This window comes from Glycine soja, chromosome 15 (genome assembly GCF_004193775.1).
Source record: "Glycine soja cultivar W05 chromosome 15, ASM419377v2, whole genome shotgun sequence".
In the NCBI taxonomy this organism is placed as follows: domain Eukaryota; kingdom Viridiplantae; phylum Streptophyta; class Magnoliopsida; order Fabales; family Fabaceae; genus Glycine; species Glycine soja.
In genome coordinates this window covers 7,293,702-7,365,790 of record NC_041016.1, presented here as the reverse complement: position 1 = coordinate 7,365,790, position 72,089 = coordinate 7,293,702, and the positions used below count along the sequence as shown (strand labels likewise).

Here is a 72,089-nt window from a genome sequence, read left to right as displayed (position 1 = left end):
TTTATGAGAATGCCATGTCACTTTAATCTAATAATCAGATTTTAATAGTATCTCCACTTAATGTCTAACAAGAAGCATAAGTTTATGTAATAATTAATGTCAACATAGATTAAATGTCTTTGGTCTGCTTTATAAGTTTAAGCACTAAATAAATTTCCACATAGATCTAATAACTTTAAAAAAGTTTGTTTAAGAACCAAAGACATTTCATTCTCAAATTTGCACCAGTACTGTTCTGAAAATTTAACTTGAATACACTGACCCCTCTAACCCTAACTTTATCGCAGAAAGAAACCTTCATATACTATATGAGTAAGAATAAAATCTTAGACCCATTAATGTCTTGCAGAAGGAGACCTATGATATTACCAGCAAAACATTTGAGCACTCTGATCCAATGATATCTTGCATCACGAATCAACTTGACCCAACAATGAGAATTTTACAGTCCCGAACTCGATAGAGATGAACTTGCCACAAGAACCAACTTTTTGAATGATAGATAGAAGAATCCAAATTCAATTTGTAATTTTAGTATTCAAAGAATTTTCTTTCATAATCTTATTTTTCAGTTATTAGACCTCTTTATTCTACCAAACTCGCTTAGCATTGATGCCGTTCTAATAGAATTTCTCAATCCGTGAAACAGAAATTTCCCACCCTTTGGAAGAGGGGAGAAGAACTTGAAGTACAATCACTAATATTCGGAAACTATGTAAATAGAGAAAGGTTTAATACATTAGTAAGTCCCTTAATTTTAATTAGGTTCCTAAACTAAAAAAAATTGTAACTGGGTAATTAATCTTCTATGATTTTTTTTTGTAATTGAGTCTTTTTGGAGTTAGTTTATGACAGTTTGAAACTACCATAAAAATAACAATTTGTGGTGATTTTACTAATTCTAAGGACAATTACAAAAATTTGTGGCAAGCAGAGAAATTCACTCGACCATAAACTCTTGGGAGAAAAGGAAGATCATCCTGACTAATAATGTTCTTTTTATTAAACTAAAAGCATTACGTTAACTCATTAGATTGACCGCTATCACTATGTCCGAGAAGGATGATTTTGCTATCACCTTGGTAGTTGAACAATAATTTGATGGCAAACTTTGGCAAAAACCCAGTGCAACATTTGATATCCGAATTTACGTCCCATAGTTAATACAGTAATGCGCCTAGACTCACGCACTAAAAAACAGAAGCATAATGAACCTTCATTATAGAAGAAAGGAGAAAGGAAGGTAGAAAAATAAGGGAATATATATTAGAATTCAAAAAGGAATGCATAGAGAGAAGAGATTTGGTAAAAAAAAAAAAAAGTGGAACGCCCATTTTTTTTGCATCCGCTACAGCCCAAAGAAAATTAAAGGGTTATATTGTTGTCTTCCAACATTAAAAAGACTAATAAATAAGTCATAAAAGCTATGAAGAACAAATTAAAGCTTTTATCATTCTTCATTTTACGGAAAGACGTCGATCGCCTTCCTAGTCGATTTCCCTCATTGGACTGTCCCCGTTGATCATTTTCCTAGACAAATTAAATCGAAGCTTGATATTTTACATGAATCCCACCTGCATTGTGGTTACACCAACGCAACCATATTTGTCAAAAGAAACACCTACCAATTAATATCTTGATAAAAATGATGAATTACATAATTAGATCTAATTTGTTTAATGAAGGTTCATTATGCTCTATTATATTAATGTCTTGCTATTTTACCTGCTTGATGAACAATTTTTTTTAAAGATATCTTCTAGCGTCTAAAAACTAGTTAAGTAACTACAATTGAGTATAACAAGCTCGTATATAATATTTTTTTATGTGAGTTTCTACTAATAGTTTTTATTGAAAATTTCACATCCATCAGTGTAAATTAAAATATATAAGTGAAAATAATTTTCATTTTCCACCAAACCAATTTTTTTAAGATTGTTAGTCCCAAAATTCAAATTATAAGATAATACCAGATTCTATTGGGTTACTCACTATTAGATTGTTATCAAACCTTTCACATATGTTTAGTTACAAATTTCATGCTCGAGATATTTAATTCTCAATGTATGTGAAGTGTGTTAAAAATGTTACATCAACTAATAATATAATCAAATTAAAATATATAAATAGAGAACAATTCTCTCCTAAAATTATTTTGTAGAATTGAATTAAACTCTAAATTAAATTATAAGAATCCTAATATTTCATTTGTGCCCCGCCCACTTATGGGTGTCTCCATATTCTACCACTTTTACCTTGAGACTAAATACCAATAACCAAACACATGCATCACATTTTATCAATATATGCTGTTCCCGGACAGATGTTATTTTATCACGCTGCTTCTTCATCTCTTGGTAATATGTTTACCAAACGTGACTAGTGCGTATATTTTACATTTAGTTTGTTTGTATTAGCATGATCATACATGTGGTGGAGTTATCACAAACCACCATCAATTACAAAGCACGCATGCTTGACAAGAATTTATCCTCAGAATTGTACTGACATGGTAATAGCCACAGGTTACCACCAAAGCACCAAGTGCGTTTGCTGCATGTGGACGCTTTCCGTTGTTGTTATTAGCATGAGGACAGACGAGTGCGTCCTCACTGCGCAAAATTTCAGTGGGAAGTATGATTTTCAACTCTTGCATTATGAGACCCGCTAGTTATCAGAAAGAAAAAAAATGTCTTTTCTTAATTTTGTTCCTATTTATAATCTGGACGAGAAACAAATTTATGTATCATTCATAAACGTGTGGTAAAATTTTCACATTGGCTATTGTATGTCATCTAGATAGAATATCACCCTTTGTCCTTAAAAGTTTAGAAGCCATCATTTGTCTTTAGACGATCCCATCATCATCAGGTGAATCCTGTCCATGCAGTCAGTTTTTGCTATTAAGGTTGATACTAGTATTACCAACACATTTTCTAATATCGTCTTTTTTATTATACCCTTTTATATTTTACTAAAATTTATTAAAAATTATTAATTTTTTTAATAACACTTCTTATTTAATAGCTCATTTATAATGTCGTAGTTTTTAATAAATAGTAATGTATTAAAATGAATGTATTGAAGTAATAACTTCGAAATTAAAGTAATAACTGTTTGTTTGAAGATTTTATATCTTTTTTGCAATGTCTGTCTAATAGTAAATAAAATCTAAAGTAAATTTTAAGATTAATATTTTTACTATAAATAAGAGAATTATATATTGAATCTTTTTGTCAATGTGATTTTTTTAATAAATGATTTTTTTGTTTTATAAAATTTAATTTTTTTTAATTAGTAGAGTTAAAATTTAAACTTTAGTTATTTTATTCTTGAGTTTATCTTATTTTTTCATATGATAAACATGATGGTGTAATAAGTATATTTGATAATTAAGTTTCACGTTGGATGAGAATAAACAAATAAATAAGTTGCATTGACTAATAGATTAATAATGATATATGTATATATATAGGTGTGCTATCTATTTGTTTTAATGTTTCTCACGTGGCCTTAATTGACTTCAATTGTGGTCTATCCACATCTTATCTACTCCTGTGTTGAGACTTGATTTGGACAGCTCGTGGACTCGGATATTTATTTTAGAAACAGCAAGTCCTATATAAAATCATTTGTGTATGACTGTTTAATTATAAAAAAAATTAATAAGGTAGGAACAGTACTTGTAGAAATTAGTGGAATTGTGACAGTTTAATTTGACAATGGTTTTATTGTACGATGACTCACATGAAAAAACCAATTTAATCAACGACTCTTACAAATGAGAAAAGAGTTAATTAGCTACATAAAATCAAAGCCATTATTTTATTCCACTTTTTAATTTGCTTAATTACTGACCTACCACCATATCTCAGAAATATCTTTTTCATTGATCACTAAACCTACTCATGTCATGTACCTCAAAGTTTAATGTTACAGCATAAAACTTACTGGGTATATATATATATATATATATATATATATATATATAGAGAGAGAGAGAGAGAGAGAGAGAGAGAGAGAGGAAAGGTCGATCCACTCTAAATACAGCAAAATTTCTTCAATTCAGAAACTGACTCTATAGTATATGTAAAATTCTATTTCATCTGAAACACAGTAAACAAGTTAACCGTTATATATCCATATATGGTTCGGGAAAAACCACGCTATATGATTAAAGCAGAAAACTTTAATGTTGGACTCCAACACCTGTCATGAAATGAAGCAAAATATTTGCCTACTATCCACATTCTGGGATATGTAATGCACCACGTACGTTTACCTAATCTGTACTGCATCATACCAAAACATTCGAAGCATATTCAGTTCAGAAACACTTCCCTTCTTATAAGCAAATTGTAACGTGTCACTTTTAAGGGTCATTAGCGGAGTGATGGAGGGCACTATCAAAGTTGTTGCTATACTAAGTCTTAATTACCTTAAAATAGAATAGAGATGCCACAATGCGCTAATGAATGACTATTAATTTTGGTATAACATACCGATCGAACGTGCTGTGTTCTGGCGTGGGGGATGGTATTCCTTAATTTAGTCATAGAGCTTATTATCATTATTGTCTTTTCTACTATCTCATTTTCAGTAATTTTAATTTTCTTCTTATTTCGCTCTTCATTTCTTATCATATATATATATATATATATATATATATATATATATATATATATATATATATATATATATATATATATATATATATATATATCATTTTTTTACTCTCTTTCTCTCTTTTTAAATCTCTTTCTTCCTTCTTGCTCCAAAAATTGAGTTGTAGTTTATATAAGAACTTTATACTAAGCTTTTAAAGTGAAAAATAAACCAGTGATTCAGTAATGGCGCATCTTCGTAAATGCAGAATCCCTTTGTAGCAGCAGGTTATGTCACAGTCATTAATTAGACCATGCATTGCTTAAATAGAAAAAACTCGTATTAATTGGTTGATCTTATTGATTTTAACGGATTGTTAAACTTGATGCGTATGCTTGATTTGGATTTAAGGATAATGTGAAGTAAATAAATGATAATAATTTTCAGCAAGAATAAATCACTCTAAGACATTAATTTGTTGTGTGAATTCATGTGTGGACAAAACTAAATACACTACTCCATATTTTATTTGCTTATAGAAAAAATCGAATCGATATCATGATAAAAAAACAAACTCTATCTAACAAAATTTTAAGCCAACTTAAGAAGAAAGAGAAGATTATTCATTCACACACAGAAAAAAAAAGACTTTATTCAAATTTTATAATTAACTAATAATAGTTGGATGTAAAATTTTAACACAATAAATTAATGGAAAATAGTTGGCAACCACTATAATTGGTTAGTAGAAACAAACAATTATATTTTTATTGTCCTGCGTTGAGAATCACTTTAATTACATGGTTGCAACAGCCATAATTAATGATTTAACTCAGTTATTAAGCAATGTGTTTTAGTTATTGTAATTATAAATTCTTTAGTATCTAAGTTTGAATTTGATTCTTACCGATAAAAAATAACGTCAATCATAACATAAAGTCAAATATTATTTCTAAGTATTATTAAGTATTAATATTTTCTCCTAAAAAACAGAGTAATTACTTTACTTTTTTAATGAAACTTCCAAAGATTTGAAATTAACCCAATATAAAAATATACAAGTAGTTATATCGAATACTGCAATTTCAATTACTTTACTTTCACTAACTTTGGGAGTTTCATACACTTACTCTCTTTTATTAATCGTCGAATATCGTAATTTTAATAACTCCAAAAAAAATTATGCAATATATCATTTTAATGATCATGTATGTTAAATTTTGAATGAATTAAATATTCATAGTCGTATAATTTTCTAACCAATATTTACTTATACTTTAAAAAACATATTAAATGTTAAAATAAAGTTAATTGATGAAACATCAATTACTTTTTAAAATTGTTTTAATTTTTTAACATTTTTTTGGTTAATGTGAGAAAGTAACAGTTAATTTAATGAAATTCTATGTTTGTAAAATATTATCAAATGATTCGAGTTAAACAAAATTTACTCTTGAAAAAAAGTGAATCCTTTCCTTTATATATATATATATATATATATATATATATATATATATATATGCCACAAATGTTCTTATTTGATCAAATTAATTTTAGTTAATCAAAAAATCTTGTAAGTTCTTCGATTATCTTACCAAACACATACTTTGCTTCATTATCCCCTTCCATCTGTTAAACATTACTGATTACACAAAACTTCTTCTATTTTATAAATATATTATAAATTATAAATTAATTCCCCTGTTACGAAAAAAATGTGAAATTAAAACCTCAAATGACAAAAGCTTTAGAGTAAGATAAAAGAATAAATAATAAAATAAATTATCATTTCATATCAAAATAAAAAGATTACTTTAGATTTTATTTATAACAAAAATTTAATAAATAAAAATAATTAAAAGAAAACAAAGAGAATGAAAATCATTTAATTTTAACAAATAAAAACAAATAAGAAGTTTTAAATATTATTCTTCATTATCTAGATTACAGGAAAGTAATGGTACAACAAAATAGGATAAGTGCTTAGACTCCAAAGCATATCTTTGATGTGGAGTGTGGACCAAAAAGGAAAGTATAGTGCATCAATCATGATTCACGTGAGATGAGTGAAAAAAGAGACGCAGGCACAGCCAGAGTTGAAGCGTACTAAATGCAACTTGCTTTGAAACCTGCAGAGGGCCACACAAGAAGGTGTTAGGCATATGACTACATGAGCAATTGAGCATATATATATATACTCCTTGACGGCAATATAACTCATCTCACCACCATTCATTGGTCACAGATGTCATGCATTATTGGACAAGAATATCTTCTCCTGTGTGATTTTCTGTAGCTAACTTAGCATTTCAGTTCTCATTTTTAGACCCACGAAATCAGGTCTGATGGGGAAGGAAGGTCTCATGAGGGGTCTGAGTTGTAGCAGTTAGCATTCCATCCATCAAACACGCACCAACTTCTTTTCCGCTGTTTATAACTATATATAAAGAAAATAAAATGTTTTGATATATATATATATAATTACATTCACAAGCTAGTTATTATTTTATTTTTATAGTTATCTTCACATATCGCTCACTAACTTTTATTCTCTACAATTCACTCTTCTTGTTCCTCTGGGGAATCAAATTCATGAGTGCACTCCTTTCCCTTTAGTGGGGAAAAATTCATTTAAGCAACTTATTCTAACTTTTGGCCTTCGAGTAATCATTAAATTAAAAACTATTTCCATTATATATACTTAGATAAATATATTTTTGAAAATTCTCAAACACCCCTTGACAAAAGAACGTGGACGAGGCTCTTCCGAGAACGAAAAGACACTTAAAACATATCATGTGCCCAGATCGTGGGGAGAGATAAGCGAAGCAAGACACAAGTTGAATTTTTTCATGGGGAGAACACAGATGTGTTAAGCCATGTTTCTATATAAATGGATTAGAGGACAAAGATATGGAGCACAGAATTTAAACAGATTATAAATAATTTTATATAAAACATTCAAATAACTTCGTGCATATTAAAAGGAATTTGTTTTAGTTTAATCTTCATTGCAATGAATTTTGCCTTGTTATTTTAATTATAGTTTTTTAAGTAGTGTAAAAAATATTTAATGCCAGAAATGAATTCACTTATTCTTAAGAATAAAGCATGTCTAGTTTACTTTACTTAATAACTTTTTCTAAAACATTAACCATCAATTTAACTGTTACTTTTGAGAGTGCTCATTAACTAAAATTAAAATTTTTATATAATTTAAAACTTATGTGACATTTCTTCGGTCTATTTTATTTTAACATATAATATATATTTTTTAAAAATATAAATAAACATCGACCATAAAATTACATAACCGTAACACTCAATTTATTTAAATTTGACATAACAATCATGGAAAAATTTCTCATACATTCAACTATATATAACTTTTTGGTATATTTCTCTCTTTTTTATTTATTTTGTACATAGCTATCATTTTAGAGATAATAGTAAATTACATATCCATAAATATTCAATTTATTTAAATTTGACATATACAATTCTGAAAATAATATCACATAATTCAACGATAATTTTAGTCCTTTAAAAAAATTAGAGATGGGTCATTTGTTTTTGTCCTTAATAAAAGAAAGAAATTATTGAGATTCTTGAAAGATTAATTCGTTGGTCATATATGCCTACATTAATAGACATCGATTAACATGAATGGGACTATTGATGTGACATGTTTAATGCATGTGTTCTAAGATGTCAAATTATTTAATTAGAATATGATATGGTTTTGATTCACGAAAGATATTATTGTCACCTAAATCCTTTAAAATAAAAATAAAAAGGAAGAAAGGAGGAACATATATAGCTAATTTCAGACCAATAAGGTTGAGAGCAATGTAGAGATGGAGGATACTAGAAAATATATAACTTGGTTTTTCTATCCTTGACCATGAACAAACCTAACCTTCCCCCTGCATGATACTAAACAACCACCATGCATGAATGATGAATCCACCACCAAAAAGAGTCCTTCACACAACATGTGATCACCAAGTCCAAATTAAATTTCCATTATCAGCAGGGAAACCATCCTTACGTGAAAAACACTCAAAACAAATAACTCATCACAAACCAAAACCCATTCAATTCGATCCATCTCTGTGACATGCAAACTCAAATGAACCAAACCTGCAAATTAACAGGGCAAGCTAGCTAGCATTGCCTCCATGTGCATCTTTGTCCTTCTTTCATGTCACAACTACCTCACTTCCACCGCATGCAAGACCCACGATGTTTTGCTATATATTAGCCATAAACCACTGATCACTATATCTCACTAAACGCACAAATCCTTGAAGCGCGGTCACCCCTTAATTTGTTTCATATCTTTCGTCAATTGCCCTACTTAATTCAGTTCTGTCTAGCTAGCTATCAAATCAAATCATTTATCTCCCATACCAAAATATTGTCGTTGCCTGAACCATATTAGCTTTTTGCCATACTATCCACGCCACAACAAAACTTCTTAGTTACTTATGCTTCCTTCAAGCTGATTCTTTGCAGCCATTCTGAAAGTAAGTGCAGCCATCGAAGAAGAAACGGAAGAGGAGCAAGAGAGGGCTTTATTTAATTTCGAGAAACGGATGTTCTTTTTTTTTTTTAATAAGTTATTCAATGTTGAATGAAAAATCATATTTGTGAATCGCATATGTGGTTAGAAAGAAAGGTCCTATTAAAAAAGTCAATAATATAATAATCCAAACTTGTTATAATTTTCAAAATAATTATTTATAAACAAACTTGTTATACATGTATGGAATTTGTAAATTTGTATTTCGGTTTTATATGTAATATTTTCATCTTTCAATTTGAAATGGTTGTAAAAGTGGAAGGTGTGACAAAATAAAGGAATAGTAATTTTATTATTCTTGGACCGAAGGAATCTTTTGTTTTTTCCTTCATCTTTCTCTGTAAAAAGAGTTTCAGAATTCAGTTGTAACACACAAAATTATCTTACTTCAATTAAGAAAGAACTAAAATGATTTAATGAAAATCGTGACAAAGCATGTCTCTTTTCTGTTTCAGGCATAAAATAGATGAAATAAATTTTAAAATAAATTCATCCTTTAAAATTATATCACATTTTAGATATGATGAAATAGGAAATATTGACATGTATTTTGTAATTAATCCTTTTGTATTTGAAAAGTATTTTTTAAAAATTTAATTAAGAATATATTGATATCTAATATTTACTTTGTACTCATTTAAGATAAGAATAGATTATACAAATAAAAATTTAATTAGAATATAAAAAATCAAGTAGTATATAATAAAAAATTATTTTGTAATATAAAAATAAATTATACTTGATATTTTTTTGTTACAAAGAGCTTTATTAGGAAAGGCTCACCTTAAATACAGGGAAGACTACCAACTTCAACAAAATGATGCTTTAGAATTAAACTCAAGTTCTTAATTAATTAATAGGAATGAAGAGACATCTTAGTTATACTCTATTTATCTGCAACTTTTTCATCAACATTATCTATATGATTGGTTCAAATTTATTATTATTAAAAATCTTGAATTTTGATGGATCACACTTTTTATTTAATAACTCTTTTTCTATATATATATATATTTAGAAGTAGTACTCATCACCTAATAAATTTTAATAAATTTGAATCAATCATAAAAAAACAGTGCCACTAGTATTTTTCATTGAGTGAAAAGCCGACCAAGCAAGTCACACACATGTATAAAAAAACACATGGTATAATAAATAAAAATAGGTCGTGTGATGTGTTGAGAAAAGGAAAATAAATTAAGAGAGATTCTTACTTTTAAGAGTAGGAAAATAAAAATTGAATATACTAGTATAGACAGCTTCTTAGTTGTTATTTTATTAAGTTGTCATAGTTTAATTAGAGATCATAAAAGAGAATATATAAATTTTAATTAATTTATACAACCTTATAATTGATTAGAGATGTTCGTAAATTAAATTTTTTTAAAATAGATATATAAATTCATTATATATATAATTAATATCATCAATGCATCAAACATGAATCTAAGAGATAATTCATCATAATAAATTAATATAAGTTGAAACAAAATTCATCAAAATATATATTCAAGTTTCAACTTATAAATAATTCAAAATTATACTAAATGATTTGTTTTAAGAACACAAAAAATATCATCAAATGCAACATTAATTGATTAATTAACATTGGATTGTTGCCGTTTAACATATGATCTCAAGTTTACGAATTTCGACATGAAATTGCATTAAATACTCAAAAAAGCTTTATTAGTTATAATTATCTTACTCAGTTGGAGGATAGTTTTTTTTTTTTTTTTTTCATTTCAGTGGATCGATACATGTGACTTTGTACCAAGAAAAGACATGATTTTTTTAAACGACGTGGCATGCTGTATTGCGGCGATATGATCAGAGTACGTACACACGTATATATCGTCACACGTATATATCCAGAGATGCGAAATTTTCCATTCTCCAGAAAAGTGACACAAAATGCATAGTGATCATATCATTTGCCGTGAAAACCTAAATGCAAGATGGTGATCTGGAAGTTCACAATATTTTGATGGAAATCGCTTAATTGGGCATTAGTGTGTAATTAATTAAACAAGATCACTTGATTATAGGAGTGTTCACAAATCGATCCAATATAATGTGGACAAAAAAATTCAATTTAAAAAATAAAAAATCAAATGAATAAAAAAATTAAAAAATCAAAATTTTTTATTGGATTAAATTTAATTTTAGAAACGGATTCAAAAAAAGCTTATACATATGCATATATTTTATTCATAAATTTATAATATTACTCAATTCTATTTTTATTTCTTAAATATTCATAAACTTAATTATATCTATTAATGAAAAGTATATTTAACTAAAGATATTTTTCCTAATTATTTGAATTAAAATACTTAAATATTCTATTATTGGTTATATAACGACACATAAAAAAATTGATATTTTAAATTATTTTTATTATATATCTTATTTTTTATTTAATATTTAAAAAAAAAGAAGAAGTTAAAAGTAGGATTAAAATAAAATAAAAAAATCGATCTACTTTCAACTGTTTTAAATTAGATTGAATCGGATTAAATATTTAAATTAAAATTGATTAAATGATAAATTAAAAAAATTAAAATGATTGAATTAAATAATTTTTCTCTTTAAAATCGATTCAATCCATTGCAGGAACACGGTTGATGTTTCCTTACTTGATGGTGATGGCCAAATCCTGCAAAATATTGGGGATATATCCTTGATGAATTATGAACACCCTTTTACAGGACCATCGACCTTGTCTTGTTTGCAGTTTGCCTGTGGCCTTTCAATAGCCATAAGACAAATATTCTCTTTTTCTTGGTAGGTTCTATTTTTTTAGGTGGCATTAATTAGTATTCAGCATTGGATCATAATTAGAAGTGGTGTTCCAGAGTGTTGTTTTGTGTAATTTTAGAATAGGAAAGTACAGAATGTCTTCCTCCATTCTCCAAATTATACCTTTACATTTTAACCAAATAAAATATGTAATTTAGTCTTCCAAAAACATATGATATGGCACGTTAAAGATTTTAAATATCAATTTATTTATTAAATATTTAAAATAGACAAGAATTTTGTTTTGATATATTTATGGACATCAATTTAGTCACATGATTTATGTTTAAGGACCATATTGATGTCTAAAGCATTTAAATTTTAAAAGACTAACTCAATATCACATCTACCTTTTAAAAAAATATATAATTTAAATATTTATTTCTATTTACTATTCGGTCAATTCTTAACTTTCTTGGATAGTCAATATTTCGATGCCAATTGGATGCCTCGAGTTATCAGCAAATTGCAGAAGGTGCAGTTTTGTAAATTAACGAGTTATATTGGTTGAAGTATCTTGTCATGGTATTCAACTATTTGTTATATATATAATGAAAAATTAAAGGTCAGGATCTCTTTAGTTTTTCTCAAAAATCTGCAGAGAATCTTGATCCTTTTCAATGGCATCAGGAAGCACCAAGTGTTGTAACATAAAGCTATCAAACAAGTCATGCAGGTGTATTGTGTTTTTTTTTTTCAGAGAAATGTTAAACGATCAATGAACTAATCATGTGGATTTGCTGGGGAATCAAATAGGGAGTCCCTTTATGCATAGCTAGAGAGCAAAATAGTGAGCCCCATTTGATACCCGAAGCCAACAGAAACACGCAAGAGTGAGCCCCAATTGATACTAAAGGCAAATGCTTATTTAAGAATGGGATTTGGATCCTATCCTGCTATAAAGAAAGGCATAAAATAACTTCTACGCGTTTCCCTATCATTTGTTTGCACGAGTCCTTTAAGTCTTTCGTTATTTCTGTCTTTCTCTTTCTATTTTTTCTAAAAACAAGTATTATCATATGTTCCAGTGGTTCAAAGTCTCACTTTTGAGTGTGAGGTCAATGGTTATTTATACACTTTTTTTTTTATTGAGATGTCTTTTGTTAAAGATAAAATTATGATAGTCTACCGAATATCTAAATGGATCTTAACGATGCCAGGAAACTTGAGACTGGAACATCATATTTTCAAAGAAAAAGAGATTCTACAAATCTATCTTTTCCACTGGGTGAAAAGAAGTTGTTTATGCTCTATGCATGTTTCAAAATCAGTTGAGGACTCTTGAATATTCATGAAATTGATTAAAAAATGGTTTGACTTCATTACCAATAATACAAACCCAACGAACAGGAACTTGATGTGTACCTCTTTTTTTCTTCTTCATTTTTTCTTCCTCAAGTTTCCTTTTCACATAATTTATGCCCCAACGGCACTGCACTTTTGTTGCTCTAGTTAATGGAGAAGCTAAACCACATTTTTTGACCAATACAATTCAATATGCTAGAGAGTTGGTGAGAAATTTTAAAGCTTACTATATATATGTGGGGATTAGAGATTTTTCCAATGCATTTTCAACATCCTTGGAACTTTTTGCAGGGTGTATTTTCATCAGGATCATGATTCATGGTGCAACCTAACAGAACTAAACCATACTCAAGAGTTCTACACAGTAATCCCTTAACCAACAAGATTTGGGATGATTCGTATTGCTAATCAAAGGAACCCTGAAAAACATTTTTAATTCGTATTGCCAACATTGGCATCCTTATACCCTGTATTTGTGTACCTGGAGAACATGCCTCCCACGAGAGGTGGGGATTCTCTACAGGCTATAGGCGCCACCATAACAAATAAACAGTTTGCTACAACCCCATTTCCATGCTTGCATAATTGCATTAATGATTAAAAATAATACTTATCTACCATTACTTGCATACTGTGGTTGTTTTATAAATGTTGGAGAGAAAGAAGGGAGAGATAAGATTGGTCTAGTGGTGAAGGAAGAAGGAAAGAGGAGAGGAATCACGGATTTGAATTTTTCTTCAAACAAAACCTAAACAATATTAACAACTAACATTTGTCTATAAAAAAAATTAGAGTTAATTATTGGTGGAGATCTCCACCTGTTTTACTTCTCCTATTCCTAACAATAACATCATTGGTTGTTCACTTTGCTAAAAACCAAATTGCATACAACGCATTCTTTCTTGTTCCATGTGCAGAAAATCCAAATTATGATATATAATTTGTGCAAATGCTTTCTTCCAAGACTTTATCGTGGGTTTGGATGTGGAAATTGAATCAAGTAATTTATTTTTTAAAAGAAATTGAAATGCTATGTGATAAATTTCTCAGTTTGGACAAAACATTTAGAAAGTATTTAAAATTCAAACATTTTAATGGAATATTTTAGTTAACTTAAAACACAAAAATTCAAATTCCCTCACAAAGAAAAAAATTTAAAATTCTCTCTCCATAACAGCGCTCACTCGAAGTGGGAGTGGCTGGTGCTGCGCGTGTCCATGAGGCTCAACGAACACGCCCACAACACCCAGATGGAGCCGTCGCCACGCAAATTTGGTGGTGCCGCTCCACCAGAGAATCCTCATCTTCTTCTCCGTTTGAGAAATAAAAACACTTCATTATTATTATCAGAACAACATTCCACACAGTAAATTACAACTCAATATTTCATTGTTTCAGACAGACAAAGAAAGGAAATTAGTATGAACAAGAATATGCATAAAAATAGTATGCTTTTTCTCCCCTTTTTATTTCGGTTTGGTTTTATTCTTCACCTCTACCATCATTAAATTTTATACTTAATTTATTAGATCTATTAGATTAAATTAAATTGGTCAATTTGATGACATAAAAAAACTGTAAATATTAATATTATTTATATGAAAAAACTGACAAAATAATCAATGCAGTGTAATAGAAATACTTTAAAAGAGTAAAGTGGAACTGTTTATCAAATTGAAATAAACAAAAAAAGAGATATGAATATATTTTAATATAATATAAATATATAAATTTGATTCCAGTAATAAAATATGGATTTCTCGAAAATGATACGTTTTTGGTAAGCAAATGATGCGTTATTATTGACCCCTTTTTTTTATCATTGAGAAAATATTATTGATCCTTTAGTTGTAATGGAATAAAATTTTATAGGATTTCAATTATTTTATTGACATCAATGTTGATGATATATGATTTTAGGTCTTGATATGGATTGAAGTATTTGTTTCTCTCACGAACAATGAAATTAATATCATTCAAATCTTGTACGAAATAATTATTCTTAAATTACATAATTATTTAATTTTAATATGTTTTTAAAATTATTGTAATACTAGGTAATTAATTTTTTTAACAAGAATAAGGAATTACATATCATTTCATCTTTTAATTTTACAGTATTGTTTAATCCAAGGTTTTTTATGTTACTACAAGTAAGATTCAAAATTGTTTAACATTAAAATTATTTTGATTATTTAATTATTAAATATTAAAAAAATTATTATTATTAAATTTATTTTAAATATTTAACTATTTAAAAAATGACTCATTTATTTTCATTCAATACTAAAATTTTAATTTTTAAATAAATATTTAAAAATAAAAAATTGAATTTCATTGAAATAAAATTATTTTATCCAAATAAAAAAAAATTAAAATATCTCATCCAAACAAAATATTTACAAAGTAAAAAGAATTTAACTCAAGATAATCAAAATGCTGTGTATTTGAATTTTAAAAAAAATTTTAAATCCTTCATGGTTAGAGGTCTTACCATACCAGCAAAAGTTCTATTTGGCTTGCCATTTTAAAGTTGTTCTCTTTTGGCACATCCTTCGTACAACAGCAAGTGGTTTAGTCACCGCCCCGTCCATTATGTGTTGGGGAAGATTCTTGTAAGATATTCATACGGGACCAGTACTCAGATAATGATCCTCTCTCATGCTAATTTAACCAGGGATAGTTCTCAACACATTTATATTGCTTTGGAATTTCTCCATTCAAAAGCCAGAAGTTTTTTGTGCTCAATTCCATTCCATCTAATATTTCAAAACGTCACACAAACTACAGTCATTTTTGTTGCCTTGCAATGGAGACATCCTACCTAGTGGCTTAAAGACAAGAATGAATGAATGGAGAGAATATAAAGAAAAAATCCTGACAATATACATTGATCTTAATCCACATGCTGCAGATTAGCATCACCTAATTATCATATATGGGCCACAAGGCCCCTTAATTAAAGGTGAAAGGTCGGTAGTAAGCTACTGCATTTCAATGTCGGCCAATCCAAAACTACAAACAAAAAGAAAGAAGATGAATTAGCACATGAAGGAATTGTGATAATCAGCAACATTAATTGGTAATTGAGATTTTCTGTTAGTGGGTTTTGGACAAGTATTAGTGTGTTACACCCCCCTAGAAAAAAGCCTAACTGGCCCACGTGTCATATTTACATAGAATCCCCACTCATTCTACTCTCTGTCTGGTCTGTCCTTTGAAATGTAAACTAAACACTAACCAATTCCAATATGTTTCATCCTGAATATATTCCTCTAAAGAAAAAAAGGATATATTTTTATTATATTATTTCCAACCCCTATATGTAGTGATGGAGCTACCACCACATCGACCAAACCCAACCCCACGGCCACCAATAGCACCACCATATATGCAGCAAGAAATACCATATGCACCTTATTGGTATCCCCTAGTAGTACAAAATTGTCTGCAACTGCATTTCACAAAGTCTATACTCTCTTGTCTGCCACTTGCCGGGCTCTATCATTCATCCGCCACTCTTCTTCCATTTTGTCAATCTTATTTGTTGAGACAAGATGAAGGATTTTTCCAACAAGTTTTTACTACAACCTTGTATATCTTCTATTTGGCATTAGTTGCATAAGCTTCCTGATTATCCCTTTATCATAGGCTACATAAGGAAAAAGTAAGGAAGAAAAAACAAAAATAAAAGTGGTCTAAACCCGGTGCATCCAAGTCAACAACCTGACTATAAATATGGCCAATTCCTGAGGATTCAATTCAACCCCATGAACACTTAACTACCTCTACTGTAGCCTTGAGGATTCAAATTCAAGCACACATGTCGGTTTCTTGTGCTAAAAACTTCTTCCAGAGGTTCTGGCAAGATGAATTCCAAACGGGAAATATTCCCCATGGAAGCTTTTTGGCCAATGATGATCTCCTTCCATCTCTTGGAGCTAGATTAAACCAGGAAACTAGACTTAGAAGATACATAATCTCCCCTTTCAATCCTCGCTATAGGTGATGTGATGAACCTTTACATGTAGTCACAACAAGATACAAAACTCTTATGAATATTTTTTGTGCCTGCATCTTCTCATGTACTTTTATTACAGGGCTTGGGAGTTGGTACTGGTTGTTCTAGTCATATACTCAGCTTGGATTTGCCCATTTGAGTTTGCCTTTCTTCCTTACAAGGAAGATGCTCTATTCATCGTAGACAACATTGTCAATGGCTTCTTTGTCATTGACATAGTGTTGACATTCTTTGTTGCATACCCTGATCGACATTCTTATCTTCTTGTTGATGATCCAAAGAAGATTGCAATCAGGTGAATGTCCATAAACTCTTCTTCAAAACTAAGATGATGCTACAACAACTCTGCTTACTTCACATAGCTCAACCAAACTTGCAGGTACATATCTACCTGGTTTGGTTTTGATGTCTGCTCAACAATACCATTTCAATCCTTCAGCTTCCTCTTTAATAATAGCAGTGAGCTTGGCTTCAAAGTTTTTAACATGTTTCGATTATGGCGGTTGAGACGAGTCAGTGCTCTGTTTGCAAGGTTTACCATCATGTCATATTCAACTTTATGGTTATGGTTTTCATCATAGGCTTCTAATTACAATAATATGACAGTGCTCACTAGCTCCTTTGTTTTGCTTTCAGACTTGAAAAGGACATTCGCTTCAATTATTTTTGGACTAGGTGCACAAAGCTCATTGCTGTAAGCCACTAGAGTTCAAATCATATATTTGCTTTGTTATTCTTCCTGTAATAATCTCAAGGTACTTTGTAGAACTGAATTGCCACTTTTCATAAAAATTTCAGGTGACCTTGTTCGCGGTGCACTGTGCGGGATGCTTTAACTATCTCATTGCAGATAGGTATCCAGATTCTAAAAGAACATGGATTGGTGCAGTGTACCCAAATTTCAAAGAAGAAAATCTTTGGGACAGATATGTCACTGCAATATACTGGTCCATTGTCACTCTTACTACCACAGGCTATGGGGATTTACATGCTGAGAACACGAGAGAGATGCTGTTTGATATAGCTTACATGCTGTTCAACTTGGGTTTAACATCATACATCATTGGAAACATGACTAACCTTGTAGTCCACTGGACCAGCCGTACCAGAAATTTTGTATGTACTCTCAAACTTGAGTTTTTTTCTATTCTGCTACTGCTCAATTTGTCAGTGCCAATTATTATACATGTGTTAGACTAAACTGAACTCTGTTTCTCATTTAATAATACTCTTCAAAGTCACTATCCAAGACAGTGTTCAAAAGGCTACTTTTAAATATTCTGTAGGCCCCACATTTTGGTATTATATTTGAAACAGAAAATCTTGCATAATTTTCCTGTTAGTTTCATGGTATGTTGCACTTCAGCAATAACTAATCATTTCCTTTCCAATAAAATTATAAAAAAAAAAAAAAACTCATTCAGATAAGAGGAATTTTATTTCTTCTCTCTAATGAAGAGGGGATTGGTTTTGGTGCCACAGAGGGACACAGTCAAAGCAGCTTCTGAATTTGCTTCAAGAAATCATTTGCCCCATCGCATTCAGGATCAAATGTTGTCACATATATGTTTAAGGTTCAAAACAGAAGGACTGAAGCAGCAAGAAACATTGAATGATCTTCCAAAGGCAATTCGTTCAAGCATTGCACACCATCTGTTTTTTCCTGTCGTGCAAAAGGTCTACCTTTTCCAAGGAGTCTCACATGATTTCCTTTTCCAACTGGTAATACTAATACCCCGCATGCCTTGTTTGTTTTTATTAATATTATGGTGACATTTTTTTGTTCCTTCTGTGTTCTTCTTCTTTGGCCAAGAGCAAAGAACTAATGTTACAAGATATCTCAATATCTGACCCAAATAACCCTGTAATAATAGGTTTCAGATATGGAAGCTGAGTATTTCCCACCTAAGGAAGATGTGATGCTGCAAAACGAGTCATCTACAGAACTTTATGTGCTGGTTTCAGGGGCAGTGGTGAGTTAGCTTAAATCATGAATGATCTAGTTAGTAGCCATTAATTAATCTTGGAGAATGCATATTGACACAAAAAAATCTTTTCAAATGGTGTTTTGTTGCAGGATCTGGTTCGCTACATGGATGGGCATGATCATGTAAAAATATTCAACTCATGGTGTTTTTGTTTATGTTCATAATATGAAATAACTGAATATAACTTTCTGTCTACATTAAACAATTCAGGTTCACGGGAAGGCAGTTGCAGTAGATGCATTTGGAGAGATTGGAGTTTTATATCATATACCACAGCCTTTCACAGTTCGGACCACAGAACTTTCTCAGATTTTAAGAATCAACAAAACATCCTTAATGAATGTCTTACACGCAAATCCAGGAGACGCACAAATTACAATGGATAACCTTTTAATGGTAATTAGGATATTGAAGGCCTCTAAACTCAAAACATGGGGAATATATAGTATAAGTTTCATTTATTGAATATCCCCCCTCAACAATAACAGGTTCCTAAACCACATGTTATCTTGTATTGACAGAGATTAAAGGGGCTTGAAGGTTTTGGCTTTGAATATCCATGCACAGATTCTGGACGGCTTACACATGAAGTGCTTCAAGGAGGTAACACGAGAGGAAACTTTTCTCACGAGTGTACTAATAATTCACCTGAGCATTCATTAATGCATGAAGGAGAGTGCTTAGATATTAGGAACTCGGAGACCAGTTTGCGTAAAGTGACTAATGATGATCATTTAGTCCCTAAACATAACGTGATCCTTGAGCATGTTAGAAGAGATCCTCATGCCCCTGCACACAAAGGGAATCTAGACATTGTTGAAATTCTGCTTGGAAGAGATGCACATCCTAACCCAAATTCCATAGGGTGGACACAAAAAGCTCGAGTAAAACAGCCGAAAAACAAGAGCATTTGTGACCAAAAAATGAGTTGTGAAAACGAGAAGTTAGATGAATATAGAATAGAGATAGCGGAGCCAGAAATCCTTGACCTTGACAGAAATGGCTCCACCAGAAACACAAGGCAAGATGGTATTAGATCTATCAAGTTCCCATTAGAGAAAATAAATACAAACTGCAATTCAAGAAATTCTAACTGTCCAAGTGATAGAGAATCGGCAAGGCTCACCAAGAAGAGAGTAACAATCCACTTGCTACACAGCAGGAGTACCTCACGAGGTCAGCATGGAAAATTAATAATCCTGCCTGATTCATTACAAGAGCTGCTCAAAATTGCCGGTAAGCTTTGCCCTCGGGTAAAAAAAAAAACTATGATACATGAACCTATATAACAGCAATAATAGTTTCACATACACAGAGGATCAACTTTATGTATAGGGATGCTGCAAAAAACAGATGCAGTATTCTGAACACACTAAGAGTATAACTTTTTACTGCTTTTACTTTCTCCTAACCATAAACTTGCAAAACTGCAGATGCCAAATTTGGTGGCTTCAACCCTATAAAAGTAATTAATACAGAGAATGCAGAGATAGATGACATAAATGTCATCCGGGATGGAGATCATCTCTTTCTTCTGTGCAGCGGTGATGAAGATTTGAGTTCATGATGTTACCAACATAGATAGCATCTTTAGGAATGTAATGATAATTGTGTAATCAACCAAATCACAAAAATGCTAAGCATCCATAAGCATATTGGAAAATCATACAATTCGATTACAAAAGCTGCTCTTTGTCCATGACTTGAAACAAAATTTTACAATCTCATTTAGATAGGGTCAGTTATAAATCCAAGAAAATGAGTCATAATCATTTGACGGTCTCTTAAATGTGTTTGCTGATGTGTTGCATGATTCGAACAATATTTCACAGTTTTTATTATCACTGAGAACCCAGCTAATCAATTCCTTTACAACCAGAAGTACTCTTGGTCAGAGTAAGAGAGACTGACTTCAAAGAAGCATCTCTGTGAGACCAGGGTGACAGGGTCTGTATTTTTAATAACTGTGTTGAATGCCTTTGATGAATATACTCATTTCTTCAAATTGATTGGTATAGGATGTGCTTCTGTGTTAAAAACAAATTTATCCAAAGGAATAAGAGAGCTGTCCGCGAAAAGCAAGTAAAAATACTTAAGTGTTTCTCCTAGAAAAAAAGTCTCCATTTTGTCTCTTCTATGAGGAGGAACAATAGTTACATCGTCCAGAGAACAATATCCACCAGTATCAACCTTTGTGTGCTTTTCAAAAGCTTCAAAGATTTGCCAACCCCATTCACGATATCTGTAAGACAAAATATTCATATCTGATTATTTCAAAGAAAAAAAAGATTTTTAAAAAAAGAACAGGAAAAACAAAATTAAGCTTGTTTTCACTGTTTCTTACACATGGCCAGAAGCAATAGAAATATAAACTAATTTTATACATAAGAAAGGGAGAAAGCATACTTTGGATCTTCTGTGATACGGTACAAAACAAACAATGACTCCACAGTCTCAGGTCTCAAAAGATTGTGACGGTCAGCAGGTTTTATAATGATGTCATTAACAAATTCCGAGCTCTTATTTCCTCCATCATGACCTTGTTCAGAAAATTCCTGGGTATGAAAAGCATAAAATTAGAGGCTAGATGTCATGTCTCTATTCTTGCTATGTAGAAATGCAGTAGAAAAACAAATGCTTCCCATAAGCAGAATCATACAACAGAAATGGGAGGACATTAGTAGATAATGAGATGCATTGCTGCATTTTTTATTTTTTTTTTGTGATCTTTTATCAATTGATGAAATCCAAAATGCCATAAAAATCCACTAACCTCAGTATGAAAGTAAGCAATTTCAGGAGCAAGACCAGTTGAAGTTACTGCATACATTTCAAAGCATGTTTTAGTCAGATCTTCTGCTAGCTTCAAATTTTCTAGGTCTTCAAAGTTAAGCATATTGTTTTTCATTGCCTGTTTCTTTGTAAGGCCTTTAGTGGCACCAATTGCAAGTGTACCAGGTAGGAAACACACCTGAAAGGGCAGCATCAAATTTTACATCAATGTTAGTAGATACATGTCAACATTTACCAGACACCTCTTACTTATGATCAAAGCACATAACTTGAATTTTCACAAGATAAAAAATGAGAGCAGAATAAATAAGCAAATAACAGAAAAGATACTTTCTACTAAACTGAACTTCTATTTGATGTTTTTTATGATCAGAGTCCAATTCACAGTTGAAGGAAATCTGTTAAAAATTTTGAATTCCACAGGCAATATAAAATTTGAATTTCATTTTTCACATACATCAAATACAAATAAATAATGTCTGATAACAAACCAATCCAGTAATCCACGGTTCAGTATTGTCAGACATTGTATGCAAGTGCAGCATATTATATATGGCACAATAACTGGATCAATTCTTTTGCACTATTTCTACTTAATGATATTCTCAAGCAACTACTGTAGCACAAAATATTTGTATGCAATGCCAAACTTGAAAATTAGAAAGTACTGCATACCAGGTGATCCATTTTTGGGCTGAAATTACTGTTAGATCCATAAGGCAATTCTCCGACAAAAACTAGTCCATTTGGAATTGATTTCCGAACAAGAAGATGTCTAACACCATTCATTGCTTCATTATACATTTCATATAGGTATGATGTATTACTATTGCTACTTGCTCCACTCTGAAGCCATACTTTGATTAAGTACTCATAGTAACTGTCCCCACGAGATCCCAGTCTAATATTTTCTCCACTAAACTCACCAGAATGAGGGCTGCATTTAGTTATTAGAGATATCTAAATGTCAGTAGAAAATGATGAGAAAAGAAAAAAAGACACAAGCCTAAAGGTGATAAAAAAAAAACAATTGGGGTGGGTGATCAAAGAAGTAATTGAATAAAAACAAATCAAAAGATTTATTAAGAATTACTCCAAGTGAAGATTAATATCCAAATACACTGATCAAATTATATTCAGTTTAATACCTAATGTAGATAGGAACTAGTCCTTCAATCTTTGGAAGAGTCTTCATGTGCTCCATGACTTTCATTGCTTCCAAACTATATTTCTGATCACCAGATATCTGACTGAGATAATTAAACTCAAGCTGTAAAGTGGAAACTTCCGATGTGCTACTCAGTCCTCCGGGAGCTGGATGGGCTGACTTTTCATGCAGAATAACATCACTAAACGGAATAGCAGTTGGACTGGCCGTAAAAGCAGATAGCAGACGGTCAGCCAAATCCTTAGCAGTTTCTAGATAAACTGCTGGTTTAGGTCCTGCATGAGTTAAGTTCGTTCCTTTCTCCCCACCACTTAGATGGTACGCACTTAAAAGCCCACCCAAAACCCGTATCGTGGTTTCAAATAAATTCACTTGACCCTTTTTACTAATTCTCTCAGAAAGGTGTTCTTCAACCCAGGATCCAGCTTCAGCCACAACCTCATCAAGACCCATGATCATAGCCGTGTCGAGAGCATCCACCACCGTAGCACCCAACCCTCCTAATCCATCAATTCCATGCTGGCTGAGCGGCATAAGTTCATCGTAACCCATGGCAAATTTCTTGTATCCAGACCAAGCATGAACGAAAGCTTCCTTGACTTTCTTTTGCCTAGCAATCCACATTGACCTAACAACATCCGGATTCCCCGATACATGGTCATTTCCATTACCACTTCCCTTTTCATCCGGCGATAATCTAGGAGGAAGCCTCGGCGGCCGTCTCCAGAACCTCTTTATTTTGCCAGCACCATTAACAATGCTGCTATTTGCGTAACTGTTTCTATTCACAATTGCTTCATCATCAGAAACTACACCGCCTGAACTCGTATGTGCCAGCATAAGATAAGCAACACCAAAGATCAATATCAAAAACAGAAACTTCCCTGTACTACAGCTACCACAATCACGCCTTAGGTTACTGGTGAGTAAGTTCTGAGTAGCAACCTGGAAAACAAACACATAGCAAACAACTAAACATCAAATGTTCATCACAAATTCACATAGATAAAAACTGCAAGGAATATGAGGTGAAACAAATGGGAAGATGATAGAGAATTGCAATCAGGATTCGAGGAATAGATGCAGATAAGGAAGGTAGGTATTGGGCAAAACGAAGACTTTGGGATCTTAATTGAAAAGCAAAGGAATGAATACCTTGAAGAAAGAACGGGGGCGAAACTTGGCGTTGTCGTAGTCAACATCTTTGGTGGAGTAGGGCAGAGACTTGGACATGGTGTTGTGTTGGATCCGATCAGCAATTCTAATTCCTAATTGAGACAAAGAGACAATTTAGCTGGGAATTCGATTGCGTAGGATACTAGGCTTATGTAGCATCATCTCATGCGACCAGAGACAGATTTCTCCGCTGTGGGAAGAGGGATGTCTGACAGGAACTTTCAGATCAATGGGTGCATCTCCTATAATTTTCTTTCTTTCTTCTAACGCATCCACTAATGACTATTACGTTTTAATTAGATTAAATTAGTTTTTTTAGTTCTTTAAATTTATTTTATTTTATCTTTTCGTCTAATTTATAAAAGATCATATTTTATGACAGTTTAAAACTGTTAAAAAAATTTAAATCATTGTAAAATATATATTATTCAAGAGCATAAATTGATTTTAAAAATCATAGAATTAAATTAAAATCAAAATAAACTAAAAAACTAAATTAAATCAATTTTAAAAATTAAAATAATAAATTAAACTAAAAAAAATTAAAAAACTAAATTGAAATTAAATAATAAATTACAGCACAAGAAACTAATTTAACATTTTAATTATGGGCAAGTATATTCTTATTTTCTTGTAGTAGTTGTTACAAATCTTCTTCGTTAAAAAAAATTGTTACAAATCTTTAATATTTTATTAGGATATACTAAATACTTAAAAGGAAGAATTTCTTTTGCAGCGAATTTTTTTTTATAAAATAATTTAGAATTAGAAAATATATTCAACTCTTTTTTTTCTTTAATAGGATTTAATATTATAATTAATTATTTACCTAAAAACTTTATTGTTTTTTTAGTCATATCAGATCTCTTAGGATAGAAGTCCGGTTGATTCTGCAATACCTTACGGGGTGACGCTGAATTCGCGTCTAATTGGTTAATGTATCAAATTAAATTTTAAAATGCGATAATTATTACTTAATAAATAAAGTGTATTGTAACAGACTATGGAGATAAATAAACTTAAACGTGTGACTAGTTGTCATATCATGTGTTGACAAAATGATCGTTCCCATTGGCAATACTTCTCCTACCTACATGGCATTGACAGCAATACACGTACTCCGTTAGCTAGGAAAAAAATAGAGTGAATTAAAAAAACCAAGTGAGGGAAGAAAAGAGAAATAAAAACAATATGGTAGAATTTTTTGTTATTTAGTTTAAAAGAAATAGAAGGAAAATATAAGATTGTTTGATTCGGATTAAAATAAAATAGATTACAAATAAAAAAATAATGGTTTAATCATGTCACACTCAATTCATTCAATCAATTAAATACATAGTGCAGGGATTAAAACATAAGTTTGTATACACTTAATTGATTATAATAGGCATATAATTGATTATAGCATTAGCTCACTTGAGGATAAGAGAAATTTAGAGTCATTTTTGTTACTATTCTAGTATTGCAGTAGTCTTTTAATTGATTGTACAGTTTGAAAATCCTTGCATGACACTTACGATCCTCTTAAATTGAACTTGAAGATATTTGAATTCAATGTAGATCTGCCACATTAACTTAAAGAGATTTGAATTCAATGCAGATTTGAACCCACACAATACATTTTATACTTTTAAGACATTAATTAAATATATTTACTTTCTTATTTAATATTTTCTTTACAAAGTAATATGAAAAATATTTTGTTACCTTTTATTTAATTAATAGGAAAGATATGAATCCAACTTTTACACTAATAAAATGGAAAAGAAAAGAAAAAGTTCATTTTATCTTATCTACTAAAAGTTTGAAAACTAACATGGCACATTCTCAACACTAGACAGACATATCAACATTCATACATGATCTTACGGTTTTGTAGAAACCTGTATTCTTGGTGAACAGTCGCCCGGAACACCCCATTTGATACTTAATTTGCAAGCAAATTTGTAACTTGATTTTCTTCTCGAAAGGATATGATCACAACTAACAATTTGATCTTGTACAACAGTGCCTGTAATATTAATATTATTAAGAGTACATTACACTAACTATTTAAAAAGTTTTATGAAATTACACAAATTAACTTTGTCTTTAACATTTATTTACAGTCTTCCTTATAGGAAGAATACAATGCATGTAATGTTTTTTAAACAATTAAAGGGAATTAGTGTAATATATATTATAGATTTTTAAAAAATGAAGGTTAATGCAGAAGTAGATAAAAGCATAAGAAGTTTGTGTACTTTGACAATATTTTTGAAGTAGTTAATGTAATTTACTTTATTAGTAGAGCGTGAAACAATAGTGAGTCCTACTACTACAACCATCGTTTAACATTTGGATTGCCATAGTGGAATCTAACTCCACATATAATCAATTTTATTGTGACAAAATTATGTTTGAAAAGTAATATTTTTTTTTCTTATCAGTGAGAAAGATACAAAAGAGATTAAGATCTAACAAGAGAGTGCAATTGTGGAGGGCTACCACCAAACAAACTGAGTTGTTCTCGAAGATCCATTCTTTGCTAACCAGTATGTGCATTGGTTACCTTCTCTTAGGATGTGCTGAAATAAGAGTTGCCATTGTTGGCTATCAAAAGCCTTGATTTTATTAATTAAGAATCATTGCATAAGCATGCCAAGGAAGGTAGCCATCAATAATGAGTAGATCGTGAGCCATCAAAGAATCAGTTTCACATATATTACATTCCCAAACTCAGTCATCGCAAGTAACCTGCAACCCACTATAGATTACCATAAGCTCAGCATGCATATTAGTAGTAAATTAAAGTCACATTTACCACCAAAGTCCGAGCTAGAGCCATTCCCCACAAGAGTTGGTTATGATACCACCGAAGCGAGATATGCCAGGATTATACTGAGACTGCTGCTACTATCCACATTGAGTTTTATAACATCACCAATAGGAGGATTCCAAGTTACCAATCTAGCTTTGAGGGTTTGGGATGAACCGCATAATGCTCCATAGTAAGAACTTGATACATTAAATGAATCTAGTTGAGGATATGAACCACAAACACCATATTATATCTTCAAAAATATCTACATTCCGGTCCTTTTCAAAAATCTCTACGTAAATATTATATATATATATATATATATATATATTATAATTTATTTTATGATTTCTATTTGGCTAAATTAAAATTCCTACAAAATTAAAAAGAAAAATATTTGGATCGTGAACAAAAAATAAAGCATGAAATTATAATTATAAGTTGAATTCCAATTTTAATGAGAGTGGTGATAAAACAAATACTAAGGAAGCATTTAACTAATTCTATTAATATAATATTTATATAAATATACTTTATGTAATTTATTGAGTAAACTACAGTCACACCTTATGCTCGATGAATCACTTCCGATGCCCTTCAATTAACTGTATGATTCTTAACGGCATTACAAGAGATGTAAAATAATAGAGAGGTACGGGACACAATTTGTATAAAAAGAAAAAGAAAAACTATTTAGGATAATTAAGTACTCTTTTCCTCCCATATATTTGTGATTTATTTTCCTATTAAATTTGCTCTATTACTTTGAATGAGGTAGTAATAGAAATTAATATAATATTAATTGATCATCTTCAGTGTAATTAATTAAAAAAATTACAAAATAAATTGAATCAAGAGTTTAGAAAGATCAAGTATCACTTTATAACCTCCAGTCACTTATCTTAATTGAATAAGAATCCAATACATGTTATGTTATGAAAAAGTATAGATAGGACAGCAATATGTTACATATAACCCACAAATTGATCCCATCTTTCAACAAGTCTTAAACTTTGACATAGGGAGTGAAGAATTGATCGATCTCCACTCTCCTTTTTCTCCCTTTATTATTATCGTCTCAAAAGCCTCAACCACCCATTGGAATTCCCGTTAATCTTCAATCTCGGCGCTCTCACATCCATAATTCATTCATTCCCTGCTTTACGTAATATGCACTACAAAACTCACTAGCCTCTTCTTTCTCAACACTTTTTCTCATGGGAAATCTCAGTCAAAGCTTCAAATGCATGTGCACAATAACACTGTTCACTCTCTTCCTCATTTCTTACACTGCTTCTTCTTCCTCTTCTTCCTCCACCCAAGAGAACCAACTCCAACCCCAAAACCCTTCTTCTTCTTCTTCAACCACCAACCCTATCCACTACCACCAAGTTTTCTACCTCAAGAACACAGACTCCAGTACCTCTTTGAGCAAACAAGAACAACGCTTCAAGAAGAGAAGAATAAAGAGAAACAGCAAGAACATGATGATGATGAAGCACAGAAAGAAGATGGTCAAGAACCTACAACAGACACGAGACTCATCACGAGCTTTCTCCGTTATGCTCCCAAAGGGTTTTGTCCCTCCTTCTGGTTCCTCACCTTGCCACAATGATCAACCCAATTCGGTTTCATCCTTCCGCTGCCATTTCAGTACCACTACTTCACAACAACCTTGATGAGTTTGCAACATTTAAAGGTTCATTTCCCACACATTATAACAGCCGTCACTTCTTCACTATTTTTATAAAGATATATGTATAATTATAGCATCATCATACACGTGGAGCATTCAGATTAGAAAGATGAGGAAAGGGCTACAATATATTGATCATTGCTTTTGATCCCTTATTTCTTGCATTGCATCACTTTCTCCATGACTATAATTACTCACTGTTTTCGTTTTTTCTTGCCTTATGTTCATGTTGTCACATATAAAAAGACAATAAACCTTCACAAAATGTATAGTGTAATAAATCAGTGAAGCTTATTAGCTTTTGGTTCTTATAATTTTCATTGCTACAGTATGTAATAGGGATTGTTTTACAGTATATTTTCCCGTTCTTGGTTTTGGCTTCTTTTTCTAGTTTAATTTTTTTACGGTGTAAAAATTGAACCAATTAAGACTCGTATAGTAAAGTAGGTATGCCTTTTAATATAATTATTGTAAAAGTAAAAAAAAATTATTGTTTATATGATTATTGTGATAGTGATTTAATCGTTACAATATATTTTTTGTTTCTGTTGATTATTTTTTTAGTTTAATTTCTACCGTGTAAAACTTTAATTAATAAAAAGTTATGATAAGTATAACTTTTAAGATAATTATGTAAAAAAAATTATTATAAAAACCAATTATTTACCGGTGTTAATTACTTTAATAGTAATTTCATCGTTACAAAATATTTTTCATTTTTTTATAGTGCAAAAAAGTTCAATCAATAAGAAATTATAAAAAAAAAAAAGTCAATAACTTATCACTCCTGATAAGTTCAACAAATTGTGATTAAATAATTAGCCGTAAAATCTATTAATGAATAGACTATTTTCTCTCTCTTTTTCATATATTAGATTTGTCCAATTGAAATAACTTCTAAGGCGTGCGAGCTCATCATTCAGTTAAAGACTAGATATGTCTGTTATCATTGAAGTATACACTATGTTTCTTTCTTCCAATAAATGAATTTCATATACTATAGAAGAATTTTTGGTCGAATTCGAATTTTGGAAAAATCTGCGGTAAGTGCACGAGAGAGAAGGAGAATGAGAGAAAGGCAAGTGAATTTGCATCGTTGGGGAAAGCAAAAGTACTATGTCTTATGTCTGAATCCCCTTCCTTCAAGTTTCGTGGCGTTTACTTTGTTCTTGCATCCAATTAATGTATTATGCATTGTAGGGACGGCTCTCTAGACGATGTGCCACTCAAGTCGGATCCATGTCACAATAATAAATATATGAAAATTTTGATTATCTTTCCAAGTAACAAAACATTTCGGCAGCATCAAAGAGTCAAGATAAAAAGCTGTCTCCTTTCAATTGTGACTACTAAACTAAAGTGATTAATAATTTATAATGTGTTATGTATGATACTTTTTTTTTATGAAACTAAAGGTACTTGCATCCCAAAAACAAAGTAAACAACTAACAAAGAAAAAACAACAAAAGAGGGCAGCACATCAAAAGCTAATGCCACCAATAGTAACAAATGAAGTGTGTGAAGATAATATGAAGAGAAAATGAATTTATCGCAGTAATGTTTTAAATTGTGATTACAATTACGGCTATAATAATTAATTAACTGCTAAAATCTTTAATTAGTACTGCAATAAATGACCGTTTATGCGACTGTAATTGCAGTCACAACAAAAAAAAAAAGGATATATTGCGGCCGTGGCAAATTAAGACCCTAGATGGTAATTTAAAACCATGATAAATTAATGCTAATCTTTCTTTACTAGTATGTATTGCATTTACTTTTTTCTTTTATTGAACGGTAACCATGGTCAATATAGAGTGGGTCCTAATCTTATTTTTGGAGCCATCGAATGTATTTTTGTTTGATATGATTCGAATTATCGTCGTTTGCATATTAATTCGTCTTATTCTAAAAAAATTACAATCATATTAATCAAGAAATAGCTTCTAATAGTGTTTTAAGTACACAAACTAAACACCAATAAATGTTTGGATCAACAAGTATATAATTATTTCAACTTAATTAATGATCAAGTTTAAGTATTAAATATGTAGTTAGATTAAATATTTGGAAGAAAATTTTTATATCTCATTGCATTTATATTTAACTTGAGTAAAATTGTCTTTCATACAAAAAATATGTGTGTGTGATTTTATAAATAAAAAATATGAAAACCAAACCTAGGCATGTTTAAGTGTTAACATTTTCTGCCTAAAAAAAGTATTAACATTTTCTTTTTTACATAAGTGTTATTTGACAAAGTTAATTTTGAGTTGTTTTTATTTTATAAACAGAGTTTGCAAAACATTGGTCTTACTTTTGTAAATATTTGGTTTAAAAAAAAAACAAAATATAAGTGTGTCCACATATTTTTGAGGTTAAACAAACATATCATAAAATTAAGTTTACTCCCCAAATTAAATTTGGAGCACCATATATAAATTAACAAGATCTTTTTTTGACAACGTAAACAGGAATTCAAGTATACCCTTATTTGTTAACCAAGCATGTCATAAATTTATTCCTATACTATATTAGAATATTTTTTTATCATATATTAGAATTTAAATTTGGAGAATATGACCTGACTCTTTTAATTTTATATTCTGAATATTATCTTCCTTCTCTTATTTAGAGATACATTTCATACATTTCTCCCACAACTTTATCTTACTATATTCTTTTATATATCTTTATTTCTATATTAAATTTCAACATTTTTAAATATATCAATAATTAAAAATATTTTTAAATCATAATTTAAATTATTTGTTATTAAAATAAAATAAACTTATATATTCAAAATATTAATTTATTATAATTTTAGTTATAATATTGTTTATTTACTTAACATTCTAAAATACAAGTTTTTACCATTTGGCACGCTAACTTAACGCGAAGGATTAATTATGTTTTACAAGAATTGAACCGAGGGGGTTGAAGGACGCGACTGTTTAATGCCACTTATTATCATTTACATAAAGTTAGAGACAGCATAAATAAAAGTTAAGTTGATTAGTCATTGATGTGAGGAAACCAAGCCTTTGATTAAACAATTACCTTTATATGGTTTAAAGCTGCTTCCCGAATAGTATGGGACCTTATGTTTGAAATTTACTTTAGATGAAAAGACGATAAATTATATACTTATTTTTATAAAATTAAATAAATTAAATTACAAAATATTATTTTAATTGATAGTTTTTTTAATAGTAATAAAATATAAAGTGTTGATATTTAAATTTTCAATTTTTTAAAATGAAATTTGATCAAAATATAGAAAATTATTATAACAATAATTTACGAATGTTTTACAGCTATCTTTTCCACAGAAGATATTACGCTTTATATCTCTTATTATTTTGTATATAATAATTTTGTGTCTGGCTCTTTTTTATGTGGGCACGCATATATTTTAGCATATTCATTTCTAATAATCTCACTTTTTTACTTGTATTTATTAAATTCAATGTTGACTGCCATAAAATATAGATAGTTGTATAATAAATATGTTGAAAATTTTATATCAATTAGTGATATACAGTGAAATTAAAATATATAAGTTGAATGAAATTCTTATTTTACAAATTAATTTTGAAGGGTTAAATTTATTCTAATAATTGTTGTTAGGCTATTGGACCATCTATTATTGAATTGTTATTGATCAAATCATTTATAAATGTTCAATCTTATAAATTTCATATTTGGAATGTCTAATTCTCGACATCAAAATATGTGTTAATGATCTCACATTAATTAATGATATGATCAAATTAATATATATAATTGAGGGACAATATGCATATGATATGACATTCCTAATTTTTACTTTCAAATTAACTTATTTTTCTTTTATTTCTTGCTATAATTTCAATTAATTTATATACATTGTCCTACTCATACTCAAGGAAAAAAACCTTTGATTACAATGTGCCTCCAAAGCTGAATTTTAGAGTTAAAATTTTCTCTTAATTTCTCGACCAGAACTTTATAATCTTCAAAAGTAATGATTTTAAGGATAATTTTTTGTACATCTCTAGTAAGCACATGTAAGACTAGATTAAACAACAAAATTCTTAAGGAAGAGCTTTTATGTAAATATATCTTCATAGAAAAGTTCTTTTTTCTCACCTCTAGGAGTTCTTTTTTTTTTTTTTTTTGGAGTTTGATAATTGTTATTCATATTTAGTTTGTATACTTAAATTATATAGCAATCATTTAATTTCTTCTCTCTTAATGCTTATTTTGACTTTAAAAGATAAAAATTTAATTTCTCTTGAGTTTTTATGCTAGTAATGCTAAAGTGGGTAATTTACAATGTTTTGTGTCATTTTTTGTAGAATTTTGATACATCAAGAGAGGATTGGAAGATGTTAAAGAATTGGATAAGCATGTTCAACGCGTTCAACACTAGAAGCCAAGTAGGAAGCTAGTTGTATCGTGTATGGGCGCTAAACGCATGTTTGGAGGTTTAACGTGTGATCACTTAAACCAATCCTACTTTGCATGTGTGTTTAGCGCGCACATGCAGGCTTCGCATACAATGTTTTTACACTAAAAACTGGAAGAAACTTCTAAGTAATCCATGTCTAGGAATAAAATGGTCTTATTTATGCATCTTTAGTTTTAAAGTAAATTACTTGATTTAGTTCTTAAGGGATCAGGGATGAAATTAAGTGATTTAAGATCTTTCACACGAGAAATTATGATTGTAGTAGTTTAACTGATGAAGACAATAGTTGAGATAACTTTAAATGGTGAAAAAATGTTTAACATTTCATCAAGAATAATTTTGGTAGGTCAAACACCCAACATTTCCACAAAAAAATGTACCAAATATCATTTTCCACCTCCAAGTATTTATTTTTCTTATCTTTTGCATCTTGCTCTACTTTCCTACCCTTTGTTATGATTGAAGTTTATATTCTGCATTTCACTCCAAAAGATATATAATTTTAGTCATTTATTCGCTTAAAATTCAATATATATAAACTCTAAGTGCGATCAAAATTCTTATAGATTCGACACTCAATCTTACTATTTAAATATTACTTTAACAAATTGATATATTTATCAAGGAGTTAACAAAGTTTTTTTAGGAGTTCTTGCACGAATAGATATCTTATTTATTACTCATGTCTTGTATAACTCATGTCTAAGGCAAGTGAACACCAAGATAAATAATTATGTTGTTGACTTATTTTTTTCCCCTAAATTCAATTTGATTATCCACAATCCTAATCTCTTCTCTTAATTAATGTTTAATGACCTTTTCTCATAATTTTCCTCATAAGTTTATCATCATGCATTTATACAATATTTTCACTGTCTTTATATAAAAACTGCTTTTTCTTAAAAAATTGAGGTGGATTCTTCACGGATTTCTCTAAACATGATATTGTTAATACATATTGTTAGACTACTGAGGCCTAGGCAATTGAAATTTAGCCTATATGGCTAAAATTTATAAAAATTAGATACGATAAAAAAAAAGTGAGAAGAAAATACAACAAAAAAAAAATATGATAGACAAAAATGATTCTATGAAGAAATATATTAAATAATAAAGTATAAAACTTATTTGTTAAATATTTTTATTGAATATATTTATTGCTTATAAACTATATTTAACATTAAATAAATATTTAAAAAATAATTAAGTTGTAGAAATGTAAATATAATATAGGGTTTGTAATATGATTTAAACAAATAAAATGATTTAGTGATTTAAGTGATGAAGGAAAAGGAAAGAGACTTGTATTTTATTCTTAACTCTACGATTTTTACAATATTTTTTTAAATTACAAACCACTTTTCTATATCATTAATTCACATGAGTGTGATTTCATTTATTTAAAATACAATAAAAAAATACCATGTCATGGTTAATTGATGATCAATTACTGGCTCAAGATAAATGAACTAAAATTACATAATTTTAAATTTAAAAAATTAAAATTATAAATTTAAGAATAAGGTGTCCAAAATTATGAATTAAAAATGATGAGAATATCAAAATTAAAGTTAAGTAGTTAACGACCTTGAGTATTGAGTATGAAATAAATGAGAAAAAATATCTTATTTTTAGTGTACACTGACAATAATTAATTAATATTTTCAGTTATAAATACTTCATATTAATATCATAATAAATAAAAAAAATTATATATTTATACCACACACAAGCTAAAATACTAATAACATTAACAGACCAACCGTATGAACTTTTACACTATCCGAACATTTTAATTAAATTCTTGAAATAAATATTTACTTTTTACAAAATTAAAACTATAGATTGGAAGAAGATTTATAAAAATTAAATAATTAATTTGACTGAACGGTATAATTTTTTCAGGTTTACTTTTATTCCGGGAGAATACTATGGTACTAGTAGTTAGTTTAGTTCCGATCCCAGTGAGGGAATGCCAGCCATCTTGCTCCACTCCACAGAGTATAAAATTAAAAAATGTCATTCAGGAAAATCGTCGAACACTTTCAGTACCGTCGCAGCACACTCTCTTCCTTCTCGCGTCCATTTTCAACTCATTCCTCGCAACCACCGAACCAAAACCAAGACCCTCACTCCCTAATGAAACAAGACCCAATCGAAATATGCACTTCCCTATGGGTCAAAACCTTCTCCTCTTCAACCACCTCATTCCCCAACCTCACCGGCTTCCTCTCCAACTTCGACCTCTGGCTCCTCGCTTACCAACGCTCCTGCGCCCACGCCACCGGCACCTTCCCTCCCCGTAACGCCGTCCACGCCACCGTCCTCCACTCCCTCCTCTCCCTCCGCAACGCCGTCATCCGCAACCGTTTCGAATGGAACGACAAAACCAACCCTCTCCTCCGCGCCCCCAACGACGCCGCCGTTTCCAAGCCCCTCTCCAAACGCAAATTCCGCGCCGCTATCCAATCCGGCAAGCCCTGCTTCCAGGACCGCGTCGTTCAGGAGATTCTCTTGATGATTCTCGAACCGGTTTTTGAACCCCGGTTCTCCCCTAAATCTCACGCGTTTCGACCCGGTCGAAACGCCCACACGGTTATTCGAACCATTCGGAGCAACTTCGCAGGGTATCTGTGGTTCCTCAAAGGGGACTTGACTGAGATTTTGGACCGCGTGGATCCGAATGTTGTAATGCGTTCCCTCGAAAAGGGTACCAGGGATAAGAAGATTTTAGGGTTGATAAAATCTGCGCTTGAAGGGGAGAATGAGAAATTGCGTGATGTGTCGCGCAAGGAAGAGAATGTTGAGGAGTTGAGGAGGTTAAAGAAGAGGAGGGCTACTAAAAAGAGGATTTTGAAAGAGAATGAACCGAAACCCGATCCTTATTGGTTGAGAACGTTTTTTAGTTTTGCTCCTGAGGAGGCTGCTAAACTACCTGATTATGGCCATTGTGGGATTTTGAGTCCTTTGCTTGCTAATGTTTGTCTTAATGAGTTGGATCACTGGATGGAGGAAAAGATTGTTGAGTTTTTCAGGCCGTGTGCATTTGATTCCATATGGAAGCATTCGATTGATGATGGGTGTCATAACCCTGCGTGGCCAGAGTTTGTTCCGTCGAGTGGGAGAGAAAAGACTAGGAAGATGGATTATGTTAGATTTGGGGGGCATTTTCTGATTGGGATCCGAGGGCCTAGGGAGGATGCTGCAGAATTGAGGAGGAAGATTGTTGCATTTTGTGAGAGTGTGTTTGGGGTGAGGTTGGATAATTCAAAGCTGGAGATTGAGCATGTTACTAGGGGGATACAGTTCTTGGATCATACAATATGCCGGAGGGTGATACACCCTACCTTGCGTTACACAGGTTCTGGAGGGAACATAGTGAGTGAAAAGGGTGTGGGGACTTTGCTTTCTGTTACAGCTAGCCTGCAGCAATGTATTCGCCAGTTTAGGAGGCTTGAGCTTGTGAAGGGTGATAAGGACCCTGAGCCACTTCCGTGTAATCCTATGTTGTATTCTGGTCAAGCTCATACGAATTCTCAGATGAATAAGTTCCTTGAGACCATGGCTGATTGGTATAGGTATGCTGATAATCGCAAAAAGATTGTTGGCTTTTGTGCATATGTTGTTCGGAGCTCTTTGGCCAAATTGTATGCTGCTAGGTATAGGCTGAAGTCCCGTGCCAAGGTGTATGGAATAGCTTCAAGAAATCTCAGTCGTCCTCTGAGGGAGAGCAGTAACAATTCTGCACCTGAATATTCAGATCTTTTGAGGATGGGGCTGGTTGATGCAATTGAAGGTGTTCAGTTTTCGCACATGTCTTTAATTCCATCTTGTGATTATACTCCATTCCCGAGAAACTGGATCCCAGATCATGAGAGGGTGTTGCATGAGTATATAAAACTTGAAAATCCCAAGTTTTTCTGTGAGTTGCTCAGATCTGTTAAGCGAAAAGGTTTAAGTCTGCCTCAAGATGAAATATCTCAAATGGTATGGGACTACAAAACTCTTGGGGTTCGTTACTTTCAATGTAACAAGGATAAAGAAATAAAATCTGATTTGAAGGAGATAACTGAGTAAACCTGGCAATGATCTAAAATTAGTGGTATCTTCTCAATATCAAGGTTCTGCTTCCAAATTGGTGTGATCTGGTAGAAAAATGGTTTTGTGTATTGCTGAGCCATTTTTTATGTTGAATACTTTAGGGTGAAAGACCTTCAAATACTAGAACACTAGTCCATGCTGGCATTATCTACATAAAAGGCAGAATACGTCCATTTGATGGGTGCATGGCTCAGATGGCAGCATTGCAATTAACTACTGAGTACAGACAATTTGGAATATGGCAACAGGTACAAACGATTTTTTTAACGTTGTTGAATTGCTAGTAATTTGGCGAATTTTTTTCCTAAGAGTTTGTAAGATTGAAGTTGAGATTCCTTGAGGCCATGGTTGAAATTGTTAATTGAAGAGGATATTGTACAATTACAATATATTAATAAAGATTTGTTTGCTGGTTATGTCACCAGGGAAGCACTGCTTACAAACTTGTATCTGAATCTCTGTTGAATGTTTGGCAACAGATTTCAAGTAATTTTAATGAAATATTCGAGAATAACTTTTTGCATGGGATACTAGGATATGGAGGGTCTCTTTTGGAATAGAAATTAAAAGAGGCAATTCCGTCTACTACTTGTAAATTTTAATGGTTGCAGGTTACATTTTTTTGGACATTGGTAGTTGATAATCTATAGTATTTGTAATAGCTGAAAGTCATATATATTAGAATTCTCCTCCCTGAACCAAAATATGGTACTGGTTATATATTTTCTGTAACTTCATAACAAATCTCTGCTTTTTGTTTATATTGCTCTTTCACTGTTTTTCTTTAAATTGGGTTTTGTATAACGGTTGTAGACCGAAAGTCTTTAGCACAGTTTAGTTTACCTACAAAAATAACTTGACTCTCAGAAACAAATGTTAATTAGGATTTAAAAAAACTTAATTATTCCCTTACTTATCACCGAGTAAAGATGTATCCAACATATTTGGTGCTGGAGTTTAGCTTTCAATGTTTTAAATTTTGATGTAATATCAATTATTTATGTTAATCAATCATTTTGTGTATATGGTGATTTTGTGCTTAAACATATGCTGATTTTCTTGCGACTGCTTAAATTATTTCCCAGGTGAGATTAATTCAATGACTTTATTCAAAATTCATGCAAGTTAAAATACAATGTAAATACTTAATTACATGCTGGGCATTAGTTGTGTAAATATCAATATTTTCTGCCAAAAAGAAGCTTTGAAGTTTACCTTGATTTGTATTTTATGCAAATGAATAGTGGTAATTCGCATTCAAATGAATAGTGGTAATTCGCATTCGCCTATGGAATTGACTTGGAGATTGCATACAAAAGTTTTAAGGCCACTGGTTGTTAGCTGGGATTTTAATTGCTAGGTTGTCTCCATTGTTCTTTGTTTCAATAAGGGGAATAGAAAAACCTTTTAAATTACTTGAGTTAAAACCTTTTTAATTTATTATTCAAGATTGAAAACAAGATACCTGCTGGAGACTATTACTTCAACGGTGTGTCCTTTAAGTGCCTATGCTTTAAAAACAGATCAACTTGTCTGACAGTTATTCCTACTAGTACATTAATTTGATTCTAAGTTTTAACGTTCTACGCATTATTGAATTAATAACATTAATGCTATTTCAGAAATTTGGTTTCCAGGGATGTATTGTTTAGTTGGACAGAAACTACTTTAATTCATGACCTGGAGGAAACCTTGATGATTGATGTACAGCTTAAAGAGAAGAAAAGTTTTCAAGGTATGATTTATCATTCAGTGTACCAGTCTTCCAGGAGCTTCCATTTAGATCCATCCCAACTGTGGTAGAAACCGTCCTTTCTCACCGACCAATAAACAGGGTGGTAGCCTTTGTCCCTCAAGGCATGGTACGCGTCCCAAGTGGTAAACCAGGGCAACCACAGCAGTGCATTCGAAATCTTGATCCACTGTGAGAGTGCAGTTGTGGTGATTGCCTGGTTTGAGATAAAAGGAAGAACCTTTGTTGCAACGAAGTTCTAATTGCACCTTGGGGTGTTGTTGTATGTCAGCAACTGTGTGTGGCTTGTGACTATAAGGCCTAGCAAGTGTTGATGTGCTCAGACAATAGTACGAGAGCAAGAGTAGAAAAAAAGGTGCAGAAGGGGTGAGGGAGAGCCATTGTTTTGCGTTGATGGGAATGGAATTTGTCTTTGATAGAGTGAGAGGAGCAGGGTGCTATAGCAGTTGAAACGTATTTTAGTTGGGGTCTACAGTTTCATGAAAAATTAAATGTTGCATTCCAGATGCAGCACCGTAGGTCTTCATTCTACGTTTTCTTTCCCAAAGAATGAGAAACATCATGAAAAAAAAAAAAAATAGAACATGTGATTTGAGAATTCATCTCCTGTAGGTTCACAAAGGTATTACTTTTTCTGATAATAAACACATTTTATACACCATTTTTTTTATAAAAAATAATACAAATTTACTTATTGTCTTTCTTCTACCCTTCTTCCATTAAAAAAAGTTTTTTTGCATTACTTTATTTTTCTTTCTTTCGTTAAAAATGATTAATATGTACAGTTTAGTTTTTCTTTTTACCATGATTTGAATTTTCAGCAAACTCTTTTATAAAGAATATTAATATATTTATTCTTTTCTTTAATGTTCATAAGGACAAAAAAAAATCCTAACTAATCTAGAGTTCGATCTAGAAATAAATAAAATTTGTTTAACAATTATTTTCATTAAGAATTAAATTTGAGTATTATTTTAACGTTCAATCTTTAACTTTCATACATTAATCACTTGTGTTTAAATTATATCATTAATTGAGATTTATGTTTTATATTTTATGATTCTTTTATAAAGAATATTACATTTTACACTAACAAGAAAAAAATTACATATTACAAATTTATCAAAATAAAAAATGGATAAAAAATTTTATAGAGAAAAAATTCAAATTTTGTCAATTTTACAAGAACACAAAACATATGGGATCTGTGAAAAAAAAAAACTTTAAGGACATATGAAATCAAAATCAAAACATGTAAATGTATATATGCATGTAATGTAACAGCACATTAATTCCTGCAATATGAGTTCTCAAGCTAATCTATATATAAGAATAAAACAAATTAAAAAAAGAAAAAACTAACGTAGAATACCCCAAAATAATAATCATCCCAGAACAAATTTTCTTCCATCCCTTCATGATTTGGTTGATAGGTACGTTTCTGCATGATCATGTTCTTGCTGTTGTTGTTGTTGTTCCTCTTGGAGAGAGAATGCTGAGAGAGGAAAAGACCTTGCAATCCCAGAGGAGTTGGCGAACGTTATCTTACCGGAAGCAGGGTCATCCACGAAGATCTCGGAGATGCTGACCCATATGAAGAGCTCTTTGGTCTTGACACCCGTCACCCTCCGCATGCGGTGCTCCTCCACGAACGCCGTCACCTCCGTTGCGTACGAGACGGTGCGTCCGATGGTGGCGAAGCGGTGCTCCTTCTTGTGCCTCTGCTTCAGCCACACGAACCCCGTGGTGCGGTTGTAACCCATCTCCACGATGTTCTCCAGCGGGAGCAAGCCTCTTGGGAGGAGAATCTCGTCCAAGAGGAGACGTGACTTTTGCGTGCACACCGCTTCGCCCTCGTAGATCTCAGCTTCCTCGCGGTGGTGCTCTATTTTTGCGGTGGCCATTGTGGTGGGGTTAACGGGAACACCACAATTAACGTGGGAAATTATGTTTAAGGTTTGGTTATGGGATTCATTGAGAATTTGAGATGAGAAGTTTCGGTGCAACTTGCTTTGCTAGAATTAGAATGTTTGTGCTACCAATGGTTGTATGGTACTTCCTTCTTCCAAAATAATTATAAAAAATATAATATTTTAAAATAATTATCGTTTTAGTTTTTAATATAATATTAGTTATTTTTTATAGTATTAATAATGAAAAAATATAAATAAATTATTATTAATATAAGATTATTTTTATAAAATTATTATTTTTCTTCATTATTTATTATTAATTTAGATAAAATAACTTAAGGATAATAACTATTTTAATACGAAAGAAATAGTAATTAGTTAGTTATGATACTGACCAGCGATTTGGATTCTAGCATGGGGTAGTGTCATTCGGACCAGGCTCGCATCATTAAGAGACTAACATAAATTATTCAAAATTGTTCACGAAATTATGAATGGCATTTATTATTAAATAAAATGATTTTTATTCTATAATTCTCTATAAATTTCAAGAGCTTAATTTTTAGGGTCTCGTTAAGTAATGTTTTTAAGGAATGAAAAGTAAAATGTATTTATTTTAAAAAATTTAGGAGATCACAAAAAATAAATCATTAGTACAATTGTATACATCCCAATAAAAAAAATCTATTTTTATTTTAAATTTCTTAACATTTGCTAATTTTTATATATTAAAACTGTAGACTATTAATTAATAAAAATCATAATAGATATTTTATGTTTTTAAAGTGATTGATCAATAAACTTATGATATGATAATTTATGATTAAATAATAATATAAAATCTCTTTATATTATTAGTGGACTATTTTCTCAAATTGTAATTAATAATAAAGAAACATCTATAGAAAAACATAACTATTTTCTCCAATATCTTTCAGGAGAAATAATATTACTTGAACCAAATAAGACTATCATACACAGTAAAATGTTTCTTCTAAGTATTCAGCATATTTTAAACTTAAACTTAAAGATAACTAGTTTGATAACAAAATTCTAAATCAATTGATCTAGCTGTTACGTAGTTACATTTTAAATTTTAATCATGATTTTCTTATGTCCAAAATTATGTGTCTATCCTATATATCTCTCATTTTTTTTTATCATATTATTCATCACATTCTTCTTTTTTTTATCTTTCTCTTTTGCATTTAATCGGAGGGGGTTTGAAAGAAAAACATTTTTTGCTCAAATTTTTAATACCTTTGCAAGTGCATGATGAGCTGTACTGAAATTAAATTTTAATAATTGGCATTATTGTTATGCGATTTTCAATATAAAAATTACGTAAGATACTAAAAATAACGTTTGAATAGAAGTTTGCACTACTTTATTTCTACATTAGTATTTTGTAGCACTACGCACCTTTTTATATTATACTACTTCACAATATTATATTTTTTACTTCTCTTTGTTACATCGATCAACCCCTCTTTTCCTTATTTTTTTTCCGTACGTATTTCTTTTTTATTATAAATAAATTATATAAATATTTTTTCCTATTTTGATTTTCTACATTCTTTTCTTGGTTTAGATGACGTTGAAAAAGTATGAAAAGAGTGAGCGATACGTTTATTCGAGATTTTCAAACTTTTTCTGTTCTAAGCTACCTTGGGATTACCACGTCTTCTTATTTAAGAAACAAAACATTTTGATAATGATTACATTAATTCTTTGCACAATTTACAACAGCAAGTGCACAATTCAATGAATAAAAAATTTGAGCAAAAACAAATAAATCCAAAAGAGAAGAAAGAGGAAACACTCCTGCTAGCTTGTAACAGGCTGTGAGATTTTCTCTACAAATAAGAGAAGACAAATGTTATCAAATGCTGTTTGGATACTAATTAAAAGATTTAAAGTAAAAACATTTTTATTTGAAGATAAAATTGTTTTCTTATAATTTTTATATTAAATATTTTTTTCTTAATTTTTTAATCAGTATTCTAAGAGGACTAGTTAACAATACTGGTAAAAGAATAACAATACTTGTAAAAGAATTGTTTTTCTTTTTCTCCAAATATATATCTTTATCGATTTTTTTCATTTTTAATCTGCTTAACACTTTGTTAAAAGACAAATCCATCTACTAGACTCTTATCTTTCTTTGTTTTTTGTCCTCTTTTCTTCTCTTATGGGGTCATTAATCATTTGATGATTCCCCCCACATTATAGAAAGATACTTTTGGCACTTGCTGCAACAACTTCCATTCACATACAACAAATCAGGGTGTGCCCTTTTGGTTCTTCCTGAACTGAACACTTTCTTCACAGTGGTCCCATCACTGCTCTTGAGATTGTGTCTGTACTCCACTGCCACCTGTTCAAAAACTTCTACCTCAAACATGTTCAGCTTCAGGTTGGGCTTCATGTGATCTCTAACAAATGCAAAAGGCAATTGGTCTCTTGGGTTAAATGCCTGCAACTCATTGAATATGAGGCAGGAGAAGAGGTTACTGCCAAGTCCATGCCTCCTTAATATCAAAGCACTATCTGGTACATCTGCCAAAATCAATTAAAAGAAATACCATAAATTTTTAGGTATAGAAGATATGGCATATAGGACTGTTTATTGTCCCTCTTATGTTTTTATTATTATTTTTATTTAAATAAATTTTATCTGAAATGTCATTCTTTTTTATTAATCAAACCAGTAGTAATTTAAAAAGTTTTCATATAATTGAATATTTGAATTAAACATATCATATGCAAATACTGAATGACAATGAACACTCCTTCGTTTTCTGTATGGGCCTTGTTAGGAATAAGGATGATAAACATAGCATATGCAAAATGACAAAGATGATTAAGCCAAAGAACAAAATTACGTAAAAAAGTGCATGAGTTCACCCATTAATGTTTTAAAGACTGAAATTGTTAACAAAATATGTAATGTAACAAAAAATGGAGCTACTTGGATGGCAAGATCCAATAATTTTGGGACACATTTGACGGTGTAACAACTACAACTTCTGGACCATGATTTTGGAGATCTACTTTCATTATTGAAGTTTAATGCAACTTTTCTTCCTACTTGAATATGAAATGTTGTTAGATCATAAGAAAACTAAAATCTTAGGCTTGCTTTCTTGTAATTGAAAGGAAACCTAATACAATGGCAGCTTAACTTTGATTAGGTGCCAACGTCCCCAAGCTAAGACCTATGATAAGTTTCACAGTTCCATGTCACCAAAAAAGAATTGATTAAGGACAACTAGGTCAACAGAAAAGAACTACGTACCCCATATGGAAGAAACCTTGTAGTCACAAGCCTTCACCACTAAAGACATTGCAAGGCTTACGTACCATATTATATTTATGGTCAATGGCGGTGCAAAAGTTCTCACATTCCTTAAACTAATAAATGCCGTCACGCTCTCCCAGATTGTAACTTCAAATTTAAGTGTGTATTTGCTAAAGTCAAAAGTATGTTGTATAAAACCTTTTCTAAGGTTCGTGCTATAATAGACTTAAATATGAGGCATGAATTTGGATTGGTTTAAAGTTTATGTTCACTTGCCCTGGCAACAAATTGTCATAAGCTTAAGCTATCTCAATCAACTTTTAAGGTGCATTGTTTCAAATCTTCAACACACATAAAGATGGGCATTTCTAGATGTTACAATTGTAATTTGTAAATAACAAAGTTTGCAATTTTGAATGACAAATGAAGGCCCAGAATTCATGCTAGAAATTAACATTAAAAAAAGTATAGTTACCTGACACATAGGGTTGTTTGTTGGGACTCCATGGTTGCAATCCATTTTCACAGTATGTCTCCATTTGTTCCTTCAAGGCGTTGACATCCAACAATTTCTTCCATCTTGCAGTTGCCATTGCTTCTTCCATGGTATGAACATAATAAGGGTGTTTTGATATAGCCATGTCTACATTTTTAGATATAACAAGAGAATGAATCAACAATAACGGATCAACCATTAGTTGCAACTTTGCGTCTATCCAAATGCTGAAGTGGGAATGTGGGAATAACCTATGGACTAAATACTTTGGTATAACCCCATTCATTGCTGGGTTCTGATACAAATTCTCTTTTGCAACCTTCACAATCCTCCATACACCTATCTTGTATTCTCTTGAATTTATTGAAACCAATCCATGATGTTCAAGACCTTTGAGGGTAACATCATCTACAAACATAAAAAAACACACTTCTTGCAATGTATTGGACCCAAGGCCCTTCGGTTGACGAATTTTATCATGATCATTGAAGATTGCTGAAACCACAACCACACTGTCACACTTCTCCATCGCAATTCGATCTACATCAAGAGAAAAAGCATATAACATTAGTGAATTACTATGAAATATCAAACTAAAAAAATGAGTTGAAAACGACGGATTCATCTCCTTTAATTTGCACTCACAGTTGTTGATCAACAAATATTGTGATAAAATCAAATACAAAAGTAACAAAATTGAAAATTAATTATAATTTTAACAGTTGATTTTCTTATTATTGTAATTATTGTATTTTATCTTCTAAAATGTATTTCTCTCACAGGGCAAAATTGGATGATTTCATTGGCACTATGATCTCATTAATGTAAATAATCTCTGAAAAATATTTATCTTTCTTCATATCAATGAATCTCAGTGACATGTTATAACCAATCAAAAGTTGATGGTTGAATATTTCTAGGGTGAATTGAGATCTGACTAGTGAATTCACGTGTAACTGACCGGAATCACTAATTGGAAATTTCTTCAGAAATCCGCATGGAACTTCCGTGCTATCATTTTGGTGATCAAAATAAGAAAACCTCGAAAGGGTGTTGAGATTCCCCCCAAAACTATCCAAATTCCCTTGCATATACCGCAGAGCCCCTGAATAGCCTACATTGTTATTGCGGCAATTCTTGATCTCCTTCACAACATCCGAGTAATCTGAATTCACAATCCGCGACCCATTAGCAAAAAGTGATTATCTTGATCACGTAAACGAGAAGAATTCATGCGATGGGATCATGGGTAGGTTATTGGTAATGGTACCTGAAAAGAAAACAGGGGAAGAACATGTAGAACGGGTGGTTGACACAGCGTACTTGTGCTCCCCATAGGAAGAAGGGTAAGAGAAGAGAGAATTCTGAACGGGATCCGAAGGGGACGATCGGAAGAAACATTTGGATTGGGACAGAGAGGTGTAGAGAGCAAGGAACAGAGTGGTGAAGAGATAGAACAGAGAAAAACAGAGGAGCTTTGAGTGGAAGATAAGAGGTTTAGAAGTTCTTATTAGCCTCCCCATAATAAAGTGATCTTCTTTGGGGATTTCTTTTGCATGGGTTTGGTTTGTTCTTGTTTAGTTTTGGTTCCACTTTGTTTAGTGAGAATTGAATTGATGATGATGACCCACTCAGGCCATTACTCATCAACTTCAACAATATAAAATTTGTGAATTTGTTTAATTTTTTAAAATATTTATTTTATTTTTTCACTGCTTTTTTAAGTATTTCTGTTAAAAAAATTATTTTCTACTTATTTTGATAAATAAATCTTATTTTTCTATTAAAAATTATTTTTAAAAAATTATTATTTTTTAGTTTAAACAAATCAGTCCTTTATTCCTATCTAGGTGGGTCTTCTTTTAGTGAGCTACTTCCATGACACAAGGCTCGTATTGGTTAAGAATGGGTAAATATATTATATATTTATCTACTCAACTCTTTAACTAATTTAAAGAAAGTGAAGCTGTGAGAATAAATGCAATAAATTAAAATAAAATGTATTATTTAGCACCATCAATTTTTTATTTTTTGTGTATTTTTTTTTCTGATGTAGTGTATTTATATTTAAAAGAACACAATTGTTCTCTTAATCATTTCGGCCACTTTAAAGGGTGGAAGAGGGTTACGTTAGAGAGATTTCAAATTATATAATAATTATACAAACTATTATATAGTTTAATAACTTTTTTTAGCTAATTCGATACCAAAATTGTCATTGAATTGAAAATTCATATCATATGAAACATATATACACAAGTGTTAAGAAATTTTGAAAACTTAAGCAAAATTCATATTAAAGTTTAACTTAATAAAATACATAAATTTTAATTTAATTTTATTTTTTATCTACTACAACATTATTGCTCAAAGTTTATAATAAAAATGTAACTCCTGCTTGTATCCATGACATTATATCAAGGGAAAGCATCTTATTATGATGCTGTAAAAAAAAGCTTATAATAAAATGTTTTTAACATTTCACTCTTAATATATAAAACAATAAATTAATTCAATCTATGCATAACATAGTTAATATTAAATACGATTAAAGTAAATTTAATTTTAAAAAACTACTTTAAATAATAAAAAATAATTATAATTGTCAATATTATTTTAGAAGCTTACATGAATTTGAAAAATAATGCTATCTTTTGTTATAATTTAACACTTTTATTGGAGAATGAAATTCTTTTCTATTTTCACTTCTTATCATTATTTTTAAAAATGAATAAAGATCCTTAATATTATAATACTCACTAGAACTTTTTTTTTTTTCAAAATTGACATGTACATAACAATTTTTTAATTCATCCTCTCGTTCAAGGTTTTCGATTTTAAGGATAAAAAAAAAAAATCAAACACGTACGATTTGATAAGATGAAAAATATTCAAATTAGTTGGCTTTGAAGTTCTAATGAATGAAGAAAATCCCTCTAACGCATCAGTAAGGAAGAATGTGGGATCAGGATTTGGAGTAATTTATAGAGATCAGAATGGAGATATGTTTAGCAGCTGCATCTCTATTCGTTCCTAACTATTATGAAGCACTATAGCAGAGGCCTTAGTACATGACTGTGTGCAGCTATCTAAGCTTGGTAGTTTAATTTTCATTCTGGGTTATGCTAATATAATAGGTTGGTCAATAGACTCATTGTGTCTTTGTATACAAAATTGATTTTAAATTAAATTAATTTTATATAATTGATTATTGTAGAATTAATATTGGTAGAAGTAAAAATTATTTTTACTTGTTTCAACTCTATCATGATTTTTTTTGCATCATAATTAATTTTACTATAATTTTAAAAACAATCCAAACACAAAAAAATTTATGAAAATCAAAGTTATTCCACCTTACCATAATCTACCATAATTTTAGAGCTTATCGAAACACACACTCACTCATTTAGCTTCTACTTTTAAAGAAGTGTCTTGGGACACTTCTTGGTTAATAAAGCATCATCTAATTCAAAAAAAAATTATTCAATATAAAAGGAGAAATTAACACCAATGACCATCTATGATATTGTTACTATCTGAACCTGTAGAAAACTTTTTATTTTCAAAATCAGCACAATTAAGTCTCGGTGAAACTGTAAAATCATATTTTATTAAAATATGTATCTCCGGTAAATTTCTTTATGCATATAATTACATAATTATTGTATGCCGGGAGTTTTTTTTTTTTTTTGTAAGTTTTGACAACAATGTAGTGAAGATATATACAACAATTAAAGAGTTCATGAATTTTCATGGTTTTGCCTAGCATTAGCTTGTAGAAGTCGATCCACGTGACGTTTAAAATGATCAAAATCGATTTCACGACGGAAAGCTGGGTCTCGTACTACGATGAATTCATCCCAATGTTGTTTAGCTTCTTTTATGCTCCCCAGCATTTGGTATATAATTGCCTGTAAAATATTTAAAAAACAAGGTAATTAATTAAGCATGAGCCAATAAATTTAATATTAGTAGATATAGTACACTTCTATAAGTGAGCATGTATGTACCTTGAACAGTGGGCGTCGTGCATCTTTAAGCGATTCATCTTTCAAGCATTTACATTTCAGGGCAGTTTCTAAATCTTGTTTTCCTCCCTGCCAAACGTTAGGATTAATCTCACTTTTCATGGATAATATAGGAATTCATGTGAACACATTAGCTAGGGTTAACCTAATAATAGGCATGAGCCAAAAAATGAACATGTGTATGTATTTTTCAGCATCGATACCAAATAATATGTTTGACGAAAAAAAGTTCATGTTATTAGGTTGAGATTTAAGCATGAATATTTAAGAGGTCCATTCAATAGAAGATATTTCAGTAGATAGCTAGTCACTAGCCAGATTAATTGCCATTCAATATATTATTGGAAAATTGAAATTAGATACCTTGTAGATTAGCACTTCTACGAGCAACATTTCAATCTCGTAGGCTTCATGTGGTTTATCACTGGCCTTTTTTAGCGCCTGTGCAAGTATATTCTCTGCTACACCTTCCTTTTCACTGTTTTCCAAATCCTCTACATTTTGCTTCAATGTATATTATAAGAGAGCTCTTAGTTCAAATATAGCAAAATCAATATCTGACTAAAATTTATTGAAAATTATAAATTGTTGTGGTCTCACTATTCATTTTAGGATTATTTTGTAATTTAAGAGTGAAACCTATAAAATTTTGTGATTTTTAATAAAGTTTAGTCAATAATATTAAGAGTGCTAAACAGATAACGATACTACTTATTAGCATTCCTATTTTTTATATATTTCTTCTTCTCTATTTCACTCCTCATTCAAACAAAGCATAAATCCTATGCTTAATTTGCAATTCAATATTTATTCCACCAAGTTTCAGAAAATTATGATACTTTGCAAAGCCACTTTGTTAACTAGTCCATAAATCTGGAACAAGAACAAGCTGGTAAAATATATTAATGTGTCAAACCTGAAGAATCATTAAATCAGGAAGTTCTTTCTGAAGTTCCTGTTGAAGGGCACCTGCGCTGTCTGGAGCTGATGATATTTGAGCTTCTTTGTATGTTTCTGTCTCCAATCTATTCCATGCTCGATAGCCACCATGAAGTTCTCTAAGAAAAATGGATACAGACTTGGGCCCAAGCTTGGGCATGGACTGGGGCTCGGACTTGGGCCCGAGCGTGGGCTCAGTCTCAGGCTTGGGCTTTGGTTTGGGCCATCTCTTTAACACATAAATCAAAAGAGAAAGACCGCCGGCGGCAAGGATGGTACACGATATTTTTCCATAGTTAGAATTGATAAATTTTTTCATATCCTCACAACAACTTGGAGCAAGAGAAAAATTACAAAACTTTTCTATTCCTTTTCCTCTACGAAGGAGAAGAGTAATTTTTCATAAGGGTGTCTTCCAAATTGAAAGCAATATAAATATTGTTACATAGCTAGTGAAATGTCATCAGGTATTATGATTCTATTCTTGGCATATAAGTAAAGAAATGAATACTTTTCGTCCTGATACCTTGTTGGAAGTAAAAGATAGGTAATGAAATCAATATCTTAAAGAATCCCCCCTGCTATAAGTAAAAGATATTCGCTGCTCATAGATGATAAGTAAAAGGTGGGGATATACATCAATGCGTCAAAACCTCAAGTTAGATCCTTGCTTTTTCTACTGAATGTGGCCAATTTTTTTTTTTTTTTTTGCTTTTTTTATTTGGGGTGGATTTTAAATTATTATGGAATATGAAATATTGGGACAGGTGTTATGATTTTTTATTTTTTTATTTTTTTACAACTTCATTATTTTATTTTTTATCTTACAACTTTAAAGTTATAAGTTTAACTTTTTTTATTTTATGACTTTGAAGTCATTTTTTTTTACGTTTAAAGTTTTTTTATTAGGATTTTTTATAATAGTGCATTTTCTTTTGTTTTGCTCTCAATTTTTAAAAAAATTGTAAATAATTTCATTTATTCAATTATTAAATAAATATTTTTAATTTTACTTGTAATTATTTTTATTTAATATCTTGTATATATTTTTTATTTGATTTTATTTAATATGTTATATATTTTTTTAATATCATTTTATTTAAAATATTTTATATAACTTTTGAATATTGTTTTTAAAATATATTTTATATATTTAATATTTATATAATTTTTAATAATGTTATTGAATTTGATTTGTTTTGTAAATGAAATAAATAATATAAAATACTTAAATTTTAAAAAATTAAAATTTTAAAACACTTTAATTTAAAAATCCAAGACATTTAAATGAAAATTACATATTTTTTTAACATAATCGTAATAATTATCCATACAAATAAGTAGACCGCTAATATCATTTTTATTTTTAATGTTTCATTTTGTATTGTTCATATTATACTAATGTTTTATACTATTTTTAATTTAACAACAACTTTTATTACTAAATTATTAGATGTTGTTAATAGTAAATTTCTTTATACAAAATAAATAATATTATTTCATAAATTATAAGTTAATCTTAATAACAAAATATTTTAATATTTGTTTTAAAATTTAAGTTTTTTAAATAAAAAAATATTAAAAAAAGTTAATTAAATAACATTATGTTAGTTTTTCTATTTCATTTACAAAACAAATCAAATTCAATAATATTATTAAAAAAATTATCTAAATTTCATATAAAACAATATTCAAAAACTATATAATATATTTTAAATAAAAAAAAAAATATACAACATATTAAATAAACCATATAAAAAATATTAAAAAAATTATCTAAATTTTAAATAAAATAATATTCAAAAACTATATAAAAATATTTTAAATAAAACAATATTAAAAAAATATATAACATATTAAATAAGCCATATAAAAAATATGTACAAGATATTAAATAAAATTAATAACATCTAAAAATAAAAATATTTATTTAATAATTAAATAAATAAAATTATTTATAATTTTTTTAAAAAATTGAATGCAAAAGAAAAGAAAATACAGCTAAATAAAAAATCCTAAAAAAATTTAAACATAAAAAAATACGACTTTAAAGTCATAAAATATAAATAAAAAACAATTAAACTTACAACTTCAAAAATGATAACATAAAAAAAAATATATACAACTTTAAAGTCGTAAATAAAAAAAACTAAAGTCATAAAAAATTTACTATTTAAATAAGTAAACAAAATAATAAATCATAATAAATGTTATGACTTCTGACTCAGAAGTCATAATATCTATTTCAACTTTGTTTGATTTTTTGTAATAATTTAAAATTTATCCAAAGAAAAAAAAAATTCCCCCATTTGACTAAAAAATTCTGAGATCCTTCTCCATGAATGTGTAATATTGTGTGAAGTATGAAAATATATCGTCCCACAAAGATTTTTTTTGGCTGTTTAGTTCATTGATCAAATTCACCTCAAAATGTACTTGGAATTTATCCCACCGATGTACCAAAATAATGGGTATTTTAGTCAGTGAAAACTAAACTATAAAATCCAACTTGCGAAAACAAAATCAAAAGAAAAAAAAAAAAAACGAAGGAACACAAATAAAATAGTTGTTACAAAGTTATGATTCCCTACTTAGTGCCTACTTACAAATGTTAGTTTTATTTAAAACAACATTAATAGTCATTAATAAGGTACCTTCCAACCAGAAGTGTATTTTATGCTTGCTTCATAAATGTATTTTTTTATATTTTTTTAACTATTATTCATAATTTTTTATTATGTTTTATCTTCATAGTTCATTATGAATAAAAAAAACACTGAAAATGGAAAGGAGAAGAGATATATCGTAAAATTCAAAAGGAGAAAAGTTATATTTGAAGAAAAAGATACGTAACATTTGACTAAAAAAAGTTACATAATAAAATAATTTTTACTGAAAAATTAAGACTTAAATGTAATTTTAATTTTCTTATTTTATTCATTCCAGAATTTTAGTCCCTTTATATTAAAATTGAGAGATTTGATCTTCTTATTTTTAAAAATCTATAATTTTAGTCATCTCATTTCAAAATAGAGAAATTTAGTCATTCTATTTTAAAAAATCAGTTATTTTAATTCTTTTATTTAAAAAAATTATAATTTTAATCAAATTCTCAATTTTATCTATCTTTTATTTTATTTCTTTTGGTTCAATTAAACCTTAAACTTAACATATTCATTTAAAGTATCATTAAGAAATGGTTTAATCAATTATAAAGTAAGAAACAAATAGGAAAAATTGAATATTAAAATTTTTTTATAAATTTTCTAAAATATGAAGACCAAATATTTGTATTTTGAAATAAAAGAATTAAAATTGTGAATTTTTTAAAATAAAAATACTAAATATCTCAATTTTAAAATAGAGAGATCAAAATTATGAATCCAGTGACTAAAGTTACAAGAAAAAAATTAATTATATTTATGAGAATCACCTTTAGTGTAAAAAAAATTAAATTTCACCAAAATAAAAATAATAAACTTTTAAGAAATAGTACTAAGAATTAATGTACTTTTAAGTTCCATTTTCACTTCCTTTCAATTCCACAATCTGTTTTTTTTTTTACAGGGATAAAGAAAACTTTTTTGGTATCATTTCCTCCAAAACATTTGGAATTCGTCTTTTTTTTTTAGGTGTATTCTATTTTTGTTATAGTCTTCATAAATTTATCTAAAACTAGATAATGCCTTCTTTTCATGTAAATGTTGGGCCCAAGCAAGACTGCTAAAACAAATTGGGCTTTAAAAGCCGAACTCATCCTGCAGTACAACTTGCAAGTAAGCTTATGTTTTATTTATAAAGATCGAAAGAAAAAAAAAAAAACTTGCTTATAAAAGGCATGAATTCTGGACTAAAATTAAAATAAAAGAGATCCTTATTCAGCCCAATAAAAAATAGTATTATCCAAATCAACTGTCCTACACTAACATTAAATTCTGGGGGAAAAAAATTCCTACAACCAATTAATATTCATAAAAGTTGGCTAACACAACCTAACATCAACCAAAAGGTCTAGCTTAATTTACTATAAATTTTTTAGTATAAATGTTATTTTAATTTTTAATGTAATATTAATTTTTTTTTCATTTATACCCTAATAATATCAATGATAGCAGAACAAATTATAAATGGATTAATAATATAATGTTAATTTGTAAAATTACTACTCTTTTTTATTTTTGTATAATTTTTGTAGTTTGTGTAAAAATTATATGACAACACTTATTATACAGGAGTAATAAAGCGGGATAATTCGACCCATTTTGGTCCGTCCCATCTCTAGCCCACCAAAAATGGGTCAAGCAGGCTAGTCCGCCTTTTAATGGTGGGTTGAAAATTTTGGTCCACTCTTATTTGGAGTGGGTTGATAGATTGGTGGGTTGACATATCAAAAATGAAAAATAATTAATATCTTATTTCATAAAATTAACCAAAATGAATAAATTTAATTTTTTTAAAAAATAAGAACAAATTTAGTTAGAAAACATAAAGTATATCAATTATTCATCCTAAATTTAATTTTAATATAATTTTTCTATAAATATTAGAGAAATTGAATTTATAAAATAATATAAAAACAATAATCAATATATACATATCGATTTTTGAACAATAGTATAAACTTTTAAAAAAATACAAAATGATAACCTAAAACCTAAATATCTACTGGTATTTACATTTTTATAGAAAAAAAAATATGTATGATAAGCTGGCGAGCCCACCCACCCCGCTTTGCCATTGGGCTGTCGGGCTGACGGGTTTGGTGGGATGAACCATGACAGGTTGAGTTTTCCGTCCAACCTCACCAAATTGACAGCAGGTGATAGGCTGACTTGTAAGAAAGAGTATAATTTAAATATTTATGTAATATTTTTAAGTTTAAATAAATATAAGTTAAAAGAGAAGATTATTTAACCTGTAAAAGCATATACATCCACTACATATACATAAAACAATCGACACAAAATTATTTAAATTTAAATAATATTTTTATTTTACTTAAATAAAATTACCTCTAATAGAAAATATAGGAAATATAGGTAATACATACTAGAAAGGAAAAGAAGTACACACTTGCCGTATATATCCCCTCTTATATAACTATATTGATTCATTTTATTGATGGTCATCATCAGATTATTTCTTTTTATTGGAATGATAAATCAAAAAAATTATAACAAACTTTCATGATTTAGGTTTCATTTCCTCCCAAATCCTCTTTAAACCAACCCACGAACAAGTTGTATCATAAAAAGGCTAAAATTGTGTTGATATGGCGTGCTTCTTTCTTTTTTAATGACTTTTCTCCCCTCGTACGTGGTTTTTCTTCTTCTTAAAAACTACAAATATCCTTTACAAAAAGACAATTATATTTGAGCAGTAATAGTAAGAGATAAATTTTTCATTTCAAATATTTAACTCAAGTATACATGGCTTAAATTCAAAAGTATGAATTAAAACTGAAACAATATCACCTAAGTTAATACAAAAACTCAATTCTCCCTCTCTATTGGCATCTTTCTCTAGACAAAAACCAAATGTGGTAGTTCCTTTCCCGTTAACCGCTTTTTTATTACTTTGTTGCTGAAAGATATCCATTTATCTATAATCTACGAACTAACGATATATTCATACACAGTGATGAACCTGCTTTTAGTGGGTAAAAAAAAAACCCTTTTCAAAGGAGATAGATAGATATACAATTCGCGTGATAAATGTTTGGGGGCTGGATGTGAATGTGAATGTGAATGTGAATGTCTGGGCACTGGCATGATGTTAATTCATGACTAGTACACAAACAAAGGCTAAAGAAGGCTTTTTTCAAAAGCGAGAGAGAATCGAATCCGAGTACAGTCATTCACTTGCATAGTTTTCAAATTTCAACTTTCGAGATGGAGAAGAAAGTGAGAGGGCGTTGGATATGTATGTAAAGCACTGTAAACCGTTTATTAAGGATGACATGGCCACCCATGAAAGCCAAAAAAATAAAAAAGTGTTGGCATTGAATATTTTGTGTCACGGCCACAATGCACGAATCAGTTGGGGCAGGCAGGACCGAAGCATATATTTAATTTGGTACATATGGCCCGTCAGTTTTATTTTAACCATATTAATTGTAAGGAATAATTGATTTTACTAATAATTAATTCTTATTTTATTTTTAGTGAGATTTTTTCTTTTTAATCAAATTTTTTTATGCACAAAACTCAAATTCAAGATTTTATTTAAAGAAATCAATCTAATATACTTAAACCAATAACTTATTAATATTAATATGAGCTATCAGTTTTATATTTATATTCAATTGAGTTAGAAAAAAAAAAAAAGGACAGATAGAGATGCAAGATTGAAGTAGCTGAGAATGCGTGAGTGAAGCTACCATGTCCACGCGTCCGTACTTGGGTGAGGGATTGTGTGGAGATAGTGGGAAATTTGGCCACGTGTCGGGAAATTTCTTAACGAAAGTAGTAGGGTGGAGTGCAGAAAAGAAGGAAAGAGAGGGGAATCTGAAAGTGATTGAGAGGGAGGGCACCCCCACAGGGAAAAGGTGTGGAATGGGAATGGTGTTGTAATAACAACTGCACCTTGCTGTGCTCCTCAATAAGGGCCGTCAAATGCCCAACAGCTTGTACGTACTTGTCTTGCCTGTCGGATAAGAGGACCAACACCCTTCTCATGGGTCAATTTTGAGTCTACCTGTCATATGTGGTACTATCTCAGGAATTTTATCAGCTTTTTTTCATCCCTCAAACTCATCTTCAGCTTCACATGGAGAAAATTGCTAATCATATGTTTTCAATATATTTTTGTATGATTAAGTATAGTTTAAGGTAGCATTTGGTAAGGAGGGATGAAAAAAAAACGAAAGTGTGAGCAATGAAAAAAATGAAAAAGTGAAATTATTTTATTAAGATGAAAGAATATAAAAGAGATGAAAAAATTGAATTAAAGTAGTAGATAAATAAAAAAAAATTAAAATAATAGAGATGAAGCAAAAGTTTCTTTTACCTCCAATATTTATGAAATTTTTCCAACTCGTGACAAATTCTTTTAGAATTATGCTCATAATCAATTATGAAAATTACATGATCAATTATGTAACTTTATCTTATCACATAATGGACTATGCTATATGTATCATTATGTTTTTTTTTTGTAATGTTTGATTAAATGTTTTAACTAGATTGTAAAACTAATTAAATTTTATTTAAATGTCATAATTAATTAATTATGAGATGATGGGTTGTTATATTCAAGCTTATGTTATGTATATGTCATGTTGTATGTATGTTAAGCATGTAAGGCTGGGGTGCTAAGAAGATCCTCAACCTGGTGTTGGAGGTTGTCAGTGGTGGCTAATGGTGAAAGGGCCTATATAATAGATGGGTAGACAAACTCTTAGATAGGTTAAGATCTTTTGCAAACCTTGTCGAGCTAAGCCACTACCCATGCTCATCTATTTTTAATAAAATCACATTTTCTCTGCAGGACTAATTTGAGTCTCCACAGATGGTCAAATCTAGGGATGACAAAATAGACCCAGATCTTACAAGTATCCGCAACCACAAGCAAGGATGGTAATTACCCATTTATTAGGGTTTGGGGTTGGGCTTGGGGGGGAATATTTACTTGCTCTTTTTTGCAGGGATGGGTGTGGGAACGGGTACTATAGTATCCATCTCCCCCCGCCCCACACATATATGTCATGTATTTTATATACCAATGTAATTAAAATATGTTATACTTAAGTAAGTAATTTATATTATACATATACTTTTCTATGAAAAATAATTATATTTTGCTAATTTTATGACTAACAATAACAATCTAACAGAGAATAAAGAATCCTAATTCAACATTGTTATATTAAATTTGCTTCACATTCTATATAAGAATATTGAACTATTGTTTATTTTTATGTATAAATTTATCACTTTGTTGACAAGTTCTTTTAAGATTGACTTCCAATTATGAACCAATATTTTGTGTTGCTTGATGCTTCAAATTAATAGTGTAGATTTATACTTATTTAATGGCTTTTATAATGTTAGATAGTTATATTTTAAATATTGTTTATTTATGACTTAAGTTTGGAGGAATTAATGTTGTGTTTGCTTATTTTTAATACTACCTTCCCTCTTATATGTAAGAAATAAAATATAATATTTTCTTGATCCTAATTATAAGAACCATATGACTACTTTATTGTTAAATTTTCTTGTGTTGTTCTTCGTTAGTTTTACTTATAGCATTGACTGACTCATGGTTTATCTAATTTATCATTATAGTGTAGTTTATGTTTATATGTATGTTTTGAGGAGATTTGGATTACCATAATGGTGTGTGTGTCATGCCATGTTTTATTTTGGAGTCAAGTGTTTTAACCTTTGGCCTTTGAAACATGAAAAAGTTTATAAGTATTTTCATAATCAAACTAATTGAAGAGTTTTAAATGAATTAAAATAAAGTATTTTGCTTGAGATAATTTATAGTTCCATGTAATGGTGGCAGATCGTTATACTATAAGCATAATTGATTATGTTGCAAACCTGAGATCAACTCTATCTAACTTTTTAACAATTCGGTGGATACATAATCGATTATGATATAAACATAATTGATTATGTTGACAACCAGCAAGTTCCGGTGATTTATGTAGCACGTTATGTGAATAAGATAACTAATTATGTAGACAAAAAAAAATAAACAAAAGACCACGAGAGTCACGAGTTCTCTTGGATAATTCTGGAAGGACTCTTCCTCTTAATAGTCAATCCAAATTCATCCCCTTTCATTTCATTTTAGGATGAAAATTTTACCCCATGAGACGCACAATTTATTTTAAAACTTGCAGCCCAAGTCCACCCTTAATAAGCATCCATCCCACAACTTTCATCACTAAATCACCCCGATTCAATTAAATCTCAAATTCATCCCTTAAACCAAACACACCTTAAGTGTGGTTTAAGATATTTTATGAGTCTTATTATTTTTTTATTTAATGAAAATTACATCATTTTTTTATATACCATAATATGAGTGTGAAATATTCATCAGTTTTATTGATAATTAAATTTTACCAAAAAACTTAACCGATCACTTAGAGATTTTTTTTCCTCAATCATATTTTCTTATTAAAAATATTTGAATATGAGATTTTATTTAGAAAGACTGAGTCCAATTACTTATTAAAACTAAAAGGTGTCTTTAATAATTTAAAATTTGACTAGCTTCTTCAATAAAGAAGTTATTGCGAGGTTTTATCATTATTTATTTTAGTATCTTACGAGAGTTAGGTTGTTGATCCTTAACAAATAACTTGAATTATTGTTATATACCTATTCATAGTTTAAAAGTTGTTGAACATTCAGTTCTATTATTTGAACATCAAATAATAGTTTTATTTATTTTCTTTACCTACATGCATCTGAAAAGTATTATCTTGTGCATTTTATTACACACAACACTTTCCTTAAAATATCCATATGAAACATTCAGTTGATGATTTTAATTAGTGTAAGTGATTAAATATTTGACATATTAATTCAACTAATAATTTGAAAAGGTTTATTTCTATTTTTTTTCCTCATAATAATATTGACACAAAATATTTACGGTTTTAAGTAATAATTAATCTCTATAAAAAATTATAAGCACATGAATATTTCTTTTACAATGTAATTTATTGCATATTCAAATTTTTAACTACTTGGAAAAAATAAGTTGTTATTATTTATGCAATAAGTGTTGGTGGCTGTTAATTACGAAGAAATTATCAAGTGAAACATGCCTGACTTTGTAATTAAAGTGTGATTTTCTCAACGTTGATTGCACTAGCTAGTAGTGAGTTTCTTAGCCATCAAATCCATCAAATCCGTCGTCCTTGTTCAGTTTGTCCACTACTACTTAGAGCACATTTTCTTTGCGCTAATTAGAACTTTCTTCGTTCGTGTCAGTCAATGCTAACTCCAATTGGCGTGGCCGTAGTGCACTTCACTTCTTTCTTTTGCTATACTATATCCTCTGGGTAAAAGATAATGACTCTCTCCAGCTACAAGAGCCAAGAGGTACACCAACATTGACCAGTGACAGCTTTTTCTTTTCTTTTCTTAATGAATATTATTCTATACAAACGAAATCAGAAAACAAATATATGATTATATGTTTAAGAAACAAATTTATTGATCAATTATATTACACTACCATGTTAATTGGAGCTAGTGACAGCTCATGAGCCAAATAGATAGGAAGTTATGACACACATCTGAGACTGCAACAAAGAGAAAAGACTCTCAATCAGTCAATGGCAGATACAGTGACCACTCGATATGCATTTTACTGTTACGTTGCCTCTAGCTATGAACACACGTTTGTTTGCCTACTAAGTGATGGGCGATGTATGACTTCAGAAACTGTGCTGTGCATATAAAAATTGGTAGTAAAAGGTTGCCATAAAGCTGCACCAGACCGCTCATGATGTGGGAACAGGAACAATTTCTGCATTATTGGGTTCACTCAATTTCCGATTATTATTCAAAGATTCTTGCTAACAACCGGCTTATGATATATTAGTTAATAGATTAAAAAAGTATTTATTATAGTGTAAAAAAATTATAAATAATATAATTTAAGAAATTTCCATAAAAATATTTTTTTTAATTTTTTCATCAACATTTCTCCTTTTAATAAAAATATTTAAAAAATTATAGGCAATGTAATTTTGAACATTTACCTAATTCAAAATATTACTACAAATTAAATGAACAAAATCATGGATGCATAATAAGGGTGCGTTTAACAGAGAGAGATGAAAATGAATTAAAGTGTGAGGGTGAAAAGAAATGAAAAAGAATGTAAAATTAGGTTGTTTGATTATAAGATGAAATTTTTGAATTAAAATAATAGATAAATAATAAAAGAAAAAAGTATAAAAAAATGAAACAAATGTCTATTTTATCTCAAAAAAATGTGGTTCCTGATTAGGTGAGATGGAAAAAAAATCCAAAATTACTTGAGACATAATCGACTATACATTGCGCATAATTGATTATTATTGAAAATTGCAACGTGCAAAGATAGGAAAAAAAATAGTTGCAACGAGGGACCACGACGCCACTTGAGTGAGATGGACAATTTTGACATCAGAGCAAAAAATGTACTATGCTATCTTAAATTTCTCACTTTTATTTTATTTTTTCTTTACAATTTGAGATGAAAGTTAAAGCATGTGAACTCCATGTTTTTTTTTCAAATCTTGCATATGCATGTTGCATATGTAATAAACATCCCATCTATTTACTTTCATTCCAATTCAACACATTTCACTTTCATTGCTCATTCAACCGTTTGAATCAAACAATACCTAACAGAAATTGATGAGATGGTAAATGTTGTTCGGCAACTACTAGTATAGTATCTTTACTTAGAATAAAATCACTTCAATGGTATTCTTGTCATAAATAGGAAAGATAATGATAACGGTACTGATTAGCTAACATATACTACATGGCATTAATTGGTGCCCATTTTCAATTATCTTTAGTAATAAATATTTTAGGTCAATACAGATGAGAGGGAACCTTCCTTCTTTTTCTTTTTTTTTTTTCAAGCAAGCGGCAACCTTCCTTATTCGTGCGGATTTCCGTACTTTTTTTTGTGCAGGAAATGAAAACGTTTTTTTTACTGCAGAAAAGAGAATGTTAAGGAGTACGGAAATGAAGGTTCTTTTCATTATTGGTTTAAATTTTAACTACTTATTTTTCTTGATATCAAATATCCTACTACAAGCTTCATGTTCTTTTCTTTTCTTTTCTTGAATACTACAAGCTTTCATGTAGAACATGTACGCAATGTTAAAGTTAAAGAAGTTAATAATTTATGTAACTAACATGCAATTGTATTGTACTAGTAATTAATAATGCTTCCAGATACATGCAAAACAATTATATTGTTTTTAAGAGAATATGCAATGGAAGTTATTTAATGGATTGTTTAACAAAAAAAATATTTTGATGTGTAACATGTGATTTTAAATTGTTTAATTGAAGAGAGTTACTTATATAAGTAACTAGTTCATTAATTATTTAATTTTGTATTAAATATAGAAAAGAGAAATAAAATATTTATGAGTTAAACAACTTGTTAATAGAAATATTCATTGGAGAGAAAATTAGTTAAGTTACTTAAGATTGAGGTGACATAAACAGGATTGTTAATATTATTGGAGATGTTGTAAGATAGATTATGTTTGATAAGACATTTCAATTAATTTTTAATTTTTTTACTAATTGAAAATCTTGTTTAGTTGTTTGTTAAAAAGTTTTTTTAATAGTTTCTTAGTGACTTTAGTGTTGTTTAAAACGCTATTTGAAGTAATACTCTTTAAAATGATAACTTCTAATTTTTATATTTTCTTTCATTTTTATTTTCAATATATTTATTTAATCTTTATTATTTTTTAAATAAATTATTATTTAATTATTTTTATGTCATTTTAAACTTTTTAACTACTTTAACAATTAGTTTTATCAAACACTTATAATTTAATAAATTAATTTTTCAACTTCCAACTAATTTTGTCTAAAATAGTCTAAGTAGATAGTTTTCTCATTAGAATTATGTTTTTCTATTATATGTTTGGTTAAATTTGTTTTGTAATAATACCTTCTTTTAATTTAATTTTACCTTTACAATAAATGAAAGCTATAAAAGTAAATATATTTAATATCTTTTTTTACCGAGAACATATTTAATATCTTAAAAACTTAAATAATCAATAGTTTCTTCATTGGAAAAATTTAGAGTTATTAAAAAAAAAGTGCTATATATGAGTGTTTGGTAACTCGATTCATGTGGTGGTACTGTTTATGAGTTCATCTAACTCAAATCAAATTTATCGGACATAAATTTCAAATAATGAAATATTTAAAAAATGTCATAAGTTTCAACAAAATTAAATTAAATTGTAACTCCTAAATTAAAGTACTCTTGAGTTAGGCGTAAAAAATGGAATTGTGATCGCCAATGTAGTGGTACTGTTTCTTTAGTTACATCAAGCGTAATTAGTTTTGTCATTGATAGAAATGTTTCATAGTTCATACTGAAACTCGAAAGGTCTTAATCTAAATCCGCACGGGCAAAATAGCTATACCGTTCAAATGGGAAAGGAAAACAGTATACAAATCAATGATGCACTCAGAAATATCATTGTCATTAGATCGAGAAAGTGATTGCCATCTTCATAAACCTTTGTCCTTACGCCTTTGATTTTAGGCATATTGAAGAATGTTTACTCCCAAGAGTCATTGGTCTTCTTTGACCAAGCAAAATTTTTCGTTTATTTCCATTTGCTTGTCCTGTTTGGGAGTGTATACGTATGTTATAGAGACAAGTACTGAAGCATTACGCAAACATATGGCCTGCACAAACACAAGGTGTTGATCTATTGCCTGCACTATTAAACGTTTTGATATTGCTACCAAATGATGTGATGAGACTTTCCATTATTAACGGAATGGACATTGCCAATTTTTAGGTATTATTTGTGTTCTAGGCTTCAATTTTTTATTTTATTTATCGAGGTACTCAATATTTCTATTCCAATCCTTCGTTATAATCAATTTCTCCTTCAAAATTTAACATACTTCATCCTTTTATCTTGCCTTTTGACAATTTAGGATTTGAATTCTATGCATTCACACGTCATGAATATGGACCTTTCGATGAAGATCAAATAGTTAGTATTTTAAAGATATTTTTTAAACTGACTTTACTAAAATGATATATGCACCATTTGATGATGATCCTACGGCTCTTGGCATCTGACTGTGAGAATGAGTCATTTTACTGACTACAGGAAATCCGAATTCAACAGTTTAATGAGTAGAATGACTTGGGATATATTCATTATTATCTTATTTATACTAGGTACATTTTCTTCTAATGAGTGGGTAAATATATCTATCCCATCCCAACTCCATAATGTATTTATTAAACACCTCTGTTTTCTCATATATGTCTATTATTTGTTTCCACTCCCTTCAATCCTTTCTTGTTTTGTTCTGATCGAATTGAAATCATCTAACACACACCATCTCCTCCACTGTATTAATTATTTCCTCCCATAGCTCTTTTTTATGCCTTAGAAAACATGAAACATGCACATTTTAATTATCCTTTCCTACACCCCCTCCACTCACGTGCAATAGGTGCCCACTCGTAAATTTTACAAACAAGCTAAATTTCAACTTGCACTTCGTAACGATTAACCCTCTTGATCTGCCTACAGTATAAGTCTGTAATTAAACCCAGTCAAGATCATCTCCATACCACAACCTCCGATCGACCACTTCTATTTTTTTTTTTTTTCACGTTCATTATATCACCATATATTATTTCTCTCATCCCTAGCTATTCTTTGTCTATTTTTTGTTCGTCTTGCCTGTCCCTATTTTCCATCCCCTTCAACCTCCTTATGATTTCATCATTATTTCCCTTGCTTGTTACTCTAATTTTCTTCCCAAACTCCCATACATTCTTCTTAGTTGTTTCTACTACCCCCTCATTTAGTATAACCAAATTCCTCCATTGAATATTACTATCAGAAATAGAATTGTCCGACAAAGGTCTACATAGTAATTGATATGTGTAAAATATAGCTAATAAGATTGATACTTTTTAAATTTTATGATTTGATTATACTTAATATTAAAATATCAACAACTTGATTTGACCTGGTCTCTTCATATATTATCAAACTCTTAATTGAGTAAAGATTGATTTGATGGTAAAAAAAGAAAAAAGAGAAAAATAAGCTGTGGATTCGAGTCTTTCCGCTAATAAAGAAAAACTAATAAATTAACCAATAGTATTTGTTGTTAAAAGAAAAATCTTAATCTGAGTTGAGTTTAAGTTCAAATCTCTTGATAAAATTTTTGAATTGAGTTATAACAAAAATTTGCTTGTCTCCCAGATATTCCATTTAAAATGGAAAGACTTGGTCTTTAGAGATGTATGATTAATCTTGTCTTATATTGATAGTTAAATTTATTTATTTTTATTTAAAGAAAGGGTTTTTAACCCAATAGTTTTTGGTCAAACGCTATTTATTATATTCGCCTCCTAGTGAATTTTTTTAAAGATCTTTGTTGTGTTATTCAGAACAAATTATCTTTGTTTCAGCCCATTTGTCTCTATGAACAAGACATTTTCTTGACTTATTTATTTGAAGCTAGTTCTTTGAAAGGTCAGCCATGTACGTTGTCGAGTATAATGAACAATATGTACTAACGATGTAATAAATCCAAGAAAACTTGTCTTGCTCGATCGTATACTGAGACATCGAGATGAAAAGGGATAAATAAGGACTTTTACATTACTGCAAATATGTTGGGATAAGAAAATTAAGGACAGGTGGGAGAAGCCTCCTTTAATTTACTGTTTCATTATTTGTTCTATCTCTTCTTTTTTGTGTTTTTTTTAGTCCTGTTAGTTTAGTTCTAATGACTTTTGTTCCTTTCGTCGTTTTTTTGTTCTTCTCACATGCTCCTTTCTCATGTTTCGGTGCGTGGTTTGTATTTGTATGAACCGTACGTACTAAAGTGTACTTAAATTTTTAGTCTTTGAAGAGACATTCGCGGCTGAATGTTTTGTAATTTACTGTATTCACATAATGTCAAGCATTAATGTGTGTGTCTTATTTATTTTTATAAAAACGTAACTAATAACTACAACTTTTAAAGGATAAGCTGATTTATGCAATTGAAACCTTTTTTTTCAAATGCCATAGAAATCTAAACATACTAAACTGACATACTAATGAAAACAAACTTCATTAAAAATGTATTTAAATAGCGTGAAGGGAGAATTTATTTTATTTTCTACATTTCAAAATTAATGGATTAAATAAAATACAACTATATACTCTAAAATATTTAATTACAGTATAATTGAAATATATGTATATAAATATTTATCTTGTACATTTTACAACTTAAAATACTAGCTAGAGTGGAGGGAGAGAGATGTTAGAATATATGATTTAAATAAAAAATTCAGTTTTACTTTTCCTCAAAATTCAAGATTAAAATATACTTGTGATAATTATTTTTGTTAACATATTTATTTTAGTACAATAAATAAAATATAACTAATTATTTATTACATTTAAAAAAAATAAGAATTGCTATATATTCAATGATTTACACATAATCTAAACAATCGACTCCGCTTAATAGGAAAAGGCAGGTGTTATTATTGTTGCTTTTTATTTTCACATCATTGAATGTAGATGAAATCAAACATATATGTCTAGGACAGTAACTAGCATGAATATGAGAGAGAGAGAGGGGGGGGGACTTGATAAATGATGGGGTTTTGATGAAAGAAATGCTTAGTTTAAGAACATCTACATATGTTGAATCCAGTTGTTATACAATTAGTCATTTTAGGATGCAAATTAAATACTTAAGAGTTCTTCTTTCCTCCATATGGCTACGTTCCTAACTTAGATTATATAAGTTTTAATTATTACCCAATTGAAGTTCAGCAAGTTTTTTAACTTTTAGAATAGAGAAATTATTTTTCTTTATTTTTTGACTTTTAGTCAAATGCATACTTTTTTTCATCAGTATTTTCTTCAGATATCATATAACATCAAGAAGAAACAAGATGTTCTGTATGTAATTGTTCGGGTTGAAAGGTTCATTAAGAAATTTCAAAACAAATTAAAAAAAAATTAATTATCCATTTAATTCTTATAATTTTTAAACTTATATTTTTTAGTCCCTCAAATTTAATAAATAAATTTTTTAGTCCAACAAATTTACATTTTAATTATAAAAAAAATTTATCGTTAAATTTTTTTAATTTTATTAGTTAAAAAGTTTTAACGATAAAAACTTTTGGAAATTATAATATAAACTTTAAAAATTAAAAAATTAACTTATTAATTTTAAGAACTGGGAATAAGTTTAGAGATTATAAAAACTATATGATTAATTAAACCAAACAAAAGTATTACGGGCCTAACATAGGTATCTCATATTTTCATGTATAAGGATTTTTTTAACAGTAAAGAGTTATTTTTTTTGAAATATAGATATTACCAAAAGTAAACTATTTTTTTTTCAGTAAAATGTTTTTTTTTATATATATATAATCTGAGATCACATGATACCTTCTAACTAATTAGCTTGAATGTCTATCCGATAATCAAATTATTATCATCGTCATATATGCCATTTTTATTTTTGCAAGAATCTCATGAAACATGCGTGCATTTGTTCAAATTAAACATGTTCGTATTCGATCAACTAAAATAAATTAGTTATGACTTACAAAAGAATCGTTAAAAAATGTTTGATGCACAAACATTTTATATATTAAAATATATTAGATGCTTAGTCATAAGATTGTTATATATAAAATATTTAGCTATTTAGGATTCTCAAATTACTTATTAGAAAATAGTGTTGGAGATAGACTATATGTATTTTCATTATCTCTATAGAGTGATTGACAGATTCTTTGAACTCTAAATAATTAATACAATTATCCATTAAAAAAATCATACAATTATAATTATAACTTAAGCTAAAATCATTTTCCCACCTACTTATGGCATACTCTTTCTTCACTTAACCAACCGTTTTTTGGTTAAGATTCTCATATTTGATATTGCACCTTCTTTTTTTATGAAATATGTCTGACATTGTTGTATTGGGGTACAGTTTAATCTTGTAAATATAACTTTAGACACACACACACACACACATATATATATATATATATATATATATATATATATATATATATATATATATATATATATAATAATAATAATAATAATAAATAGATGTCTATTTCTGTAAAAAGAAATAGGTGTCCCTATAATTTATTGTATAAATAATTCATAATTATTATAAAATTTATGAATTCTTATAATACGTACGTTTAAAACAAACATTATATTTTTATTTTGTGGAACATATTTAACCATAAGAGTGATTCATTGGATTATTTGATGGTCATGTTTGATTTTGAATTTTTTTATGTATCTGTTTTTATTGTTTATTTTTAAAAAAAATTAACAAATTTTTAAAATAAATTATTTTTATTTACAGGCTGTACGTCAAGTTATCTGTTAAGATATGAGAGTATAGTGTGAACGTAAACCTATAAAATATGAACAATTTATGTAGAGGCGGAATCATGATTTTTATACAAGGGGACCAATATATATAAAAATCATGACTTTGAAAAGAACATTTAAATATTCACATCCATGATAAATATAAGTAAGAATTTCTTTTGGTAGAGAAAAATTTAGGAAGAGAAATGGTGTCTCAATCAAAAATATGAAAAGCCTTTTGAGTTTAAAAAATACTTACAAATGTAATTACGTTTAACTTATTCTAAGAAGACGAGTGGAAAGTGGAAAGCCTTCGATTTAAAGTCCAAAGAATGAGAAAATTAAGGTGGTCATAATATAATTTTATGCATAGTATCATAAGAATTTCTAAAATCTTGGACGGGTGATGGCCACCATTGGCTCAGCCTATTCATGTCGCCGGCTTAGACGTACGACCAGACTTACAATTTTAGTTTTACAAATAAGATCAAATTATATTTATTGATGTAGATTTTTATAGGATAAAATAACTGTCCTATTATAACCTTACCACCACATAGGTTATAAGGAAATGCATTATTTTCTTAATTAAAAAATGAATTAACGATATTGCAAATACTTTTTTTTTTCTGTGTGCGTGTGAGAAAGATTAAAACCCAAAATCTACATCAAGAGAAGTTAGTCGAATATATATTATATTCATTCCTTTTTGAAAATAAGGAAACATGATTAGTTCAAGAATCGTATTTTTGTATCAAAATTCATTCACTTTTTAATTTACTATGCTTTTTTTTTTTTATCACTGAAGAATATTACTATGTAATATTTCTAATTGCGGTTCAAATTCGACTTCCTGGCACTTAATAATTAGGAATATTCTTGAATTGATGATTTATTTCTATATAGGAAATAATAATGTATTGATTTGCTTTAAAAAAAATAATGTATTGATTTGTCTTAACAAATTGCAATATATTAATGGTTCGATGTTGAATTAGATTCTTTTGGTCTAATCATTATCTAATCAAAATTAAATTCTTAGTCTTGTCATTGCGAGTCTATTATAATTAACAACAACATTCTTGCAATATAAAGGGTTAATTAAACTTAAGGTTTTAAAAAACAAATTTTATATTGATATGCAACTTGATTCATATCGAAAAACAACACCAAAAGTATATGAGGTGTTACATCTAAGTTTTGTCAATAATAATAATAAGATAAATGGTAGTTGTATGACAAGGTGTACAATTAAGTTAGAAGAAAAAGAAAAAAATTGAAATGTGATAAATGATAAAACAGATGAGATAAATAAATACAAAATAATATAAGTACATATTATTATTGTGTTGTATGTGTATTATATATCTTTTTCAACCTATATAAATGGATAGACTTGAAGTTCCAAAACCTAAATACATACTTAAAATATAAATACAAAGTTATTTACCAATTATATTACTCTATATTAATATATAAAATTTTCTTTTATGACAATAGATAATTGATTTTAGAAAAAACGTGCTAGGTTCTCTATATTATTGCAACCTTAGAAATAGCTAGTGAAAAGCAAGTTTGTTATTCAGAGAGAGAACTCGGTGTGGCTGGCCGACAGAAAATTTTCTATTGGATGACAAGGAAGTTGGCTATCCATTGCTTAGTGTAAAGCGAAGAAGTGTGAACAAATATCCTCAGAAGCTGCCTTTTCAAAAGCAAATACATTTCGATTTATAAAAAAGATTGTACTAGTAGTAGTAGAAACCAATATTAAAAAGGAAAGAAAGAAAAATAGGAGAAAAAGATGAAAAATCACACATAGACCCTTTCCTCTCTCGATACTATAACTGCGAATGCGTAGGGGACAGTGAGAGCCAGATGTCTCCTCTATATAGTTCGTAACGCCTCTTTCTTACCTCTCATTCATGCATTAGCAATATTTCTCAATCTCTCTTCTTACCCATTTCCTCCCCCCCTCTTTCTCTTTTCTTGTTCTGTTTTTATTTTCACTGTTCTCTGATAACAACGTTGTTAGTTGTCACCATGGTTGTTCTGTCTCAGCCAGCATTAAACCAGTTTTTCCTTCTGAAAACATGCAAGCCCACGCCCTTGTTCGCGGGGATTCCTGTGGTCGACCTCACGGACCCCGATGCCAAGACCCACATAGTCAATGCCTGCAGGGACTTCGGCTTCTTCAAGCTCGTGAACCACGGTGTTCCGTTACAGTTCATGGCCAATTTGGAAAACGAAACCCTCGGGTTCTTCAAAAAACCTCAATCCGAGAAAGACAGGGCTGGTCCCCCTGACCCTTTTGGCTACGGCAGCAAGAGGATTGGCCCTAACGGCGATGTCGGTTGGGTCGAATACCTCCTTCTCAACACCAACCCTGATGTCATCTCCCCCAAGTCACAGTTCATTTTCAGAGAAGGTCCTCAGAATTTCAGGTAAAACAGAGTTCCCTGTTTTTCTCTGTTTTAACAAAAAGAAACACCAAGTCCCACATTTATTCATTAACATGATCATATATGCCAAACTTCAAATTTCCAAAGACAAATCTTAACCGGTGTCGCATGACATTGATTAAGGAATTTCTAACAAAGAAATTTAAAATATAAATATTTTTATTGGAAACGTAAAATTATGTTGCTTATATTTTTTATATATTCTTATATGAATTACAGACTAAATACTTATTTCTTTTAATTTTTTGACCAATAACTTAAAAAGTACTGTTAATCAGACCCATTTTAAAAGAAGTACTGTTAATCAGACCCATTTTAAAATGGTATTAGGCATATATTAAAGTTCTCACATTTAAATAGAAAATCACCTTAACTTTATGAGAAATAACTCACATTTTTTTGTGTGTGGCATCATTGATTTTCAGGGCGGTGGTGGAGGAATACATTAGAGCGGTGAAGAACATGTGCTATGAGGTGTTGGAATTGATGGCTGAGGGATTGGGGATAACGCAGAGGAATGTGTTGAGTAGGTTGCTGAAGGATGAGAAGAGTGATTCTTGCTTCAGACTTAACCACTACCCGCCATGCCCGGAGGTGCAAGCATTGAACGGAAGGAATTTGGTTGGATTTGGAGAGCACACAGACCCACAGATAATTTCTGTCTTGAGATCTAACAGCACCTCAGGCCTGCAAATCTGTCTCACAGATGGCACTTGGGTTTCTGTCCCACCTGATCAAACTTCCTTTTTCATCAATGTTGGTGACACTCTTCAGGTACTATTAATGCTTTTACTCAAATATTTTCATCTAAATATTTAATATTCCATATCTTCATTTATTATCTCATTTATTAGTGTATAGATTTTACTCTCTCAATCACATAAACTGTATGTGATGGGATGAATTCTTATTTTATAAGATTAGTTTACATGTAAGGGAAAAAAATAAATAAGATTATATATGATATAGTAAAAGTGTCATATAGTACTGGGATCGGCCTCATAGTAAGATGTTGGAACATAATACAAAAGGTCTTAAACTTCAGAGTCACTATTGTAAAAAATAAATGAAATTGTCACATGGTAAAAGCCAGATTAATTCACTTGAATTGTTACAATATCTGGGTGACGTGTCGCTAAAGGACTCACTTATCCTCCTTGGAAAAGACATTCCGACAAACATTTTGATATGGGGTATTTTAAAAATTTTGCTTTTGGGTGTGTTTTCTTACCAAAAAAATCTTGTAATCTGGTTGTGGACGAAACCGATGCAGGTAATGACTAATGGGAGGTTTAAAAGTGTAAAGCATAGAGTTTTGGCTGACCCAACCAAGTCAAGGTTGTCAATGATCTACTTTGGAGGACCACCCTTGTGTGAAAAGATAGCACCTTTACCTTCACTCATGTTAAAAGGAGAAGAGAGTTTCTACAAAGAGTTCACATGGTGGGAATACAAGAAGGCTGCGTACGCGTCAAGGCTAGCGGATAATAGACTCGGCCCTTTTGAGAAATCTGCTGCTGATTAAGGAGGCAAAGTGTGTCAAAATTCTACTACTCAATTTTGGCACGTGTTGT

At 29.9% G+C, this 72,089-nt stretch overlaps 8 protein-coding genes across 9 annotated transcripts in view; 4 read left to right on the top strand and 4 right to left on the bottom strand.

Moving 5' to 3' along the window:
- Window positions 1-16,568: 16,568 nt before the first annotated feature.
- LOC114387748 (potassium channel KAT3-like) lies at window positions 16,569-21,088 on the top strand. The gene is made up of 11 exons (XM_028347956.1): window positions 16,569-17,302; window positions 17,398-17,613; window positions 17,698-17,850; window positions 17,955-18,012; window positions 18,117-18,434; window positions 18,801-19,040; window positions 19,193-19,291; window positions 19,396-19,428; window positions 19,517-19,702; window positions 19,828-20,542; window positions 20,740-21,088. The coding sequence occupies exons 1-11, from the start codon at window positions 17,121-17,123 to the stop codon at window positions 20,871-20,873; spliced, it is 2,334 nt and encodes a 777-aa protein (XP_028203757.1). The 5' UTR covers window positions 16,569-17,120; the 3' UTR covers window positions 20,874-21,088.
- Window positions 20,932-24,714, bottom strand: LOC114387749 (mannosyl-oligosaccharide 1,2-alpha-mannosidase MNS3-like). Its single transcript, XM_028347957.1, has 6 exons — window positions 24,423-24,714; window positions 23,248-24,212; window positions 22,775-23,036; window positions 22,080-22,277; window positions 21,713-21,861; window positions 20,932-21,548 (listed from the first exon to the last, which is right to left on the bottom strand). The coding sequence occupies exons 1-6, from the start codon at window positions 24,498-24,500 to the stop codon at window positions 21,299-21,301; spliced, it is 1,902 nt and encodes a 633-aa protein (XP_028203758.1). The 5' UTR covers window positions 24,501-24,714; the 3' UTR covers window positions 20,932-21,298.
- A 3,458-nt stretch (window positions 24,715-28,172) lies between these two features.
- LOC114386342 lies at window positions 28,173-29,108 on the top strand. The gene has a single exon (XM_028346333.1). It carries the CDS (start codon window positions 28,461-28,463, stop codon window positions 28,920-28,922), a length of 462 nt encoding a protein of 153 aa, XP_028202134.1. The 5' UTR covers window positions 28,173-28,460; the 3' UTR covers window positions 28,923-29,108.
- Window positions 29,109-35,328: 6,220 nt separating this feature from the next.
- Window positions 35,329-39,907, top strand: LOC114385808 (nuclear intron maturase 1, mitochondrial-like). 2 transcript variants are annotated; one of them, XM_028345872.1, is made up of 2 exons: window positions 35,329-37,741; window positions 39,131-39,907. In XM_028345872.1, exon 1 carries the CDS (start codon window positions 35,409-35,411, stop codon window positions 37,467-37,469), a length of 2,061 nt encoding a protein of 686 aa, XP_028201673.1. In that variant the 5' UTR covers window positions 35,329-35,408; the 3' UTR covers window positions 37,470-37,741; window positions 39,131-39,907. The 2 variants fall into 2 exon arrangements, with proteins under 2 accessions (XP_028201673.1, XP_028201674.1); XM_028345873.1 differs by having other exon boundaries at window positions 39,116-39,907.
- A 573-nt stretch (window positions 39,908-40,480) lies between these two features.
- Window positions 40,481-41,265, bottom strand: LOC114386714. Its single transcript, XM_028346755.1, has one exon. It carries the CDS (start codon window positions 41,148-41,150, stop codon window positions 40,662-40,664), a length of 489 nt encoding a protein of 162 aa, XP_028202556.1. The 5' UTR covers window positions 41,151-41,265; the 3' UTR covers window positions 40,481-40,661.
- Window positions 41,266-43,170: 1,905 nt separating this feature from the next.
- LOC114387784 lies at window positions 43,171-46,569 on the bottom strand. Its single transcript, XM_028347986.1, has 4 exons — window positions 46,227-46,569; window positions 45,918-46,121; window positions 44,936-45,496; window positions 43,171-43,718 (listed from the first exon to the last, which is right to left on the bottom strand). Exons 1-4 carry the CDS (start codon window positions 46,477-46,479, stop codon window positions 43,360-43,362), a joined length of 1,377 nt encoding a protein of 458 aa, XP_028203787.1. The 5' UTR covers window positions 46,480-46,569; the 3' UTR covers window positions 43,171-43,359.
- A 1,978-nt stretch (window positions 46,570-48,547) lies between these two features.
- On the bottom strand, window positions 48,548-50,327 carry LOC114387478. Its single transcript, XM_028347671.1, has 4 exons — window positions 49,904-50,327; window positions 49,351-49,491; window positions 48,970-49,056; window positions 48,548-48,870 (listed from the first exon to the last, which is right to left on the bottom strand). The coding sequence occupies exons 1-4, from the start codon at window positions 50,243-50,245 to the stop codon at window positions 48,700-48,702; spliced, it is 741 nt and encodes a 246-aa protein (XP_028203472.1). The 5' UTR covers window positions 50,246-50,327; the 3' UTR covers window positions 48,548-48,699.
- Window positions 50,328-69,835: 19,508 nt separating this feature from the next.
- Window positions 69,836-72,089, top strand: part of LOC114386592 (gibberellin 2-beta-dioxygenase) — a 2,463-nt gene continuing 209 nt past the window's right edge. Inside the window, exons 1-3 of the mRNA XM_028346613.1 lie at window positions 69,836-70,497; window positions 70,941-71,289; window positions 71,789-72,089. The exon at window positions 71,789-72,089 is cut by the window's right edge and continues 209 nt beyond it. Of these exons, the coding sequence (XP_028202414.1) occupies window positions 70,097-70,497; window positions 70,941-71,289; window positions 71,789-72,040 (1,002 nt within the window). The 5' untranslated portion in view covers window positions 69,836-70,096 and the 3' untranslated portion in view covers window positions 72,041-72,089. The remainder of the gene's footprint in view (window positions 70,498-70,940; window positions 71,290-71,788) is intronic.

Bases quoted from the DNA above. Each gene is read 5' to 3' on its own strand.
- LOC114387748 (XM_028347956.1), top strand. From the start codon at position 17,121: ATGTCGGTTTCTTGTGCTAAAAACTTCTTCCAGAGGTTCTGGCAAGAT. The intron at 17,851-17,954 runs GTTTACCATCAT...TTTTGCTTTCAG, and splicing joins GTCAGTGCTCTGTTTGCAAG to ACTTGAAAAGGACATTCGCT. The intron at 19,429-19,516 runs GTAAAAATATTC...TAAACAATTCAG, and splicing joins ACATGGATGGGCATGATCAT to GTTCACGGGAAGGCAGTTGC.
- LOC114387749 (XM_028347957.1), bottom strand. From the start codon at position 24,500: ATGTCCAAGTCTCTGCCCTACTCCACCAAAGATGTTGACTACGACAAC. The intron at 23,037-23,247 runs GTATTAAACTGA...AACTAAATGCAG, and splicing joins CTAGTTCCTATCTACATTAG to CCCTCATTCTGGTGAGTTTA. The intron at 21,549-21,712 runs GTATGCTTTCTC...TTTGTCTTACAG, and splicing joins CGTATCACAGAAGATCCAAA to ATATCGTGAATGGGGTTGGC.
- LOC114386342 (XM_028346333.1), top strand. From the start codon at position 28,461: ATGGGAAATCTCAGTCAAAGCTTCAAATGCATGTGCACAATAACACTG.
- LOC114385808 (XM_028345872.1), top strand. From the start codon at position 35,409: ATGTCATTCAGGAAAATCGTCGAACACTTTCAGTACCGTCGCAGCACA.
- LOC114386714 (XM_028346755.1), bottom strand. From the start codon at position 41,150: ATGGCCACCGCAAAAATAGAGCACCACCGCGAGGAAGCTGAGATCTAC.
- LOC114387784 (XM_028347986.1), bottom strand. From the start codon at position 46,479: ATGGGGAGGCTAATAAGAACTTCTAAACCTCTTATCTTCCACTCAAAG. The intron at 45,497-45,917 runs GTCAGTTACACG...CTCTTGATGTAG, and splicing joins ATTTCCAATTAGTGATTCCG to ATCGAATTGCGATGGAGAAG. The intron at 43,719-44,935 runs GTAACTATACTT...TGATTTTGGCAG, and splicing joins CAAACAACCCTATGTGTCAG to ATGTACCAGATAGTGCTTTG.
- LOC114387478 (XM_028347671.1), bottom strand. From the start codon at position 50,245: ATGAAAAAATTTATCAATTCTAACTATGGAAAAATATCGTGTACCATC. The intron at 49,057-49,350 runs GTATCTAATTTC...AACGTTTGGCAG, and splicing joins TAGAAGTGCTAATCTACAAG to GGAGGAAAACAAGATTTAGA. The intron at 48,871-48,969 runs GTACATACATGC...AATATTTTACAG, and splicing joins CACGACGCCCACTGTTCAAG to GCAATTATATACCAAATGCT.